The 72,089-nt window shown below is 42.2% G+C and overlaps 2 protein-coding genes across 3 annotated transcripts in view; both read left to right on the top strand.

The window, feature by feature from the left end:
• SAMD7 (sterile alpha motif domain containing 7) overlaps positions 1-12,573 on the top strand; it is a 19,680-nt gene extending 7,107 nt beyond the window's left edge. Inside the window, exons 4-8 of the mRNA XM_077826867.1 lie at positions 54-132; positions 1,672-2,354; positions 10,224-10,345; positions 11,114-11,224; positions 12,301-12,573. Coding sequence (XP_077682993.1) covers positions 54-132; positions 1,672-2,354; positions 10,224-10,345; positions 11,114-11,224; positions 12,301-12,573 — 1,268 coding nt within the window. The remainder of the gene's footprint in view (positions 1-53; positions 133-1,671; positions 2,355-10,223; positions 10,346-11,113; positions 11,225-12,300) is intronic.
• A 16,823-nt stretch (positions 12,574-29,396) lies between these two features.
• On the top strand, positions 29,397-66,686 carry SEC62 (SEC62 preprotein translocation factor). 2 transcript variants are annotated; one of them, XM_077826588.1, is made up of 8 exons: positions 29,397-29,494; positions 42,502-42,610; positions 48,730-48,835; positions 54,222-54,438; positions 56,585-56,677; positions 61,495-61,555; positions 62,869-62,988; positions 64,750-66,686. In XM_077826588.1, the coding sequence occupies exons 1-8, from the start codon at positions 29,459-29,461 to the stop codon at positions 65,223-65,225; spliced, it is 1,218 nt and encodes a 405-aa protein (XP_077682714.1). In that variant the 5' UTR covers positions 29,397-29,458; the 3' UTR covers positions 65,226-66,686. The 2 variants fall into 2 exon arrangements, with proteins under 2 accessions (XP_077682714.1, XP_077682715.1); XM_077826589.1 differs by lacking the exons at positions 29,397-29,494; positions 42,502-42,610; positions 48,730-48,835 and adding an exon at positions 51,004-53,077.
• Positions 66,687-72,089: the final 5,403 nt, after the last annotated feature.

Genomic DNA, 72,089 nt, shown 5'->3' with positions numbered 1-72,089 from the left:
ACGAGTGAGTGCAATTCTAAGCCTTTCTAACCATATATATTTATTTTTTCTAGGATATAGTTTTCTCCAGCCAGAATCCATTGAAGCTGTGGCCAGAAGGCAGGAGTTGGTTCAAAAACAAAATATTGCCAGGTACCTGAATGTAAATTTGCACTGAGGTGAAGGCCTGGAGTGGAGAGAAAGGAGGCTGACTGGGATGCTTAAGCTGCAGATTTTGTAATACATAAATTTTGGTACCCCGTTAAAAGTAATTGCAGTACTTGTTCAAACCATCCAGATCTGTAAAAAATCCTCTATGTTTCAGGAAGCCAGGGACACAGAAAAACTTTCTGCTTGTCTCACTCATTCTGCTTTTAGCTTTAAATAGCAGATTTAAGAGAGGTTTCAGGCCAAAGCTGGAACATCCAGAACTTGGTTAAAGATTGGATATGGATCTAGACTTTGCAGCTTGGAACTCTGGATTCAAATACCACTGACCTTGGGAAAACTCAGAACCAGATCTGAACTTGGCAGCTTGGACCCATCACTCATAGTATTTTAAATTCTACAGCTGGAGTTCTGGGGAGGATTGGAAATCCCTACACCATGAACAGGATGACCAGATGTCCTGGTTTAGTGAAGCAGTTTTGGTGTCATAGATGATTATCTGGAAATCTGGTGATTTGTCCCAGTTTCAATGTAATCATCTGGATTCCTTTTCCCATGTAGTGAACCCCTCACCCTAATCTTCAAAGAGGAACTTGAATCCAAACTAGGGTTACCATATTTCAAGTTCCCAAAAAGAGGACACTGCTGGAGAGGGGAGGGGAAACTGGGAGGGTTACAACTGGAGATGCTGGAGGGAGTACCTGTAGTGGGAGTACTCACTAGAGGTGGGAGGGGAGCCAGTCACAGCTTCCTGCTTCTGCACTGGCCTGTCCCTAAAGAATCTAATGCCAGGAGAGGACTGGCATCGCAGAGTGGAGCTCTACCTCACCTTCAATATCTCCCTCCTTTCTCCGGCAAGCCACCCTATGCCAGATACAGTGAGGGGAAGCTGGCACAGGAATCTGTTCCATTGGCTTTAGGTCAGTGGGTAGTTCCCTCCACAAAGGTAATTCTCAGAATGTCATTTACTGCCAGAATACAGCCCTTTGCACCATCTAAGCATTAGACAGAGACCAAGATGCATTGGAGAGTTGACACAAGATCTTTACTTTCTGATGTTAACTGGCTCCGGCAGTATAATCAAGGCCCCATGTATAATACGATTATATTGCTGCATCAATTGCCACATAAGTGCCCTTTTTCAAGGTGGTATATAATTTTCTGCTTGGAATCTAAGCTTTTTAAGTCTCTAGCCCTTGTGGTTGTGACTCGAGTGTAACTGATGCAGGGATGCCTGTGTTATCAACTTACAAATCATGCTTTTGTCGGAAAATATTTCATCCCTTATTGTCACAAGCATAATATTTTTCTGGGGGTTTTCTTTTGTGCATTTGACAGCACTTTGTCTATAGTCACTTTCTCTGTTTCCTCTGTTGTTCATATGGATCTTTCACACACAGCAACATAGGGAAAGAAACATTTTTCAATTTGTGTATTATATCATTCTAGTTTAATCTGTCATTGAAAAAGAAATGACTAGAGAGCTGATCAGTCCTCACTGCTAATGCTCTGTTTACCTCTTAGGATGGAAATGGAAATGAGTGCTATTTTTCAACAAAAAGAAATTGAGAAAGCTCATCGTAAAGGGTTACTAAGTTTGGAGACACCTTTCCTTTATCACGGAATCCCAGCTAGCCCAGTTGCTTTCCGTGGCAGGAACAGACTTCCCGAAGGTCACCTTCCTAGCGACCTATATGTTCATCGAACCACCCTTGAGGACCTTCATGGCAACACCATGCTCATGGCAACCAGCCCGTATCCTCCCATCAGCAGTCTGCAAAGGGAGAGAGGCCGCCGGCCAGGGAGAAGAGCTGGGAATCACAAAACTAGTGACTGCAATGCCAGTGGCGCCAAAAGCCAAGCTGAAGACAAAAATGCAGACTCTGCTTCCACCACTGCCGATGATGAGAAAGAGGACAAGAAAGAAACAGAGCTTGAGATGCTAAACAAACACGAACAAAGCAAAACCCATGTTGAGCCATCTGCTACAGCTGTGAAAAGCTGTAAAGAGTATGAACACAGCCTGAGAAAAAGTTGTGCTACTCACGAAATTCCCACTGAAACAAATGGCTGCAGCAGTGCAAATGAGAAGGATCCCAGTAATGCTTGCACAGCCTTTGATGACAAGTACATGTATCCTCCTGCAATCCCATTCTCAGCACTGCCATATAGCTTCCCAGTACCCAGCAATCCATTACTGCCTCCAGGTTTGTCAAGCTGGCCTCTATTTTTTTTTTATTGATTAGCTTTCTCATCATCCTCTCCTTATTTAAACCCCACTTACAATGATAGAGTCAGGGTTTCAAAATGTGGACTTCATTAATCAGGGCATGTGCTACAGCTAACATAACCTGATAAGTACACGTCAGTGATGGCAAACATAGTTATTTCTCCCATTTATAGAGATCTTCACATGTTATTTGCTGGCATATGAAGGTTTCATTCTCTAAAGCAGTGATGTTCAATCTTGGAGAACCACATGGGAAGTAGATGGAGTTACAGAGGAGCAAAGTCACAAAGTAACCTCCTGATGCAAACATCACAATAGTGTGTCATGCCATTATGTTGTTGCAAAATGATCTCATCACATGCTGATGGGATGCTAACACATGTATCGTGTCAGGATAATGTTGTGGTTCTCTGCAACCCCATTTGATGCTTTCTATCCTCCCATCTCCTCCAGGCTCCCTTGTGGGATCCTGGCAGCAACTGCCCATTTGAGCAACACTCCTATGCATGTGTTGGGCAGCACAGGGAGTCCTCACATCAGCTGCCCTCTGCTTGAGACCAATCCATGCCTCAGGTTTGCTATGTACACACTACAGCTTACATCGGTAGAAATTATGTCACTCAGGGGTGTGAATAAGGTCTTATCTACACTACACAGTTTTGTTGACAAAAGTCAGCTTTTGTCAACAAAACAATGGAAGTTTACACACTGAAATGTTTCTCTCACCAATGTAACTCCACTGTTATGCCAACATAATAAAACCATCTCAACAAGTGGTATAGAGCTTTTTGCAACGTAGTTAGAGTGACACAGCGGCAGTGTAGACACCTCACTTGGTATGTCACCCTAACTCACCTCCAGGAGGTGTTCCACAATGCCCGTCATGACCACTCTGATCAGCAGTTCAAACTCTGCTACCTGAAGGTACATAGGTATGCAACCCTCCTCCGTTTAAAGGCCCGGGATTTTTTTAAATTCCTCTTCCTGTTTGCTCGGCATGAACAATTCACATAGCATCTTTCCAGCTGACCATTTTGGCTTTATGCAACAGACGTGCTTCCTTGTGGCGTACACCAGAGCTGTTGGATCTGCTGAGTATATGGAGAGAGGAGGCTGTGCAGTTGCAGCTTCACACAAGCCATAGGAATTTCGATAGCTATGGACTGATTGCTGGTGGCATGCAGGAGAAGGGGCACGAAATGGACACACAGCAGTGTTGTGCTAAAATCAAGGAGCTGAGGCAGGTGTACCAGGAGGCCAACCATTGCTCTGGTGTGATGCCGAAGACATGCTGCTTCTATAAGGTGCTGCACGCCATCCTCAGTGGCGACCCCACCTTCACTGTCAACAGTCCCATGGATACTTCAAGGGGAATAGAGTCAGTGGCCAGCAGACTCAACTCCAATGAGGAAGTGGTGAATGAGGAGATGGAGATGGAGAACTATGTGGAGCACACGGTGGCGTTGTCTGGTGGTGTGGTGTGTCAGGACCTCTTTTCCACTCCAGAGGGGTCTAGCAGGTCCCAGCACTCCAGCTCTGGAATGAAGGATGCAGGAGATGGGAGCTCGGGAAAGTGCTCATTTTGCTTTCATGCTTCATAGTGAGAGGAGATTGAGCTCTTATGTACTTTGTTATATGGTAGAGGAGGGATAAGGGACAGAAATTAACACCAGAGCTTGTCCATCTACACAGTGGGGCCGTGGTGGAAAAGTTTGTTAATATACACGGGGATGTTTCTGGAATCCTCCATAGTGATCTTTAGGAATATTTCCTGTAGGTATTCTGCAATCCTCTGCCAAAGGTTCTTTGGGAGGGCTGCCTTGTTTCTCCCCACATTGCAGGAAACTTTCCCATGCCACCCGGCAATTATTTCTGCGAGGACCAATGCGGCACACAGACCAGCAGCATATGAAGCCAATCTGAAGTGACACGAATACAGAAGATACTCCCTGGCATCCTAGGTTACCCTTAAGAGTGAGATATCAGGTTTGATTGCCCTTGCCTGTGGAAAAGAGTACCAAAATTCAGATTAGGTTCCTTACCACCTTATAATAATCCCCTTCACAAACCACCCTTTGTCCTTTCTTGCCCTTTCCGCCTTTCCCATCCCACCTCCCCGGGAACTCACCATAATTGGGACTTGCAGCAACCTGTGTGCTAGCCAAGGGGCTGTGAGAAAGAGGTGTGTGCGACTTTTTTGATTCAGAGGTGTGAGCGCACTCACAATACTGTCTTTCTTCACTGTTTCTTTGAGATCTGAAGATGTGCCCTTGAGAACACACTCCTCCACACCGGTAGAGTGCCTCCATCAGATAAGGCAGCAACCCAGGAGGAGTAAGGAGGATATGTTTCGTGAAATACTGCAGTCAACAGATGCAGCACACAGCCAAATAAGAGCATTGAGGGAGACAGTGAAAGACTGAGGCTGAAGAATAGCCAGGAAAGGACACAGGGGCAGGATCAGATGATAAACCTCATGGAGGACCAGATGGAGATGTTGAAGTCCCTCCTAGCCTGCACTCAAAGCTATCCCACTCAGTTCCCACTCCAGCCACTACAGAACTCTGATCCGTGCCCTCCCTAAACTCCTGCACCGCATTCATCGTGTGTTCCTGGTCCCCCACAGTACCCCGTGCACTCCATGTCTGGGGACTGGTTTCCAATGAAAATGGGAATTTCACCCAGCTGTGAGAGCCGTAACCGTGAGATGTTCCTCATTTTTGTCCCCTGTTTGTCCAAAAGTTTGTGTTTTATTTCTATATTAAACTTGAGTCTTTGAAATACAATGAGTCTTTATTTGTGAAATACATATATCACTCAGTGCTTTAACATTGAAACACAGTGGCTATAGGTAGGAATATTTGCTCCTTGCAATTAACGCTCAAGAAGCAAGCACTACAGGAGTAATTCATGGCAGCAAGTAAGCATTGCTTGGTCAAATGCATCACATACAGACACATTACTATGAATCATTGTTGATACATGGCTGTATTTTAAAGAATCCTTATTGAGGTCACAGGGACAAACCATCCCGATGTGTAGAAAGAATAGTAAATATGGCAGGCGACCAGCTTGGCTTAACAGTGAAATCCTTGCTGATCTTAAATACAAAAAAGAAGCTTACAAGAAGTGGAAGATTGGACAAATGACCAGGGATGAGTATAAAAATATTGCTCGGGCATGCAGGAGTGAAATCAGTAAGGCCAAATCACACCTGGAGTTGAAGCTAGCAAGAGATGTTAAGAGTAACAAGAAGGGTTTCTTCAGGTATGTTAGCAACAAGAAGAAAGTCAAGGAAAGTGTGGGCCCCTTACTGAATGAGGGAGGCAACCTAGTGACAGAGGATGTGGAAAAAGCTAATGTACTCAATGCTTTTTTTGCCTCTGTCTTCACGAACAAGGTCAGCTCCCAGACTACTGCACTGGGCAGCACAGCATGGGGAGGAGGTGACCAGCCCTCTGTGGAGAAAGAAGTGGTTTGGGACTATTTAGAAAAGCTGGACGTGCACAAGTCCATGGGGCTGGATGCGTTGCATCCGAGAGTGCTAAAGGAGTTGGCGGCTGTGATTGCAGAGCCATTGGCCATTATCTTTGAAAACTCATGGCAATCGGGGGAAGTCCCGGACAACTGGAAAAAGGCTAATGTAGTGCCCATCTTTAAAAAAGGGAAGAAGGAGGATCCTGGGAACTACAGGCCAGTCAGCCTCACCTCAGTCCCTGGAAAAATCATGGAGCAGGTCCTCAAGGAATCAATTCTAAAGCACTTAGAGGAGAGGAAAGTGATCCGGAACAGTCAGCATGGATTCACCAAGGGCAAGTCACGCCTGACTAATCTAATTGCCTTCTATGATGAGATAACTGGTTCTGTGGATGAAGGGAAAGCAGTGGACGTGTTGTTCCTTGACTTTAGCAAAGCTTTTGACACTGTCTCCCACAGTATTCTTGCCAGCAAGTTAAAGAAGTATGGGCTGGAAGAATGGACTATAAGGTGGATAGAAAGCTGGCTAGATTGTCGGGCTCAACGGGTAGTGATCAATGGCTCCATGTCTAGTTGGGAGCCGGTATCAAGAGGAGTGCCCCAAGGGTCGGTCCTGGGGCCGGTTTTGTTCAATATCTTCATAAAAGATCTGGAGAATGGTGTGCATTGCACCGTCAGTAAGTTTGCAGATGACACTAAACTGGGAAGAGAGGTAGATACGCTGGAGGGTAGGGATAGGTTACAGAGGGACCTAGACAAATTGGAGGATTGGGCCAAAAGAAATCTGATGAGGTTCAGCAAGAACAAGTGCAGAGTCCTGCACTTAGGATGGAAGAATCCAATGCACCGCTACAGACTAGGGACCGAATGGCTTGGTAGCAGTTCTGCAGAAAAGGACCTAGGGGTTACAGTGGACGAGAAGCTGGATATGAGTCAACAGTGTGCCCTTGTTGCCAAGAAGGCCAATGGCATTTTGGGGTGTATAAGTAGGGGCATTGCCAGCAGATCGAGGGACGTGATCGTTCCCCTCTATTCGACACTGGTGAGGCCTCATCTGGAGTACTGTGTCCAGTTTTGGGCCCCACACTACAAGAAGGATGTGGAAAATTTGGAAAGAGTCCAGTGGAGGGCAACAAAAATGATTAGGGGACTGGAACACATGAGTTATGAGGAGAGGCTGAGGGAACTGGGGATGTTTAGTCTACGGAAGAGAAGAATGAGGGGGGATTTGATAGCTACTTTCAACTATCTGAAAGGGAGTTCCAAAGAAGATGGCTCTAGACTGTTCTCAGTGGTACCAGATGACAGAACAAGGAGTAATGGTCTCGAGTTGCAGTGGGGGAGATTTATGTTGGATATTAGGAAAAACTTTTTCACTAGGAGAGTGGTGAAACACTGGAATGCGTTACCTAGGGAGGTGGTGGAATCTCCTTCCTTAGAAGTTTTTAAGGTCCGGCTTGACAAAGCCCTGTCTGGGATGATTTAATTGGGGATCGGTCCTGCTTTGAGCAGGGAGTTGGACTAGATGACCTCCTGAGGTCCCTTCCAACCCTGATATTCTATGATTCTATGATTGTCAAACTGCTCTTTCAAAGCCTCCACAATTTGAATTGCCTCCTGCTGTGTCCCTCTAATTGCCCTTGTATCTGGCTGCTCAAAATCAGCTCTGCCAATCAGCCTCAGCAGCCCATCCCTTGGGAAACTTTTCCCCTTTTGATTCACAAATATTATGGAGAGTACAGCAGGCCGCAATGACCATTGGAATATTTTCCTCATTGAGGTCTAACCGGCCAAAAAGACAGCCCCAGTGACCTTTTAATCGGCCAAAGGCACATTCAATGGTCATTCAGCACCTGCTGAGCCTATTGTTACAGTGCTCCTTGCTGCTGTGTATTCCCAGTGTAAAGCTTCATGAGCCATAGGAGCAAGGGGTATGCAGGGTCTCCAAGGATCACTATGATCATTTGCAAATCCCCCACTGGAATCTTCTGGTTTGGAAATAAAATCCCAGTGTGCTGCTTTCTACACAGTCCATTGTTCTGAAAGATGCGTGCATCACCTGACCACCCCTCATTGACATCAGTGAAAGGCCCTGGTGATCCACCAGTGCCTGCAAAAGAATTAGCACTTCTGGTTGATGTACTCTGTCGCAAGATGTTCGGGGGCCAAAATTGGGATATACATTCCATCTATTGCCCTGCAGCAGTTAGGGAATCCCATTGCCTCAAAGCCATCAATTATTTCCTAGACGACAGACCAGTAGCAGTCTGGAGTTGCCAGCTTCCACACACTGATTGCCATTCGCTTTTGCACAGTGAGGGCAGCTCTCACTCTGGTGTCCTTGCACTTCAGTACTGGCACAAGCTCCGCACACAGTTCCAGGAAGGTGGCTTTGTGCATCTAAAAGTTCTGTAGCCACTGCTCGTCATCCCATACATGCATCACGATGCGATTCCCCACTCAGCGCTTGTTTCCCGAGCCCAATAACGATGGTCCACCATGGCAACCTGGTCCGTGAATGCCAGCAGCAATGTTGAATTGTTTCCATGGCAGACAGAAAGGCAGGCGTCGCCGATTCACTGTCTGTTTTGCAGCTCATGAAATACTGCAGGACCAACCGTATTGTGTTCATAATGCTCATCACCAGAATGGTCAGCAGCTCAAGATCCATGTTGTCAGGCAGAGATGGCGGGCACACATTTTACAAGGGCTGCTGAAAAAAGGCACAAAACGAAGTAGGAAGCCCATGGAATGGTGGGATGGAAAGTACTGCATCACAGGATTACGAGCAAATCCCCATGATGCACCGCAATCCGTTCCCAGAGCTCCCAGCAGCAGAGGGCGACAGAGATTGGCGAGTTTCACTGTGGGATAGCTACCCTTGATGCAATGCTCTCTCTATTGATGCAAGAGCAACGACTGTGGATGTGCTCAGCTGACACAAGGACCATTGTGTAGACGTCCTCCAATGATGTCATTAAAGAGACTTATGATTGTTGACAAAACTTAAGTCGACTTAACTCTGTAGTGTACACCACCTAAGCGCTGGCATGGACAGCGCTATGTTGGCGGGAGAGCTTCACAGGATCACTGTTCTAAAGTTTTGCAGCCATTGCTAAGTGCTCTAACAGCAATGGGTCCAATCCTAATAAAACTTCCATTCACTTAAATGGCAGCCAGTTCAGGTCTTTATACGAAAACATCCAGAAATGCCAGTTTGTATTGCTGGAAAATGAATTAATTAGCTTGCAGACTTGCCTTACATGTTTGTTTCCTGTCTGCAAAATTAATGCAATGCCAAACAAAACAATACAAAAATTGTTGAAGTCTCTGAACTAGCCTATCTCTTCTGCCCATACCCTTTCTGCATGCCTTTACAGCAGATACTAGTTGTGATGGGCTGAATTTTGGTGCGTAAATAATCTGTGTATAACAGCGGTTCTCAAACTTTGGGTCGGGACCCCAAAGTGGGTCATGACCCTGTTTTAATGGGGTTGCCAGAGCTGGTTTAGACTTGCTGGGACCCAGGCCAAAGCCAAAGGCTGAGGGCTTCAGCCCTGGGTGGCGGGGCTCAGGTTACAGGTTCCCTGCCTGGGGTTGAAGCCCTTGGGCTTCGGCCTTGGCCCCCCGGCCTGGGCAGAGGGGCTTTGGCCCCCTCCATCCGGTGTGCTGTGGCTTGGGCAGGCTCAGGCTTTGGTCCCCACTCCAGGGGTCCTGTAGCAATTTTTGTCAGAAGGGGGTTGCGGCGGAATAAAGTTTGAGAATCCCTGGTGTATAATATGCATTCTGACTTTGTTATATTTTTTTATGAAGTGCTATTTTGTCATTTTACAGAAGATGTCCCTAGTACAGTGCTTCACCTAGAGACTGATGTGCCTTCAAACAGTATAGAAGATGTTGCCTTTTAGTATTTACCTGGAGACTGACACACATCATGCAGTTCATGCTTCATCAGTACTATGATATGAATGAGTGTGACACAGAGCACTCTTATCGGCTTGTCTGTTTGTTCATTTGAAATATTAGTCAGTCAAGTTAAAATAGTGGTAAGGTATAACAAACTGAAAGCATCAGATAATGTAGTCTTTAGAGAAAATGCTGCGGTGTGGTAGGCATGTACAGTACCATCAGCAGAGAAAATAAAAGTAATTGAATAAAAGAAAAAACAAAACTCTTCAGAATTAGAAAGTGATGATTGATTATTTAGTATGTTGCTTAGGACCATGCTATACATACGTGACCACATAGTATTGTTAGTATATGAAGTAGGTCCTGTAGATGTGTATAAACTCTTACTTTTAATAAGGTTTTCCTATTGTTTTGCCTGTTGAGGTCATACAAACACAACATTTTTGTTTCCTTCTCAAAGGAGCGCATGGCCTGATTCTGAGTGGAGAAGATATTTCTTCCATTGAAGATATTCGCAAATGGACTGTTGATGATGTATACAATTTTATTATTAGCCTTCCAGGTTGTTCAGACTATGCACAGGTGACCATAAGTATTAATCATACTTACATTTTTAGATGTTTAAAGATACATGCCCTGGATTTAAAGTTCTGCTAACATTATTTTATCTACTGAAATTAAATTATTATTACTATTTATTATTTGCATTAGAGTAGTATCATGAGGCCCGTTTGTGCTAGCTAGGCAATGTACAACCATGCAGTAAAAGACAGCATACAATGTAGGTTAATGCTTGTTTGTGGTTGTATGCTGCAATACAGAGTGTTCTATCATGGCGTAATCTGAAAATGTTAATAGGAAAGAAACTGTATAAGGAAGTGTTTTAATCGCCCACACTCTGCCAGTAGAGCACTTGTGCAACTTTCACACACGCAGAAGCAATTGCATGTTATTGTGATGTTAAGCAATGTTTTAAGCAATAGTGAAATTACTTCATTCAATTTCATGAAAAATCATAAGCAGTGTAAACAGGAGGCTGAAAATCTGCATATTCATGGATAAAGAATGAATGACTCAGATGTGAGCCTCCCTTTCATTGATCACTTTTGTTAAAATAATAAAACTAAATAATGTTGCAACATTACACAGCTGGAACTCTCTGAGAGCGACTGGATGTGCTGCAGGCAGAGATGATGACAGCCACATCCATCTGCTCTCAGATTAAAATAAAGCTGAATTACTTCCATGTTACTGTTTCCTGCCTTTATTGTCTGGGTATTAGGATTAAAATAGAAGACATAAAATAGTCTGTTTTAACAAGCCATTGTGTGCATTTTATTGTTTGACAAGATATTTAAAGATCATGCTATTGATGGAGAAACCCTGCCACTACTCACAGAAGAACACCTGTTGGACACAATGGGATTAAAACTTGGACCAGCACTAAAAATTCGATCTCAGGTACTGAAATGCTAAATGGAGAGAGAATGAAAGATTTGTGTTTCATGGGAAAGTGACAAAATTTTGTTGATTTTCTTTGAAGTTATATAACACTCTTTCACCCATAAAATATCTGAAATAGTATTGTGACAGGGTGCACTATCTAGTCCCAGTGGATAGCACATTAACTCCAATTCAGCTTCCCTTTGCTTTTCAATAGTGCCCCGGGGAAGAACTATGAACAGCTGCTTGAGAGACAGTGATGGAAGGGAATGCCTTTGGGAAGGTTGGGATCCATAGCCAGGGTCATAAGATTGGGTTGAAATTAGAAATGAGGAAGACTTGTCTGGTCAATTAGTCCATCTCCCCTATTTCCCTCCCTCCCCTGACCAATGGAGGATTGTTCTGTCCTGTAAATTCTCCAGTACTTTGACTTTTCCTTTAAAATAATGCAAGTGATGAAGCTTCCATCACTTTCCTTGGGACAGTATTCCACAGTGTTACAGGTCTCACTGACAAGAAGGTTTTCCTGCCCATCAGTTACAAATGTCCTGTTCTTAATTTCATCCACTGACTTCAAATTTGTTCTCATTTCTATTTGTCTCATCTATCTTTCTCCTAACCCATGTTCCTTTCCTTCTTCTTATCCCTTGTATATCTCTCATTCTCCTCTTATTAAACCTGTTTCTCTCTTCTCTTAATCATTTGTCTTATGTACCACCAATAGCCTGCATTATGCAGGCTAAAGCGCACCACCTACTGGGAAAGAAGGAATTTGTTGTCTAGATTCAACAGGGTGCTTGCTCCCCTTCCTCCACAGATTTTGCTGAGCACAGCCAAACCAATTCTGCAGAAGTTGGTAGTAGCTGAAACTGAGAGGCAGGGGCAGTGGAGGCCATTTCTGAACTTTTGCTAACCATCCTTAGATCTGGCCCTATGAGATGGCTGGAGGCCATACAACCTGAAGGCTCTGAGGCCATGTCCCCATCAGCCCTGTGGATAATCTGGACCCTACATTCAAATGTAAGGTTAAGATGAGCAATTAGTTAAATTGACATTATTTGAAATAATTACTGTAATTGCTTATGTCTTTAAAGGTGAGTCGGCGGCTGGGCAATGTGTTCTACATGATGAATCTTCCTCTGCCCATGCCTCTTCCTTCTGCTACAAGCAAACCATCAGATCAGCCCACCAACATGGCCTCCCCTATGCACTGCAATAGCAGTGGTGATACACTGGGCAGTCCCTGCTCCCAGGACCCAGAAACTTCAAAAATAGTGGAGCAGACCGTTTCGGAAAACAGGGAAAATCCATGTGACACAGCTGGAGCCCAGGCTGACTTTCAGATGATCAATTTTCAGAAGAGCTGAGCTGGGTCCAACGTGCATAATGTTTTCAGTAATACAGTAGAACCCCTATGTTACAAATGGTTTCAAGGGACATCTGAAACCTTCATAAAACCAGGGATAGTGAAATAACCTCCAAATGCAGCAGGACTTAGTAAGGTATTTTTAAAAGCATTTTTTAAAACGTGCAAATACACAGCAGTGCAATTAATTTCAAGTGCAATTCATACAAGTGAATATTAATGCAATTAAAGCCTAAATTTAAATCAAAACTCCAAAATTATCATTCGGAACTGTTAGGATTCAAAGAATACTGTCTTAGGGCTTGATCCCGCAGGCTGCTGAGTGCTGAGGAACAAGGTGTGAGAGGGAAAGGGATAGCACTGAACAATTGGCTTTTGCTCAGCATCTCTGTTGAGAGCCCAATTCTGTTTCCACAGAAGTCAATGGCAAAATTCATATGGAATTTAATGGGAGTATATGGGAACAATTTCAAACTATAGAGAACTTTGCCTAGTGCTCTGCAATTTGAGTAAATTTCAATGCCCTCCCTGAACTGAGCATTTTTGTGTAGTGGAGAAGTGGATGCAGGGTGTGGGTAGGGCAAACTGGTTAAATTCTGGACATTAAAATGATGCATACAACTGTCATATTCATTATTCTGGGATACTCCTGCTGCTGCCCTTGAGTTGTGTTTTGCCTGATTGCACATATGAGCTGAGTTTAGGAGAAAGTGAGAGCAGAGTCTGTCATGAAGATGAGCCAAGAAAGAAATGTTTCCTAGTTCTTGCACTGCCTGGCTCAATGCCTCACAGTCACAACCAATGATGGGCTCAGAATTCCTGCTGGCCTATTGACCTGCAGCAGCACCCATTCCCCAAGTCTTAATTTACCTTATTAGACCACTTATTAAAAAGCACCTATGCTCAGCAGCATACCTTTTGAGTATAACACATTTCAAGGGCGGTCACTCATTTTAATGCCAAAGTTATCTATGTTCTGCACTAATTTGGTGTCCCTTCACTTTTTCTGTTGAAAATGATTGACAACAGAACAAACAAGGATCATGAAACTGAGGTTTTAGAAAGGGATACATCTCACAGCATTTTGTGATGTTTCCTGCATTAATTATTTTGTGTGTTCCTCACTGTAGGTTTTTGTCACACACTTTGTCCCACGTTCAGGTCTTGGCAGGCTGAAAGGTACAGTCAGTTGCCTTAATGGTGCTCTGCAATGCTCTTTCCCAGTCTCATCTGCATCCCTGAAGGACTGAGCCCTTATGCCAGGAAACACACACATTTTTTGGATAAAATAGAGTTTTGTAAATTGAGTGTTGATAAATTGGGGTTCTACTGTATGTCATTAACAGAGAGTCTCTTTCCCCTACTCTAGTTGATATGGCCTTGAGTAATTAAACAAAAGGAAAACTGATGCTTAGGACACCTCTAAGTGTCTAAGTATGTTTTTAATTTACCATGGTTGTGGGGGGAAAGTAATTTAACATTTTAAATTATAGGCACCTGTTCTTTTGTTTTATCTTTAAGTAAATTATGTTACGTCTTTGGTCTTGTAGATCACACCTTTATGCATTAGATAATGTGTGACAAGATGCTAACAGCAGCAACTAAATGAAGATGCTTATCTTACTGTATTGTACTGTTCATATTGTGTGGCCTTTAGGAGTATTCTCTTTCTGAAACAGCGAAGTTTTGGGCTAAAAATTGTATGGGCCTGATTCTGCTTTCAATGGGAGTTCTGTTATTGACTTCTATTGGAACAGGATTGGACTCTAATACTTTTGATATATTTGTGTATTTCTCTACATACTATAACTAGGGTTTCCGGTTTTAGGGCTAAATCAGTAAAACCCAATAAACCCTACTTATGCATATGTCTGATATATATATAACAAAACACCCCAAATTTGCCATTTTTGCAGTATTTAAAACTATTTATAGTGCCGAAGGACCCTAAAGTCCTCTCTCACAAGAGCCCCAATCCTAATCCTGTTGAAGTAAATGGGAGTCTTTCTATTGATTTAGGGTTTTAGATCAGCTCTTTGGAGATCATCCCTGGGAGTAAAGGGCTACAAAGGGGAACAATATTTGATATAATTCAAAGAAAACAATTTTTTAAACTGAGATAAAAAACCCCTCATATTGTTTACTCCTAAAATATGAGTCAAAAATTCCCTAAAAATAAACACCTATAATCAGAAAAAAAAACAAAATAAAAACCTGAAGCCGGAAAACCTAAGTATAACTCCGTAAGGTTCTCTAAAAAACAAAACAAAACAAACTAAGTAAGTGTTATTAAACTTAGAATGGCAATTAGTTTGCTGTTCAATTTTTCTCAGATAACTTTAGCAAGTAGTGACCTCTACCCTTTTCATTAACTTTTCTGTATTTTTCACAGCTAAAAACTTTCTAAGAAAGGATTTTGGGTGTTTTTGTAAAATAATCAAAATTTACTTTTAAAACTTTTAGATAAATGGCCACTGTCAACTTAAAAATCACATTCTTCCTGAAACATCTTTACCTACTACTCTAGTCAGTAATGCCTATGATTACAAAAAGTGAAAGAGATTAGAGTAAAAAATTATTCTTCATTCTTTCATTTGTGCTCTTGACAGCTGTTTATTTGTAGTAAGTTTCACTGTAGTCACTTTCTCTTTTGTTTGTGTAGGTTTTCAACACAGCAACAGGGGAGACAATTTTTTTAAAAAAAACAACAACAAAATTCAATTGTAAAACCACAAAAATTGTCAGGGAGACTCAGGGATAGGTGTAGTACCTGAAGTTATTTATTTTTTTTTTTTTTTGTAAAATTGACTACATTTCCAGTTGGCAGTGTCCCTTTGTCTCATTAAAAACAATTAATGCAATGGTCTTCCAAATGCTCACTTTCCTCTCATTGTATGGAACATTCCGTTTGTGACTTAATTTTAAGTTGCAAGACTTTCAAACTTGTACCTTCATGAAAGCCTTGCTGTTTTTCTTTTTATATAAAAAGCGTTTACACAGTCCCCATGAAATTCTCCTCCACATGGGAGGGTAGAGCTCTGCTATTCTCTCAGGTCAACTGGTCACAAGATGTCACTGCAAAGCTAAAAGAGGCTAAGGTGACATCTCTTTGCAGCTCAGCAGCACCTTTGCAGTATCTATTAAGGATAGGGATAGAAAGGAAGCCAGATTTATTTTTAAAGAAACCAGAGGGGAACTTAACACAATATATCCCGTACCCTAGAATAAGAAGATTTCAGATCCGGAGTTGAATTTTGTGGTTTAGGCCTATCTTTCTAAATGGGCTCAAATCTGAACAATTCATAGATTCATAGATATTAAGGTCAGAAGGGACCATTATGATCATCTAGTCTGACCTCCTGCACAATGCAGGCCACAGAATCTCACCCACCCACTCCTGCAATAAACCTCTCACCTATGTCTGAGCTACTGAAGTCCTCAAATCATGGTTTAAACACTTCAAGGTGCAGAGAATCCTCCAGCAAGTGACCCGTGCCCCATGCTACAGAGGAAGGTGAAAAACCCCCAAGGCCGCTGCCAATCTGCCCTGGAGGAAAATTCCTTCCCGACCCCAAATATGACGATCTGCTGAACCCTGACCATGTGGGCAAGATTCGCCAGCCAGATACCCAGGAAAGAATTCTCTGTAGTAACTCAGATCCCACCCCATCTAACATCCCATCACAGGCCATTGGGCCTATTTACCATGAATAGTTAAAGATCAATTAATTAACAAAATCATGTTATCCCATCATACCATCTCCTTCATAAACTTATCGAGTTTAATCTTGAAGCCAGATAGGTCTTTTGCCCCCACTGCTTCCCTTGGAAGGCTGTTTCAGAACTTCATTCCTCTGATGGTTAGAAACCTTCGTCTAATTTCAAGTCTAAACTTTCTGATGGCCAGTTTATATCCATTTGTTCTTGTGTCTACATTAGTACTGAGCTTAAATAATTCCTCTCCCTCCCTGGTATTTATCCCTCTGAAATATTTATAGAGAGCAATCATATCTCCCCTCAGCCTTCTTTTGGTTAGGCTAAACAAGCCAAGCTCCTTGAGTCTCCTTTCATAAGACAGGTTTTCCATTCCTCGGATCATCCTAGTAGCCCTTTTCTGTATCTGTTCCAGTTCGAATTCATCCTTCTTAAACATGGGAGACCACAACTCCAAAAGGTGGGGAAAATTGGGATCCAAACTTTGCAGCTTGGATTGTGAAAGAAACGTGATCATTTTGCACATATGGGATTATTCTGCCCATAGCTGAAAAAAATAATTATTTATTAGTTTTCTATGCCTGAGAAATTTCACTTAGGGCAGCCAAAATATAATGAACACAGATTTGCAGTGTGGAAATCCATGGTGGGATGAAGTGGGAAGAAAGAGGATTCATATAAACAGACACATCCATTCTCTTTATATACAAGGAGAAACCTCTAGTGTTGAATGTTCTCTTTCAAGATTTCCCTACCAACTCCAGAAATGAGAATGAAAAGCAAAAAAATTCTTCACAGCACTACTAGACAGGGCCACATATTCAGCCCTTGCTGTGCTTTTCAGATTATTCTTATATATAAACATTAGAGGCCTTATTGATTCTCAATACCTGCATGTTCTTTCTATATTTTTAACAAATATTACATGTTTCAGAGTAACAGCCGTGTTAGTCTGTATTCGCAAAAAGAAAAGGAGTACTTGTGGCACCTTAGAGACTAACCAATTTATTTGAGCATAAGCTTTCGTGAGCTACAGCTCACTTCATCGGATGCATACTGTGGGAAGTGTAGAAGATCTTTTTATACACACAAAGCATGAAAAAATACCTCCCGCCACCCCACTCGCCTGCTGGTAATAGCTTATCTAAAGTGATCACTCTCCTTACAATGTGTATGATAATCAAGTTGGGCCATTTCCAGCACAAATCCAGGGTTTAACAAGAACGTCTGGGGGGGAGGGTAGGAAAAAACAAGCGGAAAGAGGTTACCTTGCATAATGACTTAGCCACTCCCAGTCTCTATTCAAGCCTAAGTTAATTGTATCCAATTTGCAAATGAATTCCAATTCAGGAGAGTGGGTTTGTGTGGGGGGGGGGGGGTAGGGGGGAGAGAGAAAACCTGGATTTGTGCTGGAAATGGCCCAACTTGATTATCATACACATTGTAAGGAGAGTGATCACTTTAGATAAGCTATTACCAGCAGGGGAGTGGGGTGGGGGGAGGTATTTTTTCATGCTTTGTGTGTATAAAAAGATCTTCTACACTTTCCACAGTATGCATCCGATGAAGTGAGCTGTAGCTCACAAAAGCTTATGCTCAATTAAATTGGTTAGTCTCTAAGGTGCCACAAGTACTCCTTTTCTTTTTGCAAATGTTACATGCTGCACCAGAGGTGTAACTAGCAGTCTCAAATATGTACCCATATTGGCTGAGCTTTGTTACTTACTGGTGTTCCAGTGTCCATGCCACCTCTGTGTTCTTTTGTTCTGATGTGCCCCTGAAATCACAGTGGAACACAGATGATGCACCTGAATTCATGTGGTGGCACTGGAAATGATTTACTTAATATATCTGCCACATTCGGCAGCAGTGAAGCAGTTAATGAAGGGGAGTATGTATGTCTTATATGTGTCCAAATTATTTTGCCTGTGTCTGCACTAGATGTGTAAGCTGGGGCAGGGACTGTGACTTTTATTTGTACAGAACCAAGCCCAATTACAAGGCTTAATAAATAAAGTTTAATACTGCATGTGTTGAAAATCAGTCTCTGCTAGGAATAACTGAATTAGAAATTCTTCTGACAAGAATTAAAAATAGAAGTTGGAAGGTCCATCAATACCAGTCTTCTCTCACCCCATATTGCAGAATTTTATTATATGAACTATGCCCATATAGTCTTAATAGATATTCCATTCTTAATAGTCCAGAATAAGGTGAAAAATCTCAAAAGGAAACTCAGTATGATCAGTGAGAGGAATTCCCACCTGACCCTGAATCAGATAATTATTGTAATTCAGTGCATCAAAGAAAGAATTGCCTGTTAAGAATCACATACCACTGATGTTTCAGGCCATTCAGTGACCGAATAATTGCCCATTAAAAAAAAAAAATCCTAGAATTGTGGAATAGTCTTCACAGGACAGAGAATTCAATATGTTAATTTTTTTGCATGTGGAGGAGAAAATAGCATCTGAACTTTTTAACCTAAATTTATGTTTTTGGGCTGTCCACATATTCTCTTACTATTGCTTAGTTCAAACAGATCCTCACCTAAACTTTTTAGATCTCCTTTAAGTACTGTATTATGATCCCAATAAACTTCTCTACAAACTCTATAGGCTTCTGCTCACCAACCTGTTGTCACAGCTATGATCTAACATAACTTTTAACAGTTGAGCCGCTCTCCTTAGAATCTTCTCCAGAATTTGAGCATTCCCACAAACGTTTTACAGAAGGATACTTAAAACTGGACACAGCACTTCACATGGTACTTCCCTCAAATGCTGTACAATGGTATAATGGCTTCTCTTGTTTTGTTTGTAATATTTCTGATGCAGCTCAGGAACTGACTAGTCTTCTTTGCTGCAACTGAATAACACCTTCCCATACAGCTGACTTGAATCCGCATCAGCATAGGCCGCTGGTGGATCGGGCTAAAGGAGGTCAGTCCCCACAAATTGCTCTCTGCCAGGCGCACAGAATCTTGATGCTCCTCATCTCTGCCTCTTACCTGTTTCCCCCTGGACACAGGATCAGTCACAAGGGGCAGAGCCTGGGACTCGGAGCAGGAGTCCATGCACCAGATCGCAGTGTCACCCAAATTTGGTCTGGCTGTCCCTTCATCATGCCAGCAGGGAAGGGGGTCTGCCCTTACACCACTGAGCTCTGGTTACTGCCTCCCCTTGGCAGAGGTATACCTGTCCTGCCCATGATCACCGCCCCATTGGTGGAAGTGTGCCCTGCCCTCTGCTGGTAGGGGACCCTGGTCATATTGGCTCAGCTCCCAAACAATCAGCCAATGCGGAGGTGCTAACTGGAGCTGGGTGGCATGGGGCAGAGTTGGACTCAGTGCTGATGGGAAAACAGAGCTTAGCTGAATGGTCTGAGGCAGCAGCAGCTTCACTAAAAGAACGTGCCCCTCAGCACCCCCGCTCAATCTGGGGTTGCGACCCCCACCCCCTTACTTTAAGCACTTTCCTGGTGCTCAGATTTTGCTGGGCCTGGGTGCTAACAGGAATGGGCCATGTGGCTGTGGCTATCCCCTGCTCAGACCCAACCCCAAGAATATTTGCAACAGTCATCTATGCCTGTCAGTATATTCCAGCTCTTTACATGGCATCATACAGGTTGCTTTATGATTCTTAGAACCAAAATGCCTCACTTTATATATGCATACATTAAAATCCACCAATCGTTACTGTTTAAAGCTCATGGAATATACTACCAGTTTTACCATTGGTTGTATGTAAAATCTCACATATGGGATGTCACCCCCAATTCCTAGTACCTATTTACTGGTTTTTATATGTAAAATATGCCCATCACATTGTGTCCAAGTGCAAATATAAAATGACTAAATTCATACACAATTTATTGACCAATATAAACAAAAGTAGAATAAATTTGCACCTCTACACTGTGAACTGTGTCCATCCCTCAAAATCAGATCCTTGAGATAAAAGCCTATGAAAATCAATCCTAAAATGGTCAAAAAACTGTTTCTGTTAGACCAGCAGAAATATACATATTAGAAACAAAGGCCATGACTCCAGGTTCAAGATGTTTAAAGCTAATGAGGTACCTGGCTCGCCTCAACATTCTAAATTACAAATAGCACAAGGTGTCATCTCAGTTAGGCAGATCCTAAACAGGAGTCATACACAGTTTTATAGATCATTGTCAATAACCTGAATTTCACTTGGAAGGAAATAGGAAGAAAAATCAGTCTGGAAAACTGGTGTTAAGTTCTCCTTGCAGTTGGTCAGCTGCTTTCTGCAGCTGTTGTAGCTTCTGAGTTGTTTCTTGAGGGTATCCCCTTAAGTTCATTGCAATAATTAATCTGGGAGAATGGGTAACAGCAGCAAGGTCTACACCACAGAAAATGGTTACAGTTTTAGTTTCCTAACCAGACTTGGATGAAAAAAAGCATTTTCGGCTGTAGATACCACTGAGAATTCAGGAGCAAAGTGGGATCCAAAAGTTTCCTCTGCCCAAACTGCAAACCACATTGACAAAATGCAGTCAATCCTCCTCAATTACGGAGGCAGGCACCACTCCATCTTGCCTTCTGCTAGATGCTGCCCCATCCTACCAGCATCAATAATTTGTCTGGACTGAACTGCAACCATCCCACCCTATCCACATTCAATCCTAGCCAGGCACTGGAAAATCGATATACTACTCCATCTACGCTCAATAAAAATCAGATATAGAGCTGTGTGTCACCTGAACACTGATGGCAACATAGCCCTTCCTACAATGGCCTCACATACTGTACACATTAACTTAAGCAGTGACAGAATAGTACTGGAACAGTGGATCCCATATGAGAGAACTTTTAGGCATTTTGAACAATTCTGCAACCCCACAATTTAGGATGTATTTGAGAAGAATAAAATCTTCCCATTTATCCTAGCCAGTATCTGCAGGTGTGTCAACAGAACTTCCTGGGCACTGGTATCAAAAACTGCTGACAAATCTTTAAAAGAAAAGAAAAAAATGAAAAATCAGCTTCGACATGTACTTTGTCTATTTCTAGGACATCATCAGCCAATGAGACCACTCTTCCTGACATAATCAGGTCCAAAGCCAGACTGAAAGAGATCAAGGGAACTTGACACCAGGGGACACCAAAGTTGCCCAGCTATAACCTTCTTAATAACCTTCCTGGAAAGAGAAGGTTAAAGACTGGGCACGATAGAGTATAATTCACTTGCAGTCATGGTCTTCTCTTTGTATTTGATCTATACTTGTAATGCAATGCACGGTATGCATTTTAAAATATATTTCATGTTTTTTGGCAAATCTGCATTTATCACTTCAATAGCAAATTGCACAAGGATTTTTTGTTTTAATATGGAGCATTACCGTTCATGTTGTCTGGATTCTCTGATTAAAGTCTCCCTTTCTATACACTGATGCAATACAGCTTTAAAACAGCTGGTAAGGCTTAAAGTGCCAGTGATCTGCAGATTAAGTTGTCCCAAAGTATGTGTTACATGATGGACCATACTGGTTCCATTCTTTTGTCTGGGCCCTGTAGTGGGTTACTGAGTGACTTCTGAATTGTCCCTTTCAATCAATTGTGTATTATTTGCCTTAAAGGATACAGAAAGCTGTGCTAGGATTTCCCTTAAAAAGAAAGCAGACCAGTTTGAAAGCAACTATGAAGCCAGGTTTATTTGCAATGTCCAGAGGAAGGAACTCCAGGCCTTATTGGAAATCCACATCTTCAAAGACTCATTGTCATTTTCTAATGGCCCATTTAGGCTGATTGCTTACTGTCTGGTGGGCATTTCCCAAGTATACACACAGATGTAATTGTTACGTAGTCAATATTTCTAACTTTAGATACAGAAATGATACATGCATACAAATTGGATAATCACATTCAGTAAATTATAACCTTTCCAATGATACCTTACATGAGCCATATTGCATAAAATATATCTGTTATGCCATATTCATATCATAACCATATTTTTATGAAGAATATGGGGTGTAATGTCACAATAGCCATCTTGATTTTTAAGAGCAGCATCATTTGTAAAATCAGAGTATGAGAACCCAGTATCAGGGCTTGAAAAGACGTCTGTAAAGACTGGTTCCATAGTTGTGGATGACATTTTACAAAGACATTGTCTGTGCCCCATGCAGCTTACTATCTAAATCAGATAGATACAATAAAGAACAATCTTGACTATTTGAACTTCACGTATCCAAAACCCACTTTGTAAGCTGCTTGTATTCCCACTCTACTCCTAACACAATACACAAAATTCAGGACCTAATTCCTGAAGTCTTATGTTGCTGCCAGCAGATCCAGACTCCTCCTTACCTAAAACATTTCTCTTACTATGCCCTATTGTCACACTCCAATGGCCCCCTCTCTCAAGTCCCCTGGGGAGGCAGATCAGTACTGTATGTTGCTAACGTTGTTGCAGGCATTGCAAAGTATTTCGGAAACGGTTAAAGGTGTGAGTGTGAGTGAAAGGTTCCTTTGCAGGTTACAAGAGGCCAGAGGGGGAAGGAGGAAGAGAGCAGAGAACGGGTTAACTCGATACCCCAGCTCGCTCAGTCAGGAGATAAGGCACTGACTCCAGTTCAAGGCCACAGCTCACAGCCGACGCTTGGCTTCCTGCTGAAAAAGACGGGGTCTAGAATCCACCGACCAGCTGTGAGAAAGGAAGATGCAGCTGAACAGACCTGTAGAGGCAGTGAAGGCCAGTGTCATAAATATAAAGGGAAGGGTAAACCTCTTTAAAATCCCTCCTGGCCAGAGGAAAACTCCTCTCACCTCTAAAGGGTTAAGAAGCTAAAGGTAACCTCGCTGGCACCTGACCAAAATGACCAATGAGGAGACAAGATACTTTCAAAAGCTGGGAGGAGGGAGAGAAACAAAGGGTCGCTGTCTGTCTATATGCTGCTTTTGTTGGGGATAGACCAGGAATGGAGTCTTAGAACTTTTAGTAAGTAATCTAGCTAGGTATGTGTTAGATTATGATTTCTTTAAATGACTGAGAAAAGAATTGTGCTGAATAGAATAACTATTTCTGTCTGTGTATCTTTTTTGTAACTTAAGGTTTTGCCTAGAGGGATTCTCTATGTTTTGAATCTAATTACCCTGTAAGGTATCTACCATCCTAATTTTACAGAGGGGATTTCTTTACTTCTATTTACTCCTATTTCTATTAAAAGTCTTCTTGTAAGAAAACTGAATGCTTTTCAATTGTTCTTAAGATCCAAGGGTCTGGGTCTGTAGTCACCTAGGCAAATTGGTGAGGCTTTTTACCAAACCTTGTCCAGGAAGTGGGGTGCAAGGTTTTGGGAAGTATTTGGGGGGAAAGATGTTTCCAAACAGCTCTTCCCCAGTAACCAGTATTTCTTTGGTGGTGGCAGCGGCCAATCCAAGGACAAAGGGTGGAATATTTTGTACCTTGGGGAAGTTTTGACTTAAGCTGGTAAAGATAAGCTTAGGAGGTTTTCATGCAGGTCCCCACATCTGTACCCTAGCGTTCAGAGTGGGGAAGGAACCTTGACAGCCAGCATGGAGGAAAACAAAGAGGACAACAAAGTCTAGCCGGTGTGTTTTGGGAAAGTTGAGGATACCACAGAAAGCCGGTTTGGACTGGTACAAAGAGCACCAGGAGCAGAGGTCACTGAACAAAAAACCCCCAGTGGATCCCAAGACTTAAAAACCCTCCTGAGAGCTGGAGCAATTCAGAGATTGGCAGCGGACGACCTGTGCACACAGGACAGAACTCCTGTCCACCCCTCCCCCTCTTCTTCTTATGTTACACCCAGGCCAGGCCAGCCTTGGGTGGTGCGTGTGTCAGTATGAAAGTGCGTTAGGGCTTGGGGCACTAACGCTTTCTTCCTTCCTCTGAGTGACGCGGGGAGCACCCATCACTCTCCACAGTTATTTTATTAACCAACCTTTAAAACTTAGACACTTGGTGTGTTCCATCATCTTCTCCCTTAACGATTCTGTGGCCTCAGCCTGATCACCTGACACCTCAGGCAGACTGGTAACAGAAATCTGTCATGCTATTCAAACTCCAGCAAGGCAAGAGCATGATCCCACTCTCCTAAAGACAATAGGTCATTGGAACAAGTGAGATACTCACATTATGAACTGACCCGTCTGACTCTTTTTACTTGTTGGGAGATAATAACTAAGTTATACATCTGGAATCCACATGGACACAGATCACCTTGAAAGGTTCTGCTACCTGCAATCACTCAGTTTTGACTAAGCCCTATCATACTAAAGTCTGGACACACCCCAACTCCATGAAGGTTCATACTATCTCTTTCAGCTGCACTGGCACAGGAGGTCACCTGGCAGCACTAGACTTTGTGACATCTGTAAAACAACGTCTCTCCGTGGTCAGGTTCCACCATGGGAAATAATTGTTTTATATGCCACATATCCACCACCATAGAAGGCAATTATAGGAAAGGCCAATAGGTTCCTCCTCGATTCTTGGTATGCATTTCTATTCCTATTTGGTTCATCCCTGGAAGTTCCAAAGTCCCTTCATTCTTCTCTGGGATGTCTCTACCACCTATCCAACTCCCCTTCAGTTCAAGGTTGTGGCCACAACAGTTCCTCTGTTTTGTTGGCCTTCAGGTAATCCTCTGTTTGTTGCATAGCCAAGTTCACCTAAGTCTGCATTCTTCCAGGCAGACTTTCCAAGTGCTGCTCCAATACCATGAATTTCCCAATTATACAGGTTTCAGAAATTGTGTAAGATGGCTTTTAATGAAAGGTCAGTATGTAGATTGAATTAAGAAACTTTGCTGTTCTACTTATTTAAATTCCTAATATGATCATGACTTAGTTAACAAGTCTGCTGTTTTAGCAGCAGAGACATGCTACCTCACACGCACAACAGAGAGGTATGGCACCGGACATAGTTTGCTGTTCCAGGGAGTGAGAGCATTTTCTTCCTAAAGCATTTTGTGTGTGTATGAATATGTCTGTAACCTGAGTAGCCAAAGCTTTCTTGCAGTATTAGCAGAAGGCTTCTCATAAGACAGATTTAAGTATTACATCACATGCCATTTGTCATTATTCTGCATGTCAAGTCATGTTTCCACATCAGTGTCCTGGCATTCCACCACTTCTGTGCCAAGTAAAGTGTTGTTATCCTTGGTCATTCAGGAGATGGGCAAAACCTCTTCCATAGGTAAGTTAAACCAACAGCCTCAATTTGCACCTGCTGTTTTGTCACTTCAACAGCTAAGCACATTATATAATTATTAAAAGGCTACTGTCAACTTAAAAATCACACTTCTGTCTGACTATACCTTACCCACTATTTTTAGAAGAAACACGTAATTTTACTCTATCTAAAATAGATTAAAACTTTATTTCCCTATATTTTCAGTTTGTGTATAAGTCCCCACTACAGTCTATGATGAGATAACTGGCTCTGTGGATATGGGGAAAGCAGTGGATGTGATATATCTTGACTTTAGCAAAGCTTTTGATACTGTCTCCCACAGTATTCTTGCCAGCAGGTTAAAAAAGTATGGATTGGATGAATGAACTCTAAGGTGGATAGAAAGCTGGCTAGATTGTTGGGCTCAACGGGTAGTGATCAACGGCTTGATGTCTAATTCGCAGCCGGTATCAAGCGGTGCCCCAGGGGTCGGTCCTGGGGCCGGTTTTGTTCAACATTTTTATTAATGATCTGGATGATGGGATTAATTGCATCCTCAGCAAGTTTGTAGATGACACTAAGAAGGGGGGAGAGGTAGACACGATGGAGGGTAGGAATAGGGTCCAGAGTGACCTAGACAAATTGGAGGATTGGGCCAAAAGAAATCTGATGAGGTTCAACAAGGACAAGTGCAGAGTCCTGCACTTAGGAAGGAAGAATCCCATGCACCGCTACAGGCTGGGGACTGGCTGGCTAAGCAGCAGTTCTGCAGAAAAGGACCTGGGGATGACAGTGAACGAGAAGCAGCATATGAGTGTGCCCTTGTTGCCAAGAAGGCCAACGGCATATTGGGCTGTATTAGTAGGAGCAGTGCCAGCAGATCGAGGGAAGTGATTATTCCCCTCTATTCGACATTGGTGAGGCCACACCTGGAGTACTGCATTCAGTTTTGGTCCCCCTACTACACAAGGGATGTGGACAGATTGGAGAGAGTCCAGCAGAGGGCAACAAAAATGATCAGGGGCTGGGGCACATGACTTATGAGGAGAGCCTGAGGGAACTGGGGTTATTTAGTCTGCAGAAGAGTGAGGGGGGATTTGATAGCAGCCTTCAACTACCTGAAGGGTAGGGTTCCAAAGAGGATGGAGCTAGGCTGTTCTCAATGGTGGCAGATGATGGAACAAGAAGCAATGGTCTCAACTTGCAGTGGGGGAGGTGCAGGCTGGATATTAGGAAACATTATTTCACTAGGAGGGTGATGAAGCACTGGAATGGGTTACCTAGGGAGGTGGTAGAATCTCCATCCTTAGAGATTTTTAAGGCCTGGCTTGACAAAGCCTTGGTTGGGATGATTTAGTTGGGGATTGGTCCTGCTTTGAGCAGGGGATTGGACTAGATGACCTCCTGAGGTCTCTTCCAACCCTAATATTCTATGATTTTATGATACAATCAGTCAGATTAACTTGTAGCTTGTGTGGATCCGTTGTCCAGCAACGAGGGAAAGAAAAACATTTAAAAAAAAAAAGGAAATTGTGATTATAAAATCACAGAAGTGGGCAGGGTGATTCAGGGGCAAGTATAATATCTGAAACTATTTAAAACTTTTTTTTTTCTGTCTGGTTTTCAGTTGAGAGTATAATTTTCGTTTGCGCAGGAATACAAACTGAGACAGGCTGAGCGCTTCCAGATTAGCAGGAATAACCGCGTACAAGGTTTGGTGTGGGTTGCATATTCTGGCACAGAACTAAACATGCTTTCCTAATATATATGGCCTATTAGTAAAAGCACGTGGTGAAACAATCTCAGATAAAAAGGTATTTGATTTTTATGTAAGATGTATATCTGCACCTATTGCTTAAACTATGGGCAAAGGTCTGACTAACCTAAACAGGTACAATGCCTTCATGATCTATGGACATATCAAAAGGCAACTACAAATAGAGGCACGGTGCATCAGCTATCTTTGTTTTGCTCTAATCTCTCATCTAGGAATGCGTAGTCAATTGTCCATCCTAAATGTATGTGCGTATATTAAAAAGGATGGGTTATTACTAATCTAGCTTTGCGGCAGACTTTCAAGAGAGAGAATAACATCTATGGCAATTTACGGATACTTTTTGGTTTGTTTAATCTATTTCCTGGCATAAAATAGTGTACCTGGCAGAATGTACCTGGAGTGCTGCCACACACATTTGGTGCACCGTGACGTGCTTTGTACTGTACATGAATAGAACACATGAACACAGTAGGCAGAGATGAAGAAAAACACCTGAGTAAATATAGATTTAGGAGCTTAACTTTGGACCTTCCGTTTAAAAATTTTGACCAAGGATTTTTAGCCTTTTGTATACAAATTCAGGACCTTTTAAAAACAGGATGCCTCTAGCCAATGTGCAAAAATGGATGCACAATTAGGCACCTACATTTGCGGGCTCATTTCAGGCAATTGTTCTAAATTGTGATAGCTGCATACATCAGTTTGTGTATGCTGACACAGAGTCGGAGTTGAAGGCCAGAAGAGACCATCCCATCAGATTCTAGGCTGACCTCCTGTTTATCACGCAGTTATCCCTTGAATTGAACCCAATAATCTGGATTTTAGACTAAAGCATTACAGTTCTCAACAGACTAAACTAGTGTCAGAGTAGCAGCCGTGTTAGTCTGTATCTGCAAAAAGAAAAGGAGTACTTGTGGCACCTTAGAGACTAACCAATTTATTTGAGCATAAGCTTTTGTGAGCTACAGCTCACTTCATCGGATGCACTCAGTGGAAAATACAGTGGGGAGATTTATATACATAGAGAACATGAAACAATGGGTGTTACCATACACACTGTAACGAGAGTGATCAGGTAAGGTGAGCTATTACCAGCAGCAGAGCGGGGGCCGGGAGAACCTTTTGTAGTGATAATCAAGGTGGGCCATTTCCAGCAGTTGACAAGAACGTCTGAGGAACAGCGAGGGGTGGGGTGGGGGGGAAGGGGACTAAACATGGGGAAATAGTTTTACTTTGTGTAATGACACATCCACTCCCAGTCTTTATTCAAGCCTAAGTTAATTGTATCCAGTTTGCAAATTAATTCCAATTCAGCAGTCTCTCATTGGAGTCTGTTTTTGAAGTTTTTTGGTTGAAGAATTGCAACTTTTAGGTCTGTAATCGAGTGACCAAAGAGACTGAAGTGTTCTCCGACTGGCTTTTGAATGTTATAATTCTTGACGTCTGATTTGTGTCCATTTATTCTTTTACGTAGAGACTGTCCAGTTTGACCAATGTACATGGCAGAGGGGCATTGCTGGCACACGATGGCATATATCACATTGGTAGATGTGCAGGTCAACAAGCCTCTGATAGTGTGGCTAATATGATTAGGCCCTATGATGGTGTCCCCTGAATACGTTTGTGGCACAGGTGGAGAATAGGAAGGGTGACGTGCACCAATGTCCCAAACTGGTGGTGACCCTGGGGATCATAGCACACAAGGGTGAGAAAAGAACCCCAAGGATCTAGCCACACTTGAATGGTTAGTTGAGTTAATTAACGTGTTAACTAACACTACTGTGAGCGCTAGTGTAGACACCGCACTAGCACCTACCATCCCGTCCAGGGGCGCTAGGTAAGATGCAGGGTACATTCCCCTCCCCTCAGGCGGGACAATGAGGGAGCAGGAGCGCGCTACTGAAGGGAGACGCGAGGGAGGCCGCCCAGCGGGGTGCTGGCCCCCGCCGCGCGGGGCAGGGGAAGCGCAGGGCACGTAGCTCGAGCCCCGCTCTCCGCCAGGACCCCGCCAAAACTGCCTCCCCCACCCTAGCCGGCGGAGACAGGCGCTCTCCGCCCCGTCCCGCGAGCCGGCCCCTAACCCAGCCCCCACAGCACCCGTAACCCCTCCCACCAGTCGCGAGCCCCAACTTAACTACCAGCCCGCTCCGCCCCCCTTACATAACGGCTCCCGCCGCCTCTCGCGGGACTCCCGCCTCCACGTCACCGGCAGACCAGACGGCGACAACATGGCGGAGCGGAGGAGACATAGGAAGCGGATCCAGGTATGCAGCTTCCCGCGGGGACTCGTGGCGACCTCCTGCCCTGTCTCTGCTCCCGCTCGAGCACCCTGCGGCCGGCCCTGCTCCCCGCCCCCGACGCCTGGAGGCCCCCGGCCTCCTGCCCACCCTCGGGCCCCCCACCAGCCTCTCGCCTCAGCCCCTGACTCCCTCCCGTAAGGCCCTGCCCGAGTGCCCCTCTCCTCCCTGGAGCACTCCCGCCTGAAGCCTGCGCGCCCCACCGCATACCCCGCTCCCCACCCGCGTGCAAAGCCCAGCCCTGCGCACAGCCCACCTGTCCCACTGGCACCCTGCCTCATGTGACCACACACGGACCACGGCTGCATGCTACCCTTGTTGTGGTACCGTAGCAATACATCACCTCCGTGCTGGCCTGCGTGCCCCCACCCAGCTCCCGTGCATGCTCACATAGCCTCCCCCACCGACACACCTGTGCAGAGGTGCACCCCCAGTGCGCTACACCTGTCGCAAAACCGCAGCTGTGCGCTGGCCATTGAATTAATGGGGATAACCATTTTCTTCCTTTTGGAGGAGGTGACGGAAGGGGTTTCCCCATTTAAAAGACCGTCTGAATTTCTCATACCTTCTTGCAGCTTAAAGACCTATTCAGTTGTAAGCAAAAATATGTGGAAGGGATTTTCTTCATAATATGGCTTAAAACTTTTCATTCTTTTTCTTAAAGAGGCAAGGTGGGTGAGGTAATATCGTTTATTGTACCAGCTTTTGTTGGTGAAAGAGAGGAGCTTTTTTGAAATTTAGACAGATAAATGATTACTTTTGTGAATGGTGGGTGTCTTTTCAGGTACAGTAAATCATCCCTCCTACATCCCCCCCCACCCCTCAAAAAATCCTGTGGTCTTTAGATATTAAAAAGTTTATTCAGACAAATACTAACGAAGTGGGGAGGAGCTGTTTTCAGTAAATATTCAAGGGGGGGAATAAAGCATTTATTACAGCTGGAGCAATAAAGGCATCTGTAGTTCAGGTTGCCAAAACATATTGGGTAGGATCCACAATGCTACTTAGGTTCTTAAATCCCAGTTTTCGTGTCACTGAGATCCATAAAACACCCACTAGATGCTGTAGGTGTCTAAACTCATTTGGCACCTAAGTTTTCATGGTAAAAGTTCTCCTTTGTGCCTATGTTTATGTCTCTGAGAGTGTACATATCTGCCTTCCTCAAGGGGTTGAGACACCATCTCCTGCCTAAACCCCAGAGCAATTCACAAGATCTGGAAAGATAGGCATTTGGCTGCCTATCTCACATACGTGGCCTAAACTGGTAGGTGGCCTCTGAATCTGCTTACCAGATTGGGTCCCATTCAGTATCTGGCCGGAGGAGGAGGTGGTTCCCATCTTATAACTTTAGCCCCCTGGTTAGAGCATTCACCTGGGATGTGGGAGATTCCGGTTCAATTCCCCCTTCTCTAGCAGAGGGAGGATTTGGATGTGGTATCCCACATCTCTCAGGAGAGTGCCCTAATCACTGATGTTAGGTTCCCTCAATGTCTCCTGCTGAAGCTGGTCCACTGTGGATAAATAATAAGTGAGTGGAGCAGAGAGACTGAAGCCGGGGTCTCTGATTTCCCAGGTGGATGCCTTACCCACTGTACTACAGTCATTCTCTCCCCCTGTTTCTGGCCCAATGATGATTTAATGATTTATCCACAGTGGAACAGTCATTGAGCACGAGAGAGTTTGAGAATTTACAAGTTATTTTGTTAAGTTAGTTTAAGTTAAAAACAAACCTTTAAGAAATTAAGGAGCTATCAGTCTTTTCTTTGTCCAAATGATTTTAACAATGGAATAATGCAGGCATTTCAGACTTCCCATACAGTTAAAATTAATTGAAATCTTGTGCAGGAGCACAGGGGGAACCCTGGAAGCACAGAGAGTCTCACCCTCCTTCACATATCACCAGTTTCGCTAATACAACCCTCTCTCTCACTTAATAAGTCAATTGCAAATTAAGGGACATATTCTCCAGTATGCTTAATTCTGCTCTAATGATGCTAAGCAGTTGTAAAACCATCTTAACTAGCTCACGTGCTCTGGCTGTTCTGGTGTACTGGTGAATTTGCCCCTAAATTTCAAATTTAAAAAAAAGATTTGAGGTTGTTACTACAGATCTTCAAATAATTAGAAATGCTGTATGGTAATCTTCTTAGGTTTCTTGTTTAGTATTCATGTATGAAAAAACCCTAGAGAAATTATGAGAGAACAAACTGCATTAACATGGAATTAAGTTTGAGCATATATATCAAATAATCAGTAACTTCTCAATTGAAAACATTATAGAGAAGTTGTAATTATCCTAAAACCAAGCATTACAAACACAGAAAATGATGCCATGCAGGGAGGGGAATATGTAAAAAAAAAATCTGTCTTTAGAAATAAATTTAATCTGGGATCACAAATACTACATTACTTCAGGGCAGAGATAAGGTTGTTTAAATTTCTTCACCATGTTGTTTTTTTTTAACCTGAATATGTTTGGAGTTCTTTTAAATGTAACCTTAACTCTGAATTTCCTGGGTTTGTAATGTATCTTTTGGGAATAATTACACCATCCCTGTAATGTTTTATATTGTTACATTACTGATATATATTCCCTGGCAAAATATACTAAAATGAAGTTAAGGTTGAGTGTGTGTGTGTGTGTGTGTGAACTCATGGAGGCAGTGTTCATGTAATGAATTGTAGAGTCGTACAGTTTGTGTATTTATTCACTTTGATCATCTCACGTGCCCTGTCCCCACTAATCTATCACACTGGGACTTATTCTAGCATGCCATGCCCATGATCAGTGTCAAACGGCTGCCATTAAAAAAAGAAAAAACGGTCAGAGAAATGTTTCTTCTTTCTTCCTCCCAATTTGGAATTTTCTGGGGGAAGAAAATCATACCTGGTTTGGCCCAAGAAGAGCAGGATTCATTCTTGTGCTTGTGACCTGTTCTTTTTTTAAAAACTTTAAAAGAAATTACTATTAAAAAAAGAAGAAACTGGAAAAAGCATATTTAGAACAAGAAAATAATTAGGTGCTTACAAGTTAGAATTGCATCCATTGCAATAACAATTTAAATATGACATTTAATGTCTGGTGTAATAACAACCTAAGGCTCCAATCCTGCAAAACTCATACGTGTATTTAAAGCATTTAAGAAGTACTCCTGAATTTAACAGGACTACTCACATGCTTAAAGTTAAGTATGTGTATAAGAGTTGGCAGGACCGAGGCCTAAATTTGTAACACAAATATATAGATAAACATATGTTGCCTTCTTAGCAGTTTCTCCATCATATATCAAACAGAATCTAGGAGATGAGTCCACAAAGAGAGTACTCTTTAATTCGCAGAGTTCTTAATTGGCCAAAATGAGTCAGTTGTTTTTCTTAGCTTCTCGGACTGATTTGGCATAGTTCAAAAAGGAACACCAGTTTTCAAAGTAATACTGCAAGCTGCCTCTATTAAGGTAGTCAATTTTTCCATTATAAATGTATATCCGATTTTCTGGAACCAAGGGTGAATCCATGAAGCAATGTAGTCTCCTAACTTCTATTGTAATCGGTGGAAGTTAGGAGCCTTAATATAAGTTAGGAGTCTACGTTGCTTTTTGGACTCCACCCTAACTGTTGATTATAGGCTGGTGTTTAAACTTCCAATCATTTGCCATCACTAAAAGTTTGCAGATGACACACACATTGGGGGAATGGTAAATATTGAGGACAGGTCACTAAAACACAGCAACCTGGATTGCTTGTTAAACTGGGCACAAACAATATGCATTTTAGTATGGCTAATGTAAATGTATTCATCTAGGAACAAAGAATGCAGGCCATACTCACAAGATAGGGGAACTCTATCCTGGAAAGCAGTGACTGAAAAAGATTTGGTGTTGTGGTAGATTATCAGCTGAATATGATTTCCTAGTGTGATGCTGTGGCCAAAAGGACTAATACAATCCTTAGATGCATAAACAGGGGAATCTCGAGTAAAAGTAAAGAGGTTATTTAACCGTTGTATCTGGTACTGGTGCAACTGCTCCTGGAATACTGTGTCCAATTCTGGTGTCCACAATTCTAAAAGGATGTTGAAAAATTGAAGAAGGTTCAGAGAAGAACCATGAGAATGATTAAAGGATTAGCAAACCTGCCTCATATTGGTAGACTCCAGGAGCTCAATTTATTTAACTTAACAAAAAGAGATGGTAAAGGGGTGATTTGATTTCAGTCCACAAGTATCTACATGGGGAATACATATTTTTATAGTGGGCTTGTCCATCTAGCAGAGAGGTATAACACAATCCAATGGCTGGAAGTTGAAACTAGACAAATTCACACTGGAAATAAAGTGTAAATTTTTAACAATGAGAATTATTAACCACTGGTACAATTGATCAATATTCATGGTGGATTCTCCATCACTAGTAATTTTTAAATCAAGATTGGATGTTTTTCTAAACGATACGCTCTAGGAATTATTTTGGGGAAATTGTGTGTCCTGTGCTATACAGGAGGTCAGACTAGATTACTACAGTTGTCTTTCTGGCCTTGGAATCTATGAATCTAGACATAAAACAATGAAGGAGGTTAGCCTCTTGACTTAGGCAAAATAAGAAAAAAACCAAGTTTCTCATATCCCACCAGGATTTATTTCCTTTCCATAGTTATGTAGTCTCTCATTTTCCCCATATCTAAGTTGTGGTGTTTCTCTCCGTCTAGAAATCCCATCTTCATCTCTTCCTTTTTACTCTGTTTCCACTCAGTGGTGTTTCCCTGCCACACAGCTCTCTTCTATGTAGTGTCCTGGCAGCAAGGTGAAATTTACTAAAATTTTGGTCTTTGAAGGATCAATAAAAAGGATTTTGGAGGTAAAGATTCTAGTAAATCTTACTTGGGTGGCAGTTTAACTGAGGTAATAGGAAGAGCACTATATTAAACAAAATGTTGAAAAGAGAAAATCCTGAGGGAGTCAGATTGCTAAAAATGGTGTGATACTTAGTGATATTGAGGTTTCTGAAGACCCAGGACTTTAATTTCTCGAGAAAGCTGTGTGTGTATGTGTGTGTGTGTGTGTATGTGTGTATATATATATATATATATATATATAATAGGATGTATTTAAAAAAATAAAACTTTTCCTTTACAGTCTGCAGATTAACATCTGTTTAAGAAAGTCTAAATACATATGTTCAAAAAAGGTATGGGGGGGGGGGGAGTTATTGTGTTTTTCTGTTACCCAAGAAACCTGATCCAAGGTGTTCTTTCATCTCATTAACAAAACAAACATGTTTTATAACCTACAATGAAAGTATTCACTTAAACACAAAGTTGTCTTAGTCCAGTTCATTTGGACAGGTGTTCAGTTGAACATCACAGCTGGAACTGCACTGGCCAAATTCTAAAGTGGATAATTATATGGTGCCTACCTAAAATTGTGCTTATACTTGTATTTGGATAAATAATTAGTACTTATTAAATGCCTCTCATCTTAGTGTCACTGTATTTCACAAATATTAGTAAATATGACCACTATTACATAGATGGAGAAACTGAGGCAAAGATTGTGATTGGTCAATGCCTCAGTCCAAGTTGGTGGCAGACTTGGGAATAGAAATCCAGATTTCTTGATTTTTCAGTCAGTTTCTCTAACTGCTATACACAGGCTTTTGGGATTCAACTAGATGAAAGATGTGCTGGTCATTATTTTTATGAAGCCGTTAACTTCATAATCCTACAGTTGGTTCTTCCACATTTGGGTTAGAATCTGTGGGTAGGACATTGTACAACAGCTTGCACCACTGTTTCTGTGGTTTACCCTTTCAGTGGATGAATAAAAGACTGGTCTTCAGAAGTGACAATAGAACACTTTTCACTAAAACTAAACCAACTTTCCCATTTGTTAGGGCTCTTTTCGGTTAGTTTCAGGGTGATTTTTTAAAAAAGGTCAGATGCTGGCTGGAGAGACAGGGAGGGAGAATGGCAAAAGGTAGAGAGGAGTGTACGCACAAGAGATGTCAGATAGTGGAGGAGGAAGAAAAGAAGAACAAGAAAAACAGGAGAAGTAGCAAAACAGGATATGAAGACAAAGATAATTTATTCCATGATAACAGCACTTACTGTCAGTCAGACAAGTAGTATGCTCTTCAAAAACACCAAGTCAGGTGTGGGGAAGGGGCCAAATCACCTGGCATAAGGCTAGGAGAAAAAATTAGGCATGACCTTTGCTTTTAAAATGTTGTCCCCTCCTCCTATTTTGTCATTAATTATTAATTTTGAAATATGATACTTTTAGTTGTTGCACTACAAAATTAAAGCTATGACTGAATATAATAAAGGAAAAAATAGATGATTCTTTTTTAGTGAGAGATATTTATATGCGACACAATGTCAATGAGCAATAGTAGAGAGAGAAGATGGGTGAGGTAATATCTTCAGTTGGACCAATAACAGATATTACCTCACCCACCTTGTCTCTCTATTTACCTGGGACCAATACGGCTACAAGAACACTGCAATGAGCAATATTGTTCATCCTTTTTTCTTAAAGGATGCATTTCTTATGGTTAAAATGTAGTACCCCGGTAGTCTGGAGATCTTGCTTCTAGGCCTGGTTCTGCAACAGGCTTCCTTTGAGGGACCTCGGGTAACTCACATATCAGTCACTTAGTCTAGAGCAGGGGTCGTCAATCTATTGCACACATGCCAAAGATGGCATGTGAGCCGGTTTTTAATGGTACGCTGCTATCTGCCGGGGACAGCAGCGTGCAATTAAAAATCCTGCCCGGCCTGGCCTACTCTTCTCCGCCCACCGCTCTCTCCTTGCAGGGCAGGCAAGCTTGCCTCTCCCTGTGGCCGATCAGCTGACAGCCCTTGTTATGGAAGGGAAGAGGGAAAAGCAGAGCCGCAGCAAGCTCTCTGCTCCGGTGATGTTGGGGAAGGGGGTGGAATCGGCATATCGCCTCCAGCCTGCTGCCGTGAGCCGCTCAGGGCAGGGGGCTGGGAGAACCCCCATGACACACGACACACCCCCACACACACCCAGCCCTCTGCCCTCAGCCCTGCAACCCCCACACACCCCAGCCTCATGCCCTGACCCCTGCACCCCCCCCACACCCCGTACCCTGACTCTTGCACATCCACACCCACATTCCCACCTGCACCCCTTGCACCAAATGGAAGCTGCCCAGGTAAGCGCTCCACACCCAAACCTCCTGCCCCAACCCTGAGCCCCCTCCCTCATTCTAGCTCCTGGCCAGACCCTGCACCCCAACCCCCAGCCTGCTCCTTCACCCCCAGCCCTGTTCTCAGTGCACTCCCACCTTCATCTCAGAGAGAGGAAGAGAATGGGCCAGAACCAGGGAGAAAGTAGGTACCTACTCTGTGTGGACAGGGCTGGGACCCCAGACTAGCAGCGGGCTGAGGGGGGCCGGCAGCCAGGACCCTGGCTGGAAGGAGCCAGCGGACGGAACCCCAGACCGGCAGCGGGCTGAGCCACTCAGCCCACTGCTGGTCTGGGGTCCTGGCCACCAGCCCCGCTCAGCCCACTGCTAGTCTGGGGTTCTGGCTGCTGCGCTTGCCAGTCGGAGTCCTGGCTGCAGGCCCCGCTCAGCCCGCTGCCGGCCTAGGTGAACGGAACCCCGGGCTGGCAGCGGGCTGAGTGGACCGGCGGTATAAAATCAACATTTTAATTTAATTTTAAATGAAGCTTCTTAAACATTTTGAAAACCTTGTTTACATACAACAATAGTTTAGTTATATTATATATAGACTTATAGAGAGAGACCTTCTAAAAAATGATAAAATATGGTATTGGTATGTGAAACCTTAAATTAAAGTGAATAAATGAAGACTTGGCACACCACTTCTAAAAGGTTGTCGACCCCTGGTCTAGAGTTAGTCTTAGTCTTAGCTTATCACTTAGGGCTAGATTTTCAGGGATATTTAGGTGCTTAAAGGTGGAGAGAGGCAGTTTTGTAAATCCCACTAAATACCTGAAGATGTAAGATGGACACCTAAATAATTCTGAAAATCTGACCCCTAGCCTTTGTACCTGAGTTTCCAATACTGACCTGCCTGATAGTTCAGTTCTAAACTCTAATTAGATGCCTGTAAAGTGCTTTGAGATCCTTGGATGAGAGGTGTTTTAAAATAGCAAGGGTTTTTTGTATTTTTTTTCAGTGATATTTTTACCTTGACACATTTCTTAAATAAATGCTAAAGATGCTACACAAACCAACAAAGACAAACAGAAAATAAATGTTCTCTCTCTAGGATACAGTGTAAGCTTTAATTTTTAATTTTGTTATTGTCTCCCATCTTTTATATGATTTAGTCAAGATAATTGAGTTTCACAAGCTTAGACATGTTGTGTGATTGAATTTTGTATAAAAATGTGTCCTGAATGAGTACATAATTTTTTGAAAGTGAAATTAGCTAGTTAATTTTTATTTATTTATATTTAACTCATAAGTGAAGTCTGTCCCAGGTTCTAGCACCATTGTCATCCATTAAAAACACTCTGATCAAATACAATCCTTTTCAGACTAAACAGGAACACATTCTTTTCTCCACTAATGTCTCCCACCAGAAAGCAAAACATCTGGACAGGCAAGTGAGTGAAAACTGCGGTTTACCATAAACTCGGTAACTCACAACTGTAACTTGAGCCTGTACATCAGAGGTGGACAAACATCTGGCCCGAGGGACCCTCCTGCCCGGCCCCTGAGCTCCTGGCCCGGGAGGCTAGCCCCTGGCCCCTCCCCTGCTGTTCCCCCTTCCCCACAGCCTCAGCTCACTCTGCCGCCGGCAGCACAGCTGCAGAGCCATGGCCTGACCCTGTACTCTGCTGCACGGTGGCGTGGCTAGCTCCAGCTGGGCGGCATGGCTGCCTGTCCTGGTGTTCTGGGTGGTGCAGCTATAGCGCCGCCAGCCACCAGTGCTCCAGGCAGCATGGTAAGGGGGAGGGAACAAGGGGTGGGGGGAGTTGAATAGAGGGCAGGGGAGTTCGGGGTGATGGTCAGGGGGCAGGGGTGTGGATGGGGTTGGGGCAGTCACAGGGCAGGGAACAGGGGTCATTGAATGGGTGCAGGGATCCCCGGGGGGCAGTCAGGAATGAGAGGAGGGGTTGGATGTGGCAGCGAGGGGCAGTCAGGTCTGGGGCTGGTCAGGGGACGGAGTTGGGGGGAGGGGAGTGGATGAGGCAGGACTTCTGGGTGGGGGGGCTCATCAGGGGGTGAGAACCAGCCCTTCGGACAATTTTGGAAACCCGATGTGGTTTCCAAAAAGTTTGCCCGCCCCTGCTGTACATGCTTATTTACTTTTATAAAATATCCACTACCGTAACTCCTATTAGGAGACCCATCTTGCAATGATTAATAGCTTATCTAAATAAATTTCTTTCAAATTCTTTCAAAATAGTACAGATCCTTAGCCCAAACTAAGTCCTATTTGTGCCACTATACTGAAGGATGCTGTGAAGGTGTAGTTGGGGAATACCCTGGTGACCCAGAACTGGTATAATAGAATGCTTGGGGGACTTTTGGGGGATAGCATGATGCTGTACTCTGGTGATCCTATGTCAACAGAACAACCCCTGAGGACTGTGGCTGCTTTAATTTATGCCCCCCAATGTGGGAGGAGGTGTTGGAAAGATAGTATAATGACACCTCTGCCTCCTCCCTAGTATACACTGAATAGAGCTCTGGTGTGCCTTAGGATCCATCCCAATGTTTTGAGTGTAAAAACAGCATTTAACTAAAATAATTTTAACACAGTTGCAGTACTGTAATAAGAGGGGAGATGTTAGAACAAGGGACTGAGAGTCAGGCTCTATATCTGACTTCCCAGCTCCATCACTTGCTGTGTAACCTTGGACCAGTCACACAGGGCCTGTTTTTTCAGACTTACTGAACATCCACAAATCCCACTACAGTTAGTGGGACCTTTGAATGTCAAGCAGCTCTGAAAATGAAGCTTGTAAATTCTCTCATTTCCTCATTTGAAAATTGAGTAAAATATTTACTCCACTTCATAGATGTTTTGAAATCCTGAAAAGGTGCTATAGAAGTACAAAGTATTATTACTAAATATTCATATGGATAAATTCAAAGATTATTTAGAAGTGTGATCACTTCTTTAGTGTTAGAAGGGCACCAAGATTCTTAATATTTTGTCTTCACATTAAATATCTTGTTAATGACAGTCCTCATTAGTTCTATTATGTTTTTCCAGAAACTTTGTTTATATTGTGACAGGGAAACATCCTATTTTAGGTCATGTCAATCATCTCACAAATGAGAAGAGCCCCAGTGAACAAGTCACACCTACGTGGGAACAAAAGAGAGAGAAGCTTAAGACCAGTTTAGCATGCACAGGTTTTAAAAACTTCAGAAGTTTTCAATTTGTCAAATATCTATAGCTCCGTTCTGTTTGGGTCCATGCAGAGCCATCATTAGCATCAATGGAAATTACAAATGCATGTTGAGGGGAGATTAGAGTACATAGGGTTAACGGTTTCATCTGGATCTTTACCAGGCCTCCATTTGCAGGAATAGTTTTGAACCTGCAGTCATTTGAGGAAATAATTTAGGCTATTTGTGCTTGCAAATTACATAAGTAATCTGTTATTTAGGCATTTAGATGACATAAAATGTGCCTACAAGAAAAGGAATGTGCATAAATGGAAATTAGGGCTGAAATTCTGGCCCTGCTCAAGTTAATGGGAGTTGAAATATTTGTTGTTTTGATATTCTTAGGTCTGAAATAGAGGTCTGTCAAATTGCATCTTTAAAAAGAGCAATATATTTAAGTTTCTGACACGTTCTGTGTTTTGGTGGGTTTTTTTTGTTTTGTTTTTTAAATATATGCCCGTGTACACTTGGTGTCTGTCACTTCAGCTTTTTTCATTCAGAGGTCTGTTTTAACATTGCAGTACAAATCTGGAACTACAAGCAATGGGATGAAACTGAGAGGGAAACATGTAGGCTAATTATCAGGAAAAACTTTCGAAGAGTAAGAGCTATTTACCTCGGGAGAGCCCTATTGCTTAGAACACTGAAAACTAGACTGGACAGAACATTAGAAAATGCACTGTAGGTAGGGAACAATCCTGAACTGGCCGGATAACAGGCAGGGGAAAAACATAAGCAAGACTAGCAGTAAAATTAAGCATTGATGGTAAATGTGAATGATGATGATTTTTCCAAGAGAGCATTTCCATACTCTGCATTGTGAAATAAGGACATTTGTCCTGTAGGGAGCTATTGTACTAAATATAGGTTATTTGATAGGGTGGAAACTCACAAATATTACAAAAACTTTAAGTGAAAATTAACCCATTGTATTTATTCCTCCATATTTATAACATCAGTATGCATGTCAAAGTATCAACACAATAGAGCGAGTCAGTTCATATCAATTATAGTTGCATTAGTTATGTGTGGTGTTTGGGTATATCTATTTGTGTAGATTTTGTTTATGCATTGCTATGGGATAGATTTACAAAGATTTCAAGTGAAAATTCAGAAATCAAGTATGAGCATGGAGAAATGCTTCATTTTGCCTATATAAGGGCTAATGTACAATCATCCACTGTAATACAGTACAGGCATGTGCGTTCAACCTTACGTGTGTTGCATATATATGTGTGTACAAGATACATGCTCCAAAGGATTTAGTCTGGAAGATACTGGCATTCTGAGAATTACCCAGTACGTTCTGTCATTTGGTAAAGTGTGTGTCGTACGTTAAGTGTAATTTCCTTTTCAAGTTGTCCATTCAGATAGGAAAAGCAACAGCGTGCTCAGGTGGGATGACCACTCATCAACCAATTTATTTTACAAGCTCTTCCTGTTTGTGTACAAATTGTTTAATTTTGGTAATACCCTCTCACTCTGTCTAAAACTTTTCAGTTTGGTTTTAAAAAAATACTTGATCTTTGCATTTCCATTTAAAGTGTTTATTGCAGAATTAAAATGTATTGCTATAAGTGCAAGACCAGAAGTGGTTCATGACAGGCATGTTATGGATTAAAAATAACTAATACATCTATAGAGCATTCATATTCCATACTGCCATGTAAGTGACCCAGCCTGTTCTAGTGCCGTGCTCTGCAGTCCTGCAAAGCAAGCACAGGCACAGAGATGATACTTTCAGTTTCATGACCTAGCATTATTCTGCAGTGACTGATCTCTGAGTGTTATTTGGGTTGCAGAGACACTCTAATATATCACTTTACATTCTTACAAATATGTTAATATTCACACATGCAAAACAGCTAATCCTTCTCCTCAAATGCCCATTTTTGTGAGGATAACTGAGGTTTCTACATCTTAGCCCAGCACATTTTTGTCTTGTTACTTCCTTTCTCCAAACTGGTAGCATCTCTTCAATTGTTGTCTCAATTTCTGCTTATAAAGTCATTCTTAAGTCATGTGGTATCACCTACAGCTACCAGTCATAAGATTCTGTAAGTGCCTCCCTACCTTTAAAGACTTCATCAGTTTCTACTCCTTTTCCACATTAGGTTCAAGCTTCTCATTGCATTAAAGGTTTTGTGCCACTCAGCTCTGCCAACATGTCTGCACATTTATCATCTGACAGTCTCTGACTCCTGGGTTCTCCATTTTGTCTCTTTCCATTCTCAACTTTATAATTTCTTTCATGCGGTCCTGAATGCTTAGAACAGCATCCCACCTTCCATGTGCCAAGCGCCTTCCTTCTCCTCCTCAGTTCCTCCTTTAACTCACTCTTGCAAAGCCTTCAAGCTTTGATCTCATGACGTGGTCTTCAAACTATCTCAGAACTGAACTTTTGGCTCAGTTTGTCTTATGCAGACTGAAAGCTCTTTGGAGCAAGGACCATGCTGGTCATTATTTATATATTGCCAAAAAAAAAACTTGGTGCTTTTTAAAATAATTGAGATTTAAGTTAAAATGAAACTCTCTTGGCTGTGTTTAAACCAGTATTAATTTTATATTTTTATATTATAGGAAGTTGGTGAGCCGTTCAAAGAGGAGAAAGCTGTAGCCAAATACCTACGTTTCAACTGTCCTACAAAATCTACCAACATGATGGGCCACAGAGTTGATTATTTTATTGGTAAGATTATCTGTAACCAAATAATGATACTGCATATTTACTAATATTGTACTTTTTTTAAAATTTAGGTTACTAGTATTTTTAATTAGTAAGCTGTGTAAGGTTTATAGCCCAGGAAAATTAACAAGGCACTTACTAGTCAGAAGATTACATTTACCAACCTGATGCAGAAGACACAGTCAGGAAAGCAGAAGTGAGGTCCAGAGTAAGACGCCCTGGTGAAAAGCCTGGTCTGTCTTCCACCCCTATCTGCTGGTAAGGGAGGAGGATTGAGATTTCTAACAGGCAGTTGTACCTGCACCCTGCTTGGGGGCTCTAATGTTCACGTTGGTCACTGAGTAGTAGGTGTCTGATAAATCTGACACCACATCCCACCTCTATCTGCTGAAAGGGAGCAGTAGCTTTCTGTCTCTTTCCCATCCTCTTGAGTATCCTGGTTGCTGTGAAAGGGACAGACTCTGCTACTTTACTTCCCCAGAGCCTTCAAGCTGCTGGGGGGAAGGTGGCAGCAAATTTCCACTACACAACCCCCTCTTAGTCTCCAGTTTTTGGGTCTTTTTTCTCTATGAATAAAGCCAGAGCTTTGTCAAACAGCAATAGCAGCATTAAATTAATATGATTAAAATTAATATGACCTCTCTAGGGGTCTGAATGGAAGCAGGAAACTAACCTGAATCTTGTTAATTTAATTGTCTTGCTGCCTCTCTGAGCTATGAGGAGTAGCAGAGGTATTATTTGCAGACTTTGCAAGACAATACTACATTGGCTATTCTGTTCTCATCCAGAAACTTATTTGTAATGATAAGGGGTATAAATTATCTTTTAATATGAAATTGATGGCGTAGTCTCTCATAATCACTAGGGAAAGCTTCCCATGTGCCATGGCCAGTGATTTTTTTTTTCAAACTCTATTTTTAGTTCACTTTTCATTATGAAGTAATGTTACAAAAATTGTGAGGGGTGGCATTAGGACTATGAGACAAGTCGTCCTACTTCTACTTATAACTTCATACAGACTCCTTTCTGTAGCCTTGGTCGAGCTTCTGAACCTTCCTGCCCTAGTTTCTCTATCTGTAAAATGGAAATGAAGGTAATTACATACCTCAGATGGGTGTAGTGAGGTTCAATTAATCTTCATAGTGTTTTTCAGATATAAAGGGCTATGTAAGAGCTATATACTTGTATTATAACTTTCTTGGTAGTTTGAATGGTTATATTTTTCAATCACTTATTTTCCTTGTAACTTTTGGAGATGACATTGTATTACTGGTAAAATTTTATACAAAAATGGCAGTAATATAACAGCAAATTCCACTCTCATCAAATGAAGGCATTTCTTGCTTGAGTGTTCAGTAAGTCATGCTGGTGTTTAAAATGTTTATGCTAATCATTTGTTTTATTTTTTGAAGGGCATCCATCACCTCCTTTCTCCACCCCTCTCCCATCCCACCCTTAAAAGCCCCAAGTTAAGGTGACTGTCCTGGCTGAAGGGGTTAAGGATACTACTTTCACTTGTACCCATCCCCTACTGGTTTAGGAGTAAGGCATGTGTGGTGTGGTATCAGGATTACTCCACCTGTATTTGGTATAATGGTGCTGTAATACTATAGTAGTTCAAAGTCTCAGTTTTGCCTGGTTAGAAAAAAAGTGCTCTATTGTGTATCCCTCAGTGTTGCAGGGAAACCTCAACATGGGCACCCCCCTGGTGCCGACATTAGTAGCACAGGCATAGCCCACCTCAGTTTCCATTTCAGCTGCCTATGCAAATGAATATTGTCTCTCTCAGCAGCAAATTCAAACCCGTTTATTCATATAAAGTGCCACAATCTTCAGATCCTTCATGGTAACAACAGTTTCTCCCAAAACAGAACACAGCATTCTTCCAGGTTACAACATAGAACTCTTCAATCCCGTTCAGAGGTCACCATTCTCTGGTTGCCCACCTGAGAGTTGTTAACCCTTCAACCCCAGTTTCTTTATCCCTGTTCTAGAATCCTCACTCTCCAGGGCATTCACCTGAGAGTTCCAAGACCAGTTTCTTTCTCACAAGTCGTCTTGTATAGCCCCACATTAGATCCCTGCAGCATTCCACTCCCCAGACCTCCTTACCTATGAGTTTTACCTCTGGTCCTGGGGATCTTCTTCTCCTTGCATCTAGGTCTGGCTTACACTGATCAGACTGGTTCTTTCCCTTGTTCCTAAGGCCTCTGCACAAGCTTTCCTGCAACTCATAAAGGTTCCCCAGCGCTAGTCAGTCCTCCCAACAGCTTTCCTCAGAACTCGTCACTAGCAGCTCACAGTTACTGTTTTCCTAGAGTTCTTTCCCTCTAGCCACTCTTTGCTACTCTTCTGTTTCTCCTCTGGTCTCAGGCTGCTCATGCCTCTTCCTGACTCTGACATGCTCATACTCTCTCTTTGTCTCAGTCTCCTCCTTGTGATATGGCCTTGCTCTGAAGCCCAATTGGGAGGCACCTGACCAGTCACAGGTGCAGTGGGCCCCCCTCTGTCTTAAAGGGGCAAGTTTCACTGTGACATCCAGAATACAGCCAAGATGATCAGTGTATTCCTAACTGTTTGTTTTTTTTTCTTCTTCTTTTGCTTCAGGTTCTCCTTCTAAACCATTTGTCTTGTGTTGATTAGGAAATAATTTAATTCTTACTGTGGGATATAAAACAGAATTGTAAATAGGATGAAATTCAAAAAGGACAAATGCAAAGTACTCCATTTAGGAAGGAACAATCACTTGCGCACACACACAATGGGAAATGACTGCCTAGGAAGGAGTACTGTGAAAAAGCATCTGGGTATCATAGTGGACCATAAATTAAGTGAGTCAACAGTGTAACCTTGTTGCAAAAAAAGTGAACATCATTCTGGGATGTATTAGCGGGAGAGTTGTAAGCAAGACACGAGAAGTAATTCTTCCGCTCTACTCTGCACTGATTAGCCTCAGCTGGAGTACAGTGTCCAGTTCTTGGCATCACATTTCAGGAAAGATGTGGACAAATTGGGGAAAGTCCAGAGAAAAGCAACAAAAATGATTAAAGGTCTAGAAAACATGACCTGTGAGGGAAGATTGAAAAAATTGGTTTTGTTTAGTCTGGAAAAGAGAAGACTGAGCTGGGACTTGATGATTTTCAAGTACATAAAAGGTTGTTACAAGGAGGAGGGAGAAAAATTTGTTCTTCTTAACCTCTGAGGATAGGACAAGAAGCAATGGGTTTAAATTTCAGCAAGGGAGGTTTAGATTAGACATTAGGAAAAAATTCCAAACTGTCATGGTGGTTAAACAGTGGAATAAATTGCTTAGGAAGGTTGTGGAATCTCCCACCTGTTATAAATATAAAGGGAAGTGTAAACACCTTTAAAATCCCTCCTGGCCAGAGGAAAAATCCTTTCACCTGTAAAAGGTTAAGAAGCTAGGATAACCTCGCTGGCACCTGACCAAAATGACCAATGAGGAGACAAGGTACTTTCAAAAGCTGGGAGGAGGGAGAAAAACAGAGGGTCTGTGGCTGTGTGATGCTTTTGCCAGGGACAGAACAGGAATGGAGTCTTAGAACTTAGTAAGTAATCTAGCTAGATATGCGTTAGATTATGATTTCTTTAAATGGCTGAGAAATTAAGTTGTGCTGAATAGAATGGATATTCCTGTCTGTGTCTCTTTTTGTAATTTAAGGTTTTGCCTAGAGGGATTCTCTGTTTTTGAATCTAATTACCCTGTAAGGTATTTACCATCCTGATTTTACAGAGGTGATTCTTTTTTACTTTTTACTTCTTCTATTAAAATCCTTTTCAGAAACTGAATGCTTTTTCATTGTTCTTAAGATCCAAGGGTTTGGGTCTGTGGTCACCTATGCAAATTGATGAGGATTTTTACCAAACCTTCCCCAGGAAGTGGGGTGCAAGGGTTGGGAGGATTTTGGGAGGAAAGATGTTTCCAAACAACGCTTTCCTAATAAATAAACCCAGATAAACGTTCGGTGGTGGCAGTGGAAATCCAAGGGCAAAAGGTAAAATAGTTTGTACCTTGGAGAAGTTTTAACCTAAGCTGGTAAAAGTAAGCTTAGGAGGTTTTCATGCAGGTCCCCACATCTGTACCCTAGGGTTCAGAGTGGGGAAGGAACCTTGACACTATCTTTGGAGATTAAGAGCAGGTTAGACAAACACCTGTCAGGGATGGTCTAGATAATACTTAGTCCTGCCATGAGTGCAAGGGACTGGACCAGATGACCTCTCGGGGTCCCTTCCAGTCCTATGATTCTATGATTGAAAGAATAGTTCAGCAATATATTTTGCCATGAAGCTGTTCTAGAGTTCCAAAATCCAGTCCAATCACATGGAACACAGTTAAGTCCTTACTCCAAATTCAAGTTTGTTGGAAGTGTTTTCATTAAGTTTGCACTTTTCTGGTATGATGCTCTGGCATTGTACGGAGCATAGTTATGACATTGTTTTTTAAAAAAAAAACCCCTCAATAATACAGATTGTAAAACAAAAATGTATAATATGCCTGACTAAAGAGTGGAAAAAATCATAACTCTTTTCCTAGCTACACACACAAACAGCTGCGTTTGTGTTTTAAATTCATACAACCTCGAAGTGGGAGATCACATGGTATAATCAATACCATTAATAGAATGCTTCAGTAATGATTGGCTGAAAGCGATATAATTGGAGTACAGACTGGCAGACTGTTTGTGCAATAGCTATTGTACAAAGTGTAAATATTAAAAAAGAGGGGGGAAAAGGATGTATCATCAGTTGTGCCAGAGCTCCAGTCCGTGCAGCTGAAGGGTTGGACAAAAATAGTTCTCCTGTAAATTACCTTCTCACTAAACACCTGACTGCAGCAGCCCCCACAGAGCCATTTTGTAGCCAAGGAGTACCAGAGCACAGCAGCACTCCAGCCAGGCCTTGTGTCCCGAAAATGCCCTCTATGATGAGACTGGGAAACAATGCTGTGGGGCTGGCTACATTATCTTTCCACCACCTGAATATTCCACTATGCCAGAGAAATTCCCATATTCTGGTATCTGGTTAAGATGGCTTGAAGGCTGCATTGTACTACCAGGGCAAAGTAACTTTATTGGGGGCCAGGATCTGTCCTGGAGCCTTTAAACTTCTAAAGTAACTAATTGGATCTCTCAGAGTTCCGTTATGAGAGTTGAGGTTTGGTTTTGTTTGGTGGTTTTAAGCTTTAAAATCTTCATTATGATTTCAGACACTCTTTCTGAGCCTGTATGCACATGCTTACACCTTCGTACATGTTTGGACATTTGGTGTCTGCAAGCCAGTTTATACAGAAGGTGTGGGACAGCAATTTTGTGGGACAGGTTAATCAGAATTTTCCAGGATAAACAAATACCTCTACGCTTGTTCCTTTGATCTCATCTGCTCCATGATTAGTGTATTGCTGTTACTTTTAGAGCCTGGACATAACAATCCATTTCATATTTTGTGCCAGATTTTTGCTTTACATAGTTACATGGCTCCCTTTCATAGAATTTGGCCAAGAATATTTAAAGATTTAACTGTCACATTAAAAATAAAAAATCATGCCTTGAAATACATTTTTAAAATCTGACTTTTTTTAACTACTTAATGTTTTACTTCCTGTATTTCAGCTTGGCCAGTAAAAATGGACTAATCAGTTTAACTTTTTTGATTTTCATTCACTAGCAGCACAAACTACTGTAGAGGATAATCTTTTTTTTTTAAGGTTCCTTTGGAATTTCTTAAACAGAAAATCCCCACACCTTAGTTTTGGAATTATAACAAAATTCTTATTTAGGATAGGATTTGCTCTTGCAATGTCCTGTTAAAATTGGTTTGTAATATAATATTGTAAAAAGTATGCATCTGAACCTGGATTCTTTATGTAGTCGAAGTTCCCATTTGTATCAGTGGGAGCTCTGTTGCAATAGTGTAGCCTATCTCTCTAAGAGTGGGGTGGGGGAGGGTTGTTTCATTATGCAGGTAGGATTTTTTTCCTGTATTTAGCAAAACTGAGAGAACTAATTACAGATTCTGTTTTTGTAGTATTTGGGTAGATCAGATATTGAAGTGAACTCTTTCTATATTTTATCACAGGTTTGTTTTTCCTTTTTTCCTTTCAGCCTCAAAAGCTGTGGACTGCCTTTTGGATTCTAAGTGGGCAAAAGCCAAGAAGGGAGAAGAAGCCTTATTTACAACTCGAGAGTCTATAGTTGACTATTGCAACAGGTATGGCCTTTTAGTCAAGATAAATAGTCTTAATAACAAGTACAATTTTCCAAAGCGTTAAAGTCCCATTTTCTGAAGGTCCTAAATCACTTGGGCCCTTTTGAAAATGGGACAGCTACTTTCAAAAATTGTTTTCACTATTTTTCTTAACCTTTTGTGTGTACCTTATAGTTACTTCAAAAGAGACTGCTGAAGCAATGTATGTTTATGATTAGAATGTTTGAAAAAAAATTTGTGGTGTTGTATCAGTAACATAGAAATAATGTAGTTTAATAATTGTAATTATATCATTGTTAACAATTAGAAGAACTTATTGGGCCCGATCCTGTAATAACTGGTGGCTTTGCCATTGGAGCAGCACCCCTGGAGGAAAAAGGAGACAGTAAAATAATAGCTAAGTGAAAGTATCTTTCTCCCAATTTCACAAACATTGTAATGTTTATCTAGCAGAATAGCTGCTCTTTCAGATGAAGAAAGTATTTCTTCACACAACACACAGTCAATCTGTGGAACTCTTTGCCAGAGGATGTTGTGAAGGTCAAGACTATAACAGGGTTCAGAAAAGAACTAGATAAATTCATAGAGGATAGGTCTATTAATGGCTATTAGCCAGGATGGGCAGGGATGGTATCCCTAGCCTCTGTTTGCCAAAAGGTGGGAATGGGCAACAGGATGGATCACTCGATGGTTACCTGTTCTGTTCATTCCCTCTGGGGCACCTGGCATTGGCCACGGTCAAAAGACAGGATACTGGGCTAGATGGACCTTTGGTCTGACCAATATGGTTGTTCTTATGTAAGAATTCTTGTGGGACTGCTGCTCTGAAGGCCTGGGCTCTATAACCGACAAATATCTAGCAGCAGTCGATCAAGAAACTGTCGGCTGCATTGGAGGGCAGCAAAGATAGATTTTAAGTTTCTACTTCATGACTTGTAGGAGCAAAATGAACTTTCCATTAAAGACTGAAATTGGGAGAAGCTTTAAATGCCTTGTTGTTCTTCAAGTGATTGTCCACATGGATTCCACCTGATGCACACCGGATTGGATTTTTTTGGCCAGCAGTGCTTGTTGGGGGTGGGCCTGTGATCTAGATGTCCTCCAGCCTGCACACTCAAGGGCATAAGGGCAGAGCGGGCCCAACAGTTCCTACTTATCAGTCACGGCCTTCCTGGTGTAAGGTGTATGCAGCCGCATGCCTGGTGTATGCAGCCGTATGCCCTCAAACCAACGTCCTCTGCCCTCACTTCTAGAGTAAGATTGCCTTCCCCTAAGAGGGGGGAGGCTATAACAGGCAGGGGTAGAGGAACAGTTGATCCCGGCAACAATTTCCTCCTCCTCCTCCTCTGATATGGCAGCCAATCTCTCTACGTTGTCCAGCAGATGACTTTAAGGCATTCCAAAACTGAAGAAATGTATCGCCAAGACCCTTGACATCCCACCGAAATTAGTGCAAGAGAAATTGCAAAAGCTGCTAGACATTCTGCATCCTTCCATGTCTGGTAGACTCTATGCTTATTAACAAGGGATTATTAGAACCTGCAGTGGACTAATGGCAGGCTCCAGCATCGATACCTGCCACTTCCAAAAACGTGGATAGACAGTATGAAGTTCCTAAGGGCTTCAAGTATTTTTATTTGCTTCTTAATAGGCATCAGGTTTAAAACAAATATAAGGAAGTTCTTCTTCACACAACACACTGTCAACCTGTGGAACTCGTTGCCATGGGATGTGGTGAAGGCTAAAAGTATAACTGGGTTCAAAATAGAATTAGATATGTTCATGGAGGAGGGGTCCATCAATGGCTTTTAGCCAAGATGGTCAGGGATGCAGCCCCATGCTCTGGGTGTCACTAAACCTCCAACTGCCAGGCACTGGGACTGAATGACAGGAGACTGATCACTCAGAATTGTCCTGTTCTGTTCATTCCCTCTAAAACATCTGGCACTAGTCACTGCCAGAGACAGGTTATTGGGCTAGATGGACCATTGGTCTGACCCACTATGGCCGTTCCTATAGTGCCAGATTCACTTGTCATAGTGGCTGTTACAGAACGATCCAAGCAGAAAGGGCCCCCAAAAACATCACCAAGAAAAAGGACCCTAAGAAACTAGATTTGTTCAGCAGAAAAGTTGTCTTCTCTGCCAATCTCCTAACTATGACTATTTGAACTGGGACAGATTCTCTCTGTTTATGGAAAGACTGCTGCAGGAGCATAAGGAAGAATTAAAATCCATCATGCGAGAGAGGCAGCTGATAGCTTTAACTTCCCTGTAGGCTGCTTTGGATGTATCCGATACGTCCGCCTGCACCATGGTCACATTGGTAGTGGTTCAGAATTGGGGAGGTCCAAAACACTCATCAAAAACTGATGAGGCCCTCCCCTTGTTAAAGGACTCCTGAGTCACTTTGCGTTCTCTGGGTTTGTACACCTCAGCCCCAAGAAGAAAGCAAACCAAACCTCAAGATTCCTTCAGACATAGTTGCTCTGCTCCATACTGTTACAACTTTCTGAGGATATTGGAGCCAGTAAGGGAGAAGCAGAGCTTCCAGAATAGAGAACCCACCGCCTCTTCCTCTGCTACAATGCACTCAACGTCTTCCTCTCAGCAGCAGTTTTCATGCCATAGTTGAGCCCTTTTGGCAACTGCCTGTCTTTTTTCAGGGAAGCCTGGGCTGGGATCATTGTGGACCAGTGGATGTGAGAGATTGCATGCAATACCTGTTACTGACAGTTCCAGTTGCTTACTACCCTTCAGGTACCTTCCCCATTCCTCTTCTGAGACACTCTCACAAGATACTGTTGAAGAAAGGTGGTTTCTCTCCTGCATCTCTGAGCAATGGAACGAGGTGCCCTTTGAGTTCGGGGTGGGAAAGGAGTTCTTATTCACACTATATTTTCATTCCAAAGAAGAAAGGAGGCTGGCATCCCATTCTGGACCTTTGATGTCTCATCAACTTCATCCACCATTTCAGGTTCAGGATGGTGACTCGAGCCTCCATTAGATCCTCAAGACTTTCATGGCTCTAACCTTTCAAGACACCTATTTTCAGATATCCATACATCTGGCTCATAGGAAATACCTCAGATTCCTAGTAGGAACATCTCATTACCAGTACAGTGTCTTGTCTTCTGGTCTTTCCACAGCACTAGTACTGTTCATCAAGGACTTGGCAGGTGTAGCAGCTCACGTAAGGAGAGAAGGGATCCAGGTCTACCAATATCCCAGTGATGGGTCGATCCAGGAAAGATCACCGCAACAAATGACCAACTTGATTAAAGTAGCCTTAAAGTTCTTTGCCACACTGACTCAAAGCAGAGAGTTCATAGAAGTCTTGTTAGATTTCAGGTCAGCAAGAGCCATCTTCTTCCACAAAAAAGATTTTACACTATTTTTGTCCTCAACTCTCATTTCAACGAATTGGACTGTTTACTAGACCTGAAACAACTTTTGGCCTCCTATTATTTCCATAAGGGTTTATCTAGCAATAATATCTGCACATCACCCTGCTATCCAGGATCAAACTGTATTTTTTCCATCCTAGAGTGGCTAGATTTCTTAAAGGCCCTATTCATTAGTTTTATTTTTTTACCCCCTCCAGTTCAGGAGTCACCGGCCTCTTGGGACCTCAATATAGTTTTAACAGGATTGATGGGTCTCCTTTTAGAGTCTTTAGGTGGTGTAGGGAACAGGTTGCTATCAGTGAAGTCTGCCTTTTTAGTTGCCATTACATCAGCTCAAAGGGTTGGGGATTCAGACCCTTATTGTGGGGACCCTTATTCTTTGGCAGAGGCTTCCAGAATGGATGCCTATCTTGGTAGGGCTGTCTTGCCATTTTTGTTTAAGTAGGATACCTACAAGCAAATGAATTGTTTGTTACTCACCAAGTGTAGAATCTGTGTGAACAATCACTGAAAGAAAGAGAGCTTACTTACTTTACAGTAACTGATTCTTTGAGATGTGTTGCCCACGTGAATTCCACACCCTGCCCTACTTTCTTGCTATTAGAGTCCTATTCCTCTGGGATTCTGTTTTGGCAAAGGACCTGAAGGATGGTTGGGGTCGCTCCACCCTTATGCCCGAGGTGGGGGGTGGATGGGAAGCAAGGAGATCTAGGGCACAGGTGCGGCCCCAATGGACACTGCTGGCCAAAAGAATCCAATCTTACAGGCATGAGGAACGTGTGCACCAAGAGTGGAATCCATGTGGAAAACACATCCCAAAGAACTTCAGTTACTGTAAGGTAAGTAACTTTTTTTTTTTCTTTTGAATAAAGAATTGAAGACCTGATTCTACTGCCATTTTGCATTAAATATTCCAACTGGCTTTAGTGGGAGTTTGTGTGTATAGGAACTGCAGGGTCAGGCTGAAAGCAATGCAGCTTAGGATCAGATTAGCAGAACTGGACTATTTTTCAAACATTCTTATTAAAATTATTCTGCCTTAAAAAGGAAAAAATGAAACCTTGCTTTTCTTTTTTTTATCTGTTTAATTTTTGTTGTGCCTCCAGCTGTGTGTGTTTTATTTTAATATCATTCTGCATATAGTTTTTCCAATGAAGTAGTTCAGCTGATTTCTTTCCCTCTAAAATATTTAGGTAAATTTACCATAAATAGCTCTGACAAAGACACGTGATCTACAATAATAGATAAATGAAAGGACAAGAATCAGTTACTGGGTGAAGATGGCAATAATTCAAACTAACTAGACCACAATGTAAGAGCCAGATTCTCTGGTGTTTTAATCCCTGCCTCCTGCAGCCCCTACTCTTGTAGTGGCACAGGCCATGACCACAGTATTCTATGCTGTGGCTATCTCAGTTGGCATATGCTTGATTTCTCAGATGTAAAAGTCTCCCCAACACTTTCCCCCTCACTTGGCACCAAGTTTATGCTTGGGACTGCACGGAATGTGGTTGTCTAAGTGTTACCTTGGTTTCAGTAGTATATTTTGGGTCAACTTACAGCTCTGAACCACATAGCCTGGAAAGTTGTATGTCCACTTCCCATATCTCCTGCTGCTGTGGGAAATGTTGACATGTAACTAAAGAGAAATGTTGAAAGGAAGTGTAAGAAAAATTTAAATAATGGACCTGATTTTCCACTCTCTTGCTCCTGGTGTTGTCATCTACATCTCTGCAAAATGCAACCGAATCAGGAAGCTAGAGGTTTTACTTCCACTTTGCACAGGCTTACAAAGAAGGCACACAGGTGTGAGGCAGAGGAGAATCAGGCCCACTATGTTTATTAATAACCAGTCCTGCTTGGTGTGATATTGTCTTTGCATCACGCTGTCACAGATATCCAATAACATAACTGTGTTCTAAACATATAACCGCATCATTAACTCCGAATTGATTTAGTAATATAACCTTTTTATTGTAAAAGACTTCTAAAGAAACAGTTCTTTCACCGAGCATTGAAAGTGATGAAAATGAAGCCTGATAAGGACACAAAAAAAGAAAAAGAGAAAGAGAAAGGAAAGACTGAGAGTGGGAAAGAGGATGAGAAAAAGAGCAAGAAGGAAAGTGGCAAAGATGAAAAGACTAAGAAGGAGAAAGAGAAGGAAAAGAGAAAGGATGGTGAGAAAGAAGAGTGCAAGAAGGTAAGTGCAACCCAAAAAGAAGACGGTCAAACCTATTAGCAGATACTACTAACTACTGCGAAAAACCTAGTTTTTAAAAGGGTAAGGTGGTTCGACCCAAAACTTAACCTACCATCTCCTTGCTATTCTATTACTTACTTTAAATATCTGGATCTAAATTTTCCAAGGGAGCCCAACCTGGCCTCCAATTGTGCACCTCATCATTTTATCGTAATGACAGAGAAGATGGAATTTACGCTAACAAACCACATTTGTCTTTGGTTGGAACATGCAGTGATCCTTTGTACCAATTGTGATGGGATCCCTGGGGTACAACCTGGAACTGGGGTACCACTGTGCCCCCTTAACTCTCCAGCCTGGGCTAGCTCTCATATTGCTTTGCTAGTGATAAGCAGCAAACCCCTCCAGGCACTATCATCACTTAGCACAACAGCATGTGGAGCCCCACACCCAGCTAATTGCATGAATGCTCCCTGAGCCACTCATGAATCACACAGAGAAAGGCCCAGCAAGTCTCCCAAGCCGCCAGCCTTGCACCCCCAGAATATACCGTCTTGCCCAAGTCAGAAGCCTGACCAGTGTAAGTTTATTACCCAGTCCACCCCTCCCTCGATGTGGAGAGGACACATGCTAGCCTTTGTAAACTGAGCTGAGGTTTCTCAAGCACTTCAAGCAAAATACATTGTTTTAGGTAAAATGTAAAACAGCTTTATTAACTATAGAAAGATAAATATTAAGTGATAATAAGTGGTAGGCACAAAAGGTGAGAGTGTTGTTGTTGTTGTTGTTTTTTGGTAAATGCATGGTCTAAATCTTAGTAGACTAGGCAATATTTAGATTAAGCAGTTTTTCTGAACTCACTGGATGTTGCAGGTAGGTCACAGTTCGTAATGCACAGGCCTCTCCTTTAAGCCTGAGACCAGTCTCCTCAGTTCAAGTCTTCGTCTTCACAGCTTTCAGAGTAACAGCCATGTTAGTCTGTATTCGCAAAAAGAAAAGGAGTACTTGTGGCAATAAATTGGTTAGTCTCTAAGGTGCCACAAGTACTCCTTTTCTTTTTGTCTTCACAGCGTTCTTGTTGCTTCCAGCGTAGGTGGGGGATGAGAGAGGTAGAAGCATGATGCCGCTCTCCCCTATTTGATATCCTCAGTCCATGTGCCTGGAAAACACTAGTCCAGATATGTCCTGGTGGGCTCTGCCGAGTCAGAGTTGAACAGTCCCCCATTGTGTGATGCTTGTGTAGCACTCTTACAGCATTGTAAACCCCTTGTTTACCTCTCCCCTGCTGATTAAAGGTCTCTTAACACCTTCCTGGGAGAGGATAACCTCCTTTGTTGTCACTGGAGAACTAGCACTGGACAACTCTCAGGGTATGTCTATACTGCCCACATTACAGTGCGGCCGCAGCAGCGCTGTGACGTGGGCAATATAGACATGTTTTATCGCCGAGGGAGAGTTCTCCTGGCAATGAAAAAACCCACCCTGAATGAGTGGTGGTAGCTTTATCATCAGGAGCGCAGCTCCCGGCAATAAAGCGATGTCTATACTGGCACTTTTCAGTGCTAAAACTTGTTGCTTAGGGGTGTGTTTTTTCACACCCCTGAACAACTTAGTTTTAGCGCTGAAAGTGGCCATGCAGAGACAGCCTCAAACTTACAACATATTTCAGTAGCAACCATATAGCAAAATTACATAACTTCATACACACTAACAATATACATACTTTGATAGAACAGTCAGGTTCACCAGATTGTGACCTTTCATATGATATCTTACATGGCATGTTTTGTATGAAATATATCATAATTGATATTCAACCCGGTCATATGAGGGTTCCAGGGTGCTGCGTTGAGGTGCAGAGTGCTACACCAATATTTTAACATTTGTATATATGTAAGACAGTGCACCAAATTTGTGTGTGCTGTTGCATGTGTAGAAATGGAAGTCCTATTTTGAAATGTTGGCTAGTAATAGGGAGTGCTTCTGCAGTAGTTTTCTTGTTGTTCAGCACTCATAAGCAACTTTGTAATGAGGATATATGGATGCAGCCAAAATTTCAAAATGGAACCTATGAATCTGGAGCCTTTTACAGTCTCTAAATTCCTTTTTAATTATTCCTTCTGTTTCATGATTGATATGCTCTTAGGATGAGAGCCCAGGAACACCCAAGAAAAAGGAAACCAAGAGAAAATTTAAACTTGAGCCACATGAAGATCAAGTTTTTCTGGATGGAAATGAGGTGAGGTTTGTGTGTAACTTATATTTCTACACTTCCTACATTTATCGGTGACCAGTACATTGACAATAAAATACTGAGACTGATTGATTTCTCCAGACTTTTTCCTTCTGCCCTTTTGATAGTTACCAGCATGAGTGGAAACCTTGCTGGCCTTTCTTGCTAGTAAAGTCATGCCATATTGAAGTATTTTTAAACAAAAGTTGGAGCTTCAAATTCAGTTACAGGGAAGGGAGTCCAAGGTGGCTGCCATCTAGAAGCCTCGTGGTCTGAACATGGGACTGGGAGTCAGGCACACCTGAATTCTAAACTAGGCTCTGCCACCAAATTTCTGTGTGGCCTTAAATTATTTAATCTCTCCGTGCCTCACTTGCCTCTTCTTTAAATCAGATGATTTACTTCTCTAACGATATCAGACTGGATTCCTGCTCTTGCACTTATATCTTGAGACAAGAGGGAATTCCTGTACTTTTCAGTGATTTTGCCCATTTAAACAGAGGGAAATGTCTCATACATGGGCCAATGAGACACAGCAGTCTGGAATGTTTCCTTAAATTCCTTTCTGGTGGAGGTCAGCAAAGGAGTGTCCCATTAGGACTGTGACTGTTATGACTGGTTCCAGTTCCCTGCCTATCCTACAGACGATACATTGAGAGAAACTTTCTTCACAAAATTGGTGAGCACCTACAGTAGTGGGTTTGTATATGTCTGGTATGCAGTTGATATAAGTCACCTTCTTTTCAGCTGTGAAGGTCACCAGTTACTGCTGTCAGGTACTTGGAGTCTTCACTACTAGATGAAGATGCTATCTGGCCTGACATTCATTAATCCTACTAGTTCAAAGTATATATTTTTTTTCCCTTTTGGGAACGAGTTTGTTTTTTACTGGAAGTTATGGCTTCATGGCCAGTACCTCCAAAGCTCCATAAACACTGTGATTTAGTATTATTTCTGACGCTCTTTCATTTCCATGAGTCTGTTACCTAATGTGAACTCCTGGAGAAAACATCTTTCATAAATTATTCTTAGCTAAAGCTTCTTTTAAGTAATAATGCTTCTAGGAATCCATTCAGGAAAGTGATTTTTATGGTTTAAGAGAAGGGAAAATTATTTACCTGTAATTCTCTGAAGATATCCTTTGTGTTCCTACTTCCTTACAGTTGGGAGATGAACCCTTGATGATTTACCTTTTGTCCATTTAGCTATTTTTTTTGCTCACAAATGATTCTCAGAGGTTAGAGAGTTCCATGCTTCCCACTCATTAAAGCATTACAAATGCATGCTCAAGTGGGACATTGAAGCACCACTGATGTGTCTCATTTACTGACCAAACTATCAGCACTGGAAAATGTTAGTCTTTGAGAGCTAGGGAAGTTTATTCCAGTCTCATGCTAAACTTCAAGTAGAAATATACAGCTAAATGGTGTTTTCAGCTAAGCCAGATAAGAGTAACTTTCCTTTCTTTACCTCTGATGGAGCTATGAGGATTAATGTTTGTAAGATGCTGAAAGTGTAAAGGGCTATGTATTATTAATGGAAAATAATATACTCCTGGGGGAATTCTGCGCCACTGCACTTGCGCAGAATTTATATCCCCCTCAGTTTTCTTTGCTTCCCTGCAGCAAAATGACTTTCTGATGGCGAAGCCACAAGAGCGGTCATATGACCCTCCCCAGCAGTATGTTTTGAGTGCCCAGGGCAGCTGGCATAGAGGTAAATCACTGTGGGGCAAAGGGCAGGACTGGGGAAGACCTGGCTGGTGGCTCTTACCCTGCGCTGGGCTCAGCTGCTAGTCCCAGCTGCGCTGGGGAGGACGGGACTTCCTCTTCCCCTGCACGGTATCTGGGGCTGTGTCAGATCCACCCCCAGATTTCTCCCCTGGCTGTAGGAAGCTCTGCAAACTCCCGACTTCCTGCACCCATCACTCCTCAGCTGCAGCGGGAGGGATCACTGTACAAGGAGCTGCTCCCCCATCCACCCAACCCCCATGCATCCAGACCCTCCTGCCAAGCCTCACTCTCCCCACACCCAGAACCCCAGCAGGCAACGCTCCCCTTGCACCCAGATCCCCAACCTGCTGAGCCCCAACCACCTTCACCTGGACCCCCCTGCAGACTCCCATTACTGTTGCACCCAGATCCCACACAGAACCCTCTCAACCCACACCTGGATCCCTCCACACTTGGATCCTGCCTTGCTGAGACTGCCTGTCTACACCTGGTGCACGTGGCACTGAGGGGCATGGTCCTGGGCTGTTTCTGGGGCAGGCCCGGTCCTTGAGCTGTGTCAGGGTTGTGTGCAGCCTCACTACTGAGTCACCTACACCTACTACAGGACAGGCCCAACAAAGAAAGTAACAGAACGCCACTAGCAATGACCTTCAGCCCCGAACTAAAACCTCTCCAGCGCATCATCAAGGATCTACAACCTATCCTGAAGGACGATCCCTCACTCTCACAGATCTTGGGAGACAGGCCAGTCCTCGCTTCCAGACAGCCCCCTAACCTGAAGCAAATACACACCAGCAACCGCACAACAAAAACACTAACCCAGGAACCTATCCTTGGAACAAAGCCCGTTGCCAACTCTGTCCACATATCTGTTCAGGGGACACCATCATAGGACGTAATCACATCAGCCACACTATCAGAGACTCGTTCACCTGCACATCTACCAATGTGATATGCCATGATGTGCCAACAATGCCCCCCTGCAATGTACATTGGCCAAACTGGACAGTCGCTACATAAAAGAATAAGTGGACCCAAATCAGATGTCAAGAATTATAACATTTAAAAACCAGTCAGAGAACACTTCAACCTCCCTGGACACTCTATTACAGACCTAAAAGTCGCAATTATTCAACAAAAAAACTTCAAAAACCGACTAATGAGAAACTGCACAACTGGAATTAATTTGCAAACCGGACACCATTAAATTAGGCTTGAATAAAGACTGGGAGTGGATGAGTCACTACACAAACTAAAACCTATTTCTCCCCCCCCCCCCCGCCACTGTTACTCACACCTTCTTGTCAACTGTTTGAAATGGGCCATCCTGATTATCACTACAAAAATTTTTTTTCCTCCTGCTAATAGCCCACCTTAATCGATTACTCTCATTAGAGTTGGTATGGCAACCCCCATTTTTTTTCATGTTCTCTATATATTGTGACGGGGCAAGGCCAGATGGCTATAGAAAAGTAGTGGGAGATAGATATATTAGCTCCAGGCTAAACAAATCCTTGGTACCAGGATAAGTGAAATGGCAGCTGCTCCAGTTCAATTAAGACACCTGGGGCCAATTAAGAACTTTCCAGAAGGCAGGGAGAATGCTAGGTTGATTGGGACACCTGGAGCCAATCAGGGGCTGGCTGAAACTAGTTAAAAGCCTCCCAGTCAGTCAGGTGGGTGTGCATGTCAGCAGCTGTGGGAGGAAGTTGCGCTGTTGGAGAGACTGAGTAGTACACACCATATCAGGCACAAGGAAGGAGGCCTTGAGGTAAGGGTGAAGTGGAGCTTGAGGAAGTGAGGGCTGCTGTGGGGGAAGCAGCCCAGGGAATTGTACATCATGTTTCTAAAAGGTCAGCTACCATAGTTGAAACTATTAGGGTCCCTGGGCTGGAGCCTGGAGTAGAAGGTGGGCCTGGGCTTCCCCCCCCCCGCACCACCTTTGCCCCCAGATTAATCGCTGAGACTGGGAGACAACAGAGTCTGTGCAAGGAAGGATAACTTCTCCTTACCTCCCTCACTGGCTTATGATGAAAATGGTTCAGTAGACTGTGACCCTTGTCTCCAGAGAGAGAAGGGTTACATGAAGGGTCACAGTGAGCCTCTGAGGCTAGCGAAATCCGCCAGGAAACGCGGGACCCACGGAGGCAAGGACAGAGTTTTGTCACAATATATATATCTTCCTACTGTATTTTCCACTGCATGCATCTGATGAAGGGAGCTTTAGCCCATGAAAGCTTATGCTCAAATTTGTTAGTCTCTAAGGTGCCACAAGTACTCCTCGTTCTTTTTGCTGAAACAGATTAACACAGCTACCACTCTGAAAGACTGCTGAGTTTGTGTCCCTGGGTGGGAGCTGCACAGTGATCTCCCACCTCTGTGCAGCCAGTGGCCTATGCTCCCCAATGCCAAGCTGGAGCCTCCACATTTATTTGACAAAATTTGCAGAATTTTAAAATACTGTGTGCAGAATTTTTAATTTTTTGGCACAGAATGCCCTCGGGAGTAAATAATACTAGTAAGTCGTCAAAATCATTAAAATATTTTAAATAAAGGCACCAACACACACCAGGGTGTGAGCAACATATCCTAATAAAAGCATTTATCAGATGCTGGAAGCTCCCAGCCTTCATCCTTGTGCCTGACAAGATATGGCACCAGTGTAATATTTGTATTATACATCCTTCTCCAGTAAAAGTATTATGCTTAGGCCTTCTGCTCACTGAGTCAGATTAAGGTCAGTGCATTGCTGAGGCAATTTGTGTAGGTTTAAAGGGGTGGTAGTCACAAGATTATATATCTGCTTCTGCAGCTACTTCACTGAGCAGAATTGGCATAGACCTTGGCTTCATGTCTTATCCAAAAATACAGAACCTCCAGCAATACAGTGCCCCCTCACCACAATGCTGTACTGTGGTTCAGTGCTGACTTGGAGGACAGAGTGGCACCTGGTGGTGAGTGTAACCTAGTACTAGAGTAATATGGTAATACAGAAACGTGCAGATGAGGAAACTAATCTGAAAGCTCTTACCAAAGATCTTTATTTTGGAATATAATTTGTTAATTTTAACCTGATTATTCTTACTGCAGGTGTATGTGTGGATCTATGACCCAGTTCATTTTAAAACATTTGCCATGGGACTTGTTCTTGGTAAGTAAGAATGGATGTTAATGTGTAGTATAGGCTATAGTACCAAACAGGCACATCTGTTTCTTTCCCATGGACAAACTCCTTTTTGCTCTCTCATATTCAGACACAGAATTAATATTTTTATCAATTTGCACCTCGCTTACAGTTACACCTGCTAACTGCTCTGTAGATTTCAATTGCTTAGCACTAATAGATTGTGTCCTTATTAGGTACTGAACACTCACAATTGATACCCTTTCCCTTCCACCTCCCAGTATTATTTATGTAGATCATTGGCCCGAGCAATTTTTTTTAAGGTCTAGACTAATTTTAATGTTTACACACAGGTCTATTATTCTTCCTTAGATGCTGCTGTGTAAGGGGAAATAGAAAAAGTTAGGGCCTAAAAGGCACCCAACTTCCCTGAGTTTAGAAATCATGGTAGCACCTTTCTAGAGAATCCTGTTGACACTTTATGCCTAACCACTATGGTGATGGGCACCTTCGAAATACCTAAGGTAGATGGATAAATATTTTTGATCAGTATGTAAAGGGCCTAACCATGCTACAACTAGTGGGGTTGTAGTGTACAGTATACTTTGTATATTGGGTTCTGTCTACACTTACTGGGGAATACTTACTACTTATATGGTGCTTTTTATCTTGAGAATTATACAGATCATCTTTTCAAACCATCTCTGAGGCAGGTAAATATTGTTTCATCCAATTATAAGATGAGGAAAATGAGGCAGAGAGGTGAAGTGACTTGCCAAGGCAAGGCCACATGGGTAAGTCAGTGTCAGAGCTGGCATTAGAATGTAGGAGTTGCTGGCTCCCAGTTCCATGTTCATATCACTTCTCCATCAGCACAGTTCTCTAAGGAGATGATATAATTTATATGACCATGATATATTTAGGGCTTTGAAAGGTAATGTGCTTAGCTTCTAAAGTGGTGGTGGGAGCCAGTTATGTGATTACGCAATCTTGTAGACTTCAGCAAATAGCAGGAGGACAGAAACTGCACAACTCTATGGAAGACAAGGGAGGTGAGGGTGGGGACTGAAAAACAAGCAAAAAATGAAAGGGTGGGGATATTCACTTGCTTGCTAAACTTAAGCCTGTTCTACTGGGTTTTTATGGCCTAAGCTGGTCGTTTATATATGTGTATTTGTGGGCCAAGAGAAATTGGACTCTGTTTCTGAATGGCACTCAAATAATGGGAATGCCTATTCAAAGTACTGTACAAACATTACTACAGGCAACACCACCAGACTACTATTGCCCTTTAATTGGTAACTTATCCATGTTTCTCAAACTCTTCTCTTCATTTTTAGTGATTGCGGTTATAGCTGCAACTCTCTTCCCACTTTGGCCTGCAGAGATGCGAGTAGGTGTTTATTACCTCAGTGTAGGCGCAGGCTGTTTCGTAGCCAGTATTCTCCTACTTGCTGTTGGTAAGTGTCATTTGTTTATCAATAGAAGTTACCTGAACAGGACAAGTAGGGTAAAATTTTCAGACATGTCTAAGTGACTTAGAACCCTTTCTAATCTGTAAAAGTGGAATAAGTACTTAGGCTCCTAAATCTGTCAACTTCACTTTTGAAAATTTTACCCCTATTCTTTAAAATAGCCATAGACCAGTGGGTCCCCAGTCTGAGACATGCACCCCTTTGGGGAGCATGGAGGAATATCTGGGGGGGCCTTGGCCAGCTCCCATAGGGAAGTAAGTGCCACCCAGCCCAACTCTGCCCTCAGCTCTGCTCCTGTCCACAGCTTTGCTCCCGGCCCCAGCTTGACCTCCCCACCACAGCTTCACACACACACACACACCCACCCACCCCAGCCCTGCTCCTGGCCAGGGGAGCATGAACACATTCCATTACTGGTAAAGGGGTGCAGTACGAGAGGAAAAGCTTGGGGACCACTGCCATAGACTTACCTTATGTGAGTAGTTCCTTAATGGCTACTAAATGTCACTACTGTGGCATTGGAAAAAAGTGTTCCGCAGGGTCCGTTTCAGGCTGCAGGCTTACACTAGCATGTGCAATCTTGATCTTGCATAGTGGAGATCGTATTCCTTAGGACAGCACAAGCACTCTCTCCTATCAGAGCTCTCTAGTCCACTGTTCATGTTCGACCTCTCTTGCTGCTTCACTCTTGTTTTAGGCCCTAGTGCTGCTGCTGCTATCTAATGGGAGATGTGTTAGTAAGATTGGGAGATAAGAGAGGTGCCCAAGGTGGTGGGGTATTTAAACTGGAGGAGAAACAGTGGCTAAGGTGAAGAGAAAAAATTTGAGACAACAGGGAGGGGGAAAGGACCATCATCTACAAATTAGAGGCAGTGCTTCTTGTTGGCCAGAGAATGTGTGCTTCCTCCTGAAAAGCCAGTTCAGGCTTTGGGCAGAGGTGGAATCACCTTACCTAGAAACAGTGTGTTAGTTATAAACTTATGGGCATTGCATGTAGCTAGAATACAAAGGAAAGGAAAACCACTTGAGTCGCATTCAGGTACGTGTTGCATCTTGATATCAGAGGCCTGCGTTTTGGCCACCTGCCTTTCTTCTAGGCAGAATTAGATGCAGTGCCCTTAAGGAATAGTTCAGGACCAACACATAAGCACTTGCAAAAGAAATAAAACTGAGAATGTGGCTCACCTGTTAAGGATCTGGGCCCAAATCCTTAAATCTGAAATCAGTGGAAGTTAGGAGCCTAGCTACCTTTGAGGAGCTGGATGCAGGTAATCAAGCTTTCTTTTTGATTTGTATGGTGTGTAGCTGAGCAAAACAATGCTTAAAATGCAGATGGGAGATCACTGACCCTCCTATTTTTCATGGAGATTTACAAACTGTAATAGAGAAAACTTGGTCTTTGGCTAAGATCAGATGATCCTATCCCATTGCAAGGGAATAGACTTTTCTGTCTATTAGCTCTTTACTGTTTCTAACTTTTATCATCAGACTTTTATTTTTGGGAGGGGGTTGAAGGATGGCACCTTTTAATTCTCCCCCTTGCTTACTTCTCCATCACCACCATTAAGTATCAGAACATGCTGTTAGACCCATCCTTCCAGCCCAGGAATTTGGTTTCATTTGTATTTTGCGTGTTTTGTCTGTCCTCAACTTGATTTTGAGTGCAGCAGGGGAGAGGCAACTAATAAAAACAGTTGTGTTATGTTGTAAATATTTATATACAATATTTGGGCTCTCTCCTCACAGCCCGCTGCATCCTCTTCCTTATTATTTGGCTGATAACTGGAGGAAGGCATCATTTCTGGTTTTTGCCAAATCTGACAGCAGACGTGGGTTTCATTGACTCCTTCAGGCCCTTGTACACACACGAATACAAGGGACCAAAAGCAGACTCAAGGAAAGAGGAGAAATCAGAGACCAAAAAGCAGCTGAAGTCTGACAGTGAGGAGAAATCAGATAGTGAGAAAAAGGAAGATGAGGAAGGAAAAGTCGAAGCAACAGGCAACTCAGGAGCAGAAGGCTCTGGAGGAGAGCGGCATTCAGACACAGACAGTGATAGGCGTGAGGATGACAGATCCCAGCATAGTAGTGGAAATGGAAATGATTTTGAAATGATCACAAAAGAGGAACTTGAACAGCAAACAGATGAAGGAGATTGTGAGGAGGAGGAGGAGGAGGAGGAAGAGGAAGAAGAAACTAGGTCTTTACATGAAAAATCCTAACTCACTGTAGTTTTGAGACTGAATATGTGTAAAACAATTGGATTTTCTTCATTGGCTGATCACCAAAATGTAGTTACAGTAACATTCTTTCCATTTGTTTGCTGAAATACATGTTATCCAAACAGTTTTATATCTAGTATCTTCATTTTTAAAAAACTATTAGCTTGATTACTTGGTACAATCTGAATTAATACACATTTACAAAAGTTTTGTCAATTTGACAAGTTTTCTGTCAGATCCTATGATTTGTCTAGATAGTCCTCAAACATACCGAAGAACATAGTTTCCCTATTGTCATTTTCTGATACTTGCATAACTTTTCAATAAGTATAGCCTACTCAAAATAGCTTTGTAAAATGGTAAAAGTTGAATGACCAAATCTCAGATTATTCCTAGTATATTCATTTAATAGCTAGTTAAGTAAAGCACTTCTTAGCTGATGGCTCTTGACATTCTTCCTGATTTTTATAAAATTGTAAGAGAGAACTTTAAGACAACTAGTTTTAGCAGAAGGTAATTTTAAAGTATTTTGCTAAAGACCTACAAGCTGGTAGTGCTTATTTGGCTGCAGTGTTTTCAGTTGTGTACAAATTGTGTACCACCAACTTAAGAAATCCAAACTGTTTTGTACATCTGGTTCAGAGAAAGGTGTCATCTCGAGGAGGCAAAGGGAACAGCAGTTTGGAAACTCCAGCTGTTGTCTTTTCCCACTCACTTCCCCTGCCATCATAATTTTAAAATAAAGCAACCCTTTTTATTTTAACTGTTACTTATTATTTAGAAGTTTTATCCAAATTTCAATTTGTATAATTGAAGCCATTTCAGGGTGTGTTTATTAGAGAAATGCAAGATGGAGGACCTCACAGAATCTGTACGTGATTGGTAGATTTGTCCCAGGAGCTTTTAGTTTCTTGCCAACATTCCATGTATTTGAGTGAGTAAATTGATCCTTTATTAAACAAAAGCAGATAACACAGCTGTCTGTATGCCTTAATGTTAATCTTAACATTTTCTATATTCAGAAACTGGAGTACTGTATTAACTGAGGAGTAGGCACTGCTTGAGAGTATTCACCTGTTCAGGAGTACAGATAACAAAAAAGCTAATTCAAAAGACAACCAAGATCAAATTGTTTTTAAAACTCCTGAAGCAATTTGAATGTTCAGTTTATCTCACACATCTCTTATTTGCTAGACTGTTGGAGGACATTTTGTTTAGTTATATAAGCATTTAAAAAGTTAAGATTTAACATTCTGAATTGTTCAGTTTCAGACTGAAATTGAAATAGTGAATACAGATGATATTCCTCCCTGACACCACTGTGAGGAAAGAATACTAGATATTGCTTGAATTTTCAGTAGCTGAGATTTTTTTTCTTGAATTGCTCTTTTCCATCACCAGTGTTTTGAATGAAGATGTTAATTTTTCTGGTTGTGCAAATATATACATTTTACATGTGCATTGATAAGGTCTGATTTGCTTACTACTTCTGAATATTTATTGTATGGGGAACAGAGATTGGATCTGTTATGCATTTTTCTGTTAATATGGAAGAAATTTTTGTTAACCTGTTCCCTGGCAAACTTTGACATTTGTGTGGTGTTGCTGTTTACAGTGACTTGTTTTAACAGATCCGTCACTACCATCCACTACCTTATTAAGATGTGCATGTGTAATGGGATAGTACACTGGCTCAAAACTCTTCTCTCCACTCAGTTTAGCAATTATTTTGAACAACACACGGCCTTCAGGCAGAAGCTAAAATCTACCATGCTTGCAGTTCCAATTTCCGTTGCTAGCATTGGGAACTGACTGCAATCCTTTGTGTACAACGCTCTAGCCATTTGGTTCTGTGATGTAGCTCAGCACCACCCTAAACACCCAGTATTATCATATATAAAATGGTAGACATACATCCTCCTTTCAGCTGAGCAGGAACAGCACGGAACCCTTGCTTTTACTGTAAAATGCAGGGTGGTAAAGCCATTTTGTAGTCGACGCTGAAGCTAAATCTTGTCTTTATTCAGGTGAAACTCCCATTGATTTCAGTGAGTTAAAATCAAGTCAGACTGACATTTGGCCTCTCTCTAGTTTTTAAAAACCTGGAGAACAGAACCTGAGGTAGAAAAAAAGTGTGTAATACATAAGCTGAAGATGGTTTAACTAATATTTGAAAATAAGGTCCAGCATTTTTCCAAGAAAAAAAACAATTAGGCTCCCCCAGTTTGAAGCCTTTAGGGCAATGTATTATAGCTCTAGTTCCCCAGCTAAAATGAAATGACATCTTAATAATCCTATTGAATATTAAGTTTAATCATTCTAAATTGGAATAATATTAAATACCTATTTAGTAAAGCTGTCACCTGCTGTCTGTGCAGTGACCTATTTGAAATGAGCTTGTGGTGGAAGTCCATTTCCTAGTAGACAGGTGTCTAGATCTCAAAACCCGTAACAACCCTGGGGCAGGAGAGTTCATAGCTTAACTAGGCATGGAACTGGAACTATCCTCCAATCCACTGGCTCCTAAACTTTATTGGTTCACATATCACCTTTAAAAAAGAACTTGTGAAGTGGGTGGAACATCCAGCTCATGTACACATTGAACCCCCAATTACCCTTAACCCTAAATTTGCAGTGATCAACTCACACAGTGACAGGGTAACGTGAGAAAGGGTGCACTATTGTTGGGAGCTGTTCTGTGGAGACACAAAGCATTTCACTGCCCAGTTCTATTAGATATTTCCACAAATACTAAATTCACTGCACTTACTATAAAAATTATTTTAGGGTTAGATAGGAAATGAGTGGCTACAATTTGATATGCCAGCAACAACTAAAGAAAAAAGGATCAGTGGACATGTGACATTTTGCATACACACTTCCAAAACAGACACAGGGTCCAAATAGAGATATGGACATAATGAAGGTACTGACCAGCATTCAGTTCTCTTAAGATATGTGGCTACTTTTTAAATCAAAGTATTTCAGAGTAAGTTGCTTCTACTCCCCTTACCGGTTTTGATTTAAACTTCATAATTTATATGCCTGTCTAGTAGGATGACTTTAATGGGAACAATTTTATTTATATTAGTGGAACATTTAAACAGTTACTCTATTAAAATTTCCTTATTGCAATACAATTTTAGTGGTCTCATTGATTTTTCTCCCTATAGCTATATAACAAGTGTAATAAAGTTATTTTTTTTGATAAAATGTGATTACCCTTGGTTTAACCAATTTTGAAAAATTATTAAAAATTTTAAACTTAAGCAGAAAACTATGCAGGTCAACATCTAGAGGAGATGTTATACTGAAACCTGCTCTGGGAACAGGGTAGACTAGAATTTAACCTAATTTCTCTATCAACTAGTGTACATTAATTTTTTTCAGATCTTTATCTGGTAATGTATACAAGACTCAAATATTCTTCAACTCATTCTCAAATCTGTACTGTATGCATTAGAGAGTATGGCAGTGGGGAGGAGGTTACTAGTAGCTGTGGAAACTGAGCAAATATATAGTTACTAGAAATTTAGTAGAATTTTAATACATATTAGACAAATGGGACCGTGACCACCCTGTGATGTGTATCTCAGATTTTCTCTTAAGTATTTTAAATATTAAAAAGTCTTTGTTATTGCCTCATTTGAGGCCTGATCCAACTTCTCGTGAAGTCCATGGGACTTAGATTAGATCCATAGAGTGTAATGTAGCTTCAAGGAGAGACAAAGGGGAAGGGGAATGACTCAAATGACTGGTAAATTACACTTTAGCCAGGAGCCTTTTTTTATGTCTGATTAGGGAAAGAGCCTAATGGCAGAGATGCTGTAGGAATACAACGTGCTGACTCCCTGAACCTATGAGTTCATAATCCAGCTGTCTTGACTTGCCTCCTGAGACAGCTAAGTTACTTATCATGCATTTTACCATATTATGCTAAAATACAGAAACTTATTGCAAATTTAGTTGTATCTCAGCCACTCTGCCTCCACCTTTGATGGACAGTCAGTGAATGCTGCTTTATAATTGGTCAGAGATTAGTTCGAAAGCCCATTTCTCTTGGAGGCAGCATGTTCATTTGCTAGTGTGGCTTTTTTAATAAGTCCTAATTACTTGGTTGACTTGAGTTTCATATCTGATGCCTTTTAATACATCTTAACAGCAACCCCAGAAACACTTGCAGAGGTGCTGGAACAATTTTTATAGTATGGTGCTCCATCTCCATTGCTGGCATTGAGAACTGAACTGTAGGCTTTTGTGTTCAACATTTTTTATCCATATGGTACATTACTATTTAAAGCAGTTGTCAAACCTTTTGAATCCAGAACAAAGAGGGGATCAGTTCTATTCAATGTATAGAACTGGGAACTAGAAACCCCTGTATTCTAATCCCAGCTTTGATACTGACTCATTCTATGGCACCAGTCAAACCCATAGGGCCAAGTTCTTCTCTGTCAACCTAATCCAACACCATTGCAAGTTGGAGGAATGACTTGCAACTCCATTCCAAGTCATATGACTGAAGGAGAATTTGAGTCTTAACCTCTCTGCAACATGAGAGTAATATAGTAGTTATTTACCTGCCATACAGGGGCATTGTGAAGATGTACGAATCATCCTTTGTAAAATACTTGGAAGTCAAAATTCATTTTATTGCTGTGCACATTTTTATTGCAGAATTGGTATGTATGTGCCTTAGTGCTGAACTCAGTTTATCATTGATTTTGATCATGTGCCTTAAAGTTTGTGAGGAGAATGGCATAAAATGGTGCAAGGCTGTATTGTATACTGAGTTAGACTGTAGCTTTCTCATTTACAGACAGAGCAGGACAAAATAACCCAAGCAATGCAAATGAATGCTTGAGTCTGTTTTCAATAGACTTCCTGGTATAATTTCACAGTTGCTTCTTGCTTTGCTTAATAAAAAACATTGGATGATTTTATTCATAATGTAGCAACTGAACAAACCCATGAAAACAAAAAGGTATAGCTCCTGATTGTGTATGCAGTCCATTATTCCATGGGTTGATACAGTGGTCATTAGTGCTGAACTTACATTTAGTTAGTGGAAAAAAGGGTTTCATAAAACATTTATTCCCCCTGCAAAGAACTTCAGAAAAAGTGTTAGGGTTGGTGATGAGCATCATGCAAATAATTCCAGTATAAGTCTCAAGTAGAGAGGGGTGGGGAAAAGAAAAAAAGTTCTGTGCAATTGTCATGTTTCAGAGCTAGACCAAACCACTTCACAAAAGATAATAAATGTCATTATCCTTATTTCACAAGATGGGGGGAAAGGCACACGGGGCAGATCCTTAGGTATTACCCCATTCAGCATTGCAATGCCTAAATCCTAGGCGACCCGCCACGCAGTGGAATTTTGAGCCCCAAGTGCACCACCCTGGCTCCCCCATACAATACACGGGAAGAGTTAGGTACCTACAGAAGGGATTTTTCATAAGCCAGCCAGCTGAGCGGGGAGCTACTGAAGTTAACCAGGAGTAAATTGTTGAGAAGAGGGGCTTAGGCACTTATGTTGCTGACAGACCAGAGACAGACACCTCCCTCTATTTGGGGTCTTCATCTGTGAACCCTATCTTAAAATAAGGCACCTAAGCAGCTGAATGGACTTAGAGACCAATGCCCTAACAGCTATTTCTCTCTCTCCTGCTCGCATTCAATACCTCTCTCACACCTGCCCTGTGTTTCCCTGTGCCCCCAGCTATCTTCTGTGCAGTCCTCTGCTGTCCCTCTACCTATTAGTGGCCTGCCTCCACACACTTGATGCAGTGGCTGGTCGGTAACAGCTGGTAGGCATTCTCTGAGCATGCCTGCAGGATCAGGCCCCTCTGGTGAGAAAGGCATTCCCCCACACCAGTTTGTTTGAAGCTATAAGATCTCCTGGCCTTTGGTTTGTGGTTGTTGATATAGCCAGGTGCTTATGACAGACAGCAGAGAAATGTGCAGAATCATTTATAATGAACCCAGTTTGCTGAATCCCTTATTATATTTCCAAGATATGTGGTGCAAATCAGCCATGTATAATAAAATATAAAGTACACATACGACATTTCAGCCTATCTGCTATACATGCAAAATTCTCATGTGACGGTATTACTAAAGATTAGAAGACAATTCTCATTTGGATCAACAGACAACCCTGCCTTATACCAGTGAAGCACTGATTCCTTTTTGAGTGCTTGTTCTCGTGGATTCGAATCAGGTGTGTGTGTATGCCGCATGCACAGTTGTCAGAAGCTTTTCCCCTTAGCCCCTCCCGTCAGGTTGGCTAGGGAGCCCCCTGGAGTGGCGCCTTCATGGCGTTCAATATACAACCCTGCCGACCTGACCCCCCTTCAGTTCCTTCTTACTGTCCATGATGGCCGTTGGAACGGTGCTCAGCAAGTTCTCCCTTCGCTTCTCTTGTTAGATCTAGTTGGTGTTTAGTTTTATTAGTAGTTTATTGTATATAGTTAGATAGTAGGTGTGGAACGGGGTACCTCCCCAATCCTTATCCCTTCCCTGGGCTCCGGGCCATGCTGCAAGCCCAAGGCTTTAAGCCGTGCAGCACTTGTAATAAGTCTATGCCAATAAGTGACCACACAACTTTTGCCTAAAGTGTCTGGCGGAGGCATGCCAAACTGAAAGGTGCAGAATTTGTAAAGCTTTTCGGCCAAGAACAAAGAAAGAGAGCGTGACTTCCACCTGAAACAGCTTTTAATGGAGTCTGCTCTTCGCCTGCAACCGTCCGCAGAGTGCCAGGATCCAGCACCAAGCATGTCGGTACAGAGTGCCCCGGCATCCGTACGCGACACGGGGCCAAGGAAGGACTCTAGCAGAAGAGACCCTCGGCTCTGGCGCCACAAC

Source organism: Eretmochelys imbricata, chromosome 9, assembly GCF_965152235.1.
Source record: "Eretmochelys imbricata isolate rEreImb1 chromosome 9, rEreImb1.hap1, whole genome shotgun sequence".
NCBI classification, from domain to species: Eukaryota; Metazoa; Chordata; order Testudines; family Cheloniidae; genus Eretmochelys; species Eretmochelys imbricata.
This window is presented reverse-complemented; position numbering and strand designations above follow the sequence as displayed.

Excerpts from the sequence above, each read along its gene's own strand:
- SEC62 (XM_077826588.1), top strand. The coding sequence starts at position 29,459 with ATGGCGGAGCGGAGGAGACATAGGAAGCGGATCCAG. Across the intron at positions 54,439-56,584 it reads AGAAAGAAGAGTGCAAGAAG|GATGAGAGCCCAGGAACACC; the intron begins GTAAGTGCAACC and ends ATATGCTCTTAG. Across the intron at positions 62,989-64,749 it reads TATTCTCCTACTTGCTGTTG|CCCGCTGCATCCTCTTCCTT; the intron begins GTAAGTGTCATT and ends CTCTCCTCACAG.